This window comes from Nelumbo lutea, chromosome 1 (assembly GCF_056320005.1).
Source record: "Nelumbo lutea isolate HS-2025 chromosome 1, American lotus-T2T, whole genome shotgun sequence".
Classification (NCBI taxonomy): Eukaryota; Viridiplantae; Streptophyta; class Magnoliopsida; order Proteales; family Nelumbonaceae; genus Nelumbo; species Nelumbo lutea.
Window position 1 is genome coordinate 206,002,430 of NC_142684.1, and position 72,089 is coordinate 206,074,518.

General features: G+C 38.2%; 2 protein-coding genes and 1 long non-coding RNA gene across 6 annotated transcripts; 2 read left to right on the top strand and 1 right to left on the bottom strand.

Annotated features, from left to right (window-relative positions):
- The first annotated feature begins 13,605 nt into the window (after positions 1-13,605).
- Positions 13,606-30,034, top strand: LOC148880567 (transcription factor IIIB). 2 transcript variants are annotated; one of them, XM_088962519.1, is made up of 5 exons: positions 13,606-14,152; positions 18,159-18,358; positions 24,945-25,090; positions 28,242-28,352; positions 29,616-30,034. In XM_088962519.1, the coding sequence occupies exons 3-5, from the start codon at positions 24,974-24,976 to the stop codon at positions 29,838-29,840; spliced, it is 453 nt and encodes a 150-aa protein (XP_088818645.1). In that variant the 5' UTR covers positions 13,606-14,152; positions 18,159-18,358; positions 24,945-24,973; the 3' UTR covers positions 29,841-30,034. The 2 variants fall into 2 exon arrangements, with proteins under 2 accessions (XP_088818645.1, XP_088818646.1); XM_088962520.1 differs by lacking the exon at positions 18,159-18,358 and having other exon boundaries at positions 13,632-14,152.
- Positions 30,035-56,933: 26,899 nt separating this feature from the next.
- Positions 56,934-58,456, bottom strand: LOC148880568 (uncharacterized). The gene is made up of 3 exons (XR_016104594.1): positions 58,135-58,456; positions 57,948-58,038; positions 56,934-57,819 (listed from the first exon to the last, which is right to left on the bottom strand). It is a non-coding gene; the product is annotated as an uncharacterized LOC148880568 (long non-coding RNA).
- Positions 58,457-60,370: 1,914 nt separating this feature from the next.
- On the top strand, positions 60,371-68,872 carry LOC148880569 (putative WRKY transcription factor 12). Of its 3 annotated transcripts, none has more exons than XM_088962521.1 (4): positions 60,371-60,929; positions 61,133-61,209; positions 61,419-61,580; positions 68,490-68,872. In XM_088962521.1, the coding sequence occupies exons 1-4, from the start codon at positions 60,663-60,665 to the stop codon at positions 68,650-68,652; spliced, it is 669 nt and encodes a 222-aa protein (XP_088818647.1). In that variant the 5' UTR covers positions 60,371-60,662; the 3' UTR covers positions 68,653-68,872. The 3 variants fall into 3 exon arrangements, with proteins under 3 accessions (XP_088818647.1, XP_088818649.1, XP_088818650.1); XM_088962523.1 differs by having other exon boundaries at positions 60,383-60,929; positions 68,493-68,872; XM_088962524.1 differs by lacking the exon at positions 68,490-68,872 and adding an exon at positions 66,107-66,572 and having other exon boundaries at positions 60,383-60,929.
- The last annotated feature ends 3,217 nt before the right edge of the window (positions 68,873-72,089 follow it).

Sequence of the window (72,089 nt, forward strand, 5' to 3'; positions counted from 1 at the left end):
TGAGGTTGATTTTTCAGCCATTGACTGTTAGTCTGAGACTGGTTCATTCTCAGTGTTCAAATGGAGCCCTTCATCTAATTCTAAAGAATTCTTTGTTGAAGATGGTGTTATGGTGCGAGTAATAGGCTTGGCACCGCCACAACTGATACTCTATCCAAAAACTCTCTCTTCTCTTCTCCCATCTCTTCTCTCTCTCTCTCTCTCTCTCTCTCTTCCTCTTCTTATTTCTTCTATTCTTTCTCTGTTAATAACATGCAATTTGAAACTAAATCCCGAAGTTACCCTTTAGAAGAAGACATTGTTCATCGTCTTCTTCCTCGAGACTAAACCAGAATAGTGGTAAGTAAAGTTAAGTCATCCCATGATTGATAGTATCAAGTTGAAAGTATCCCATTGGGTAAAACTCTTGGACTGCTTTCATGTCTTCTCAGTCGCAGATATTCTAAAAACATGGTCTGAAGTAGCACAATCTTCGAAAGTAAGAGATAAAGTAAGGCTGGAGTGGAAACTACCTAAAGGCAATAAAGTAAAGCTGAATTTTGATGGGTGCTCATATGGAAATCCATGCATCTCGGGAATAGGAGTATTAAGAAACTCTGACAAAAGGATATTGGGTATGTTCTCGGGGCCTATTGGCAACGGAAACTCGCTGAAGGCTGAACTATTGACAATACTACAAGGGTTAAAGCTATCCAAACAACTAGGATGCAGACATGTTGAAGTGGAAGGGGATTCAAAAGTAGTAATTTCATGGGCAACAAATAGCAGCCACACCCCATGGACATTTACACATGTGATTAGGGATGTGGAGAAGATTGCAAAGGAGGTTGAGTCTGAATTTAAATGGGTCCGAAGAAGTGCAAATGAGCTAGCTGATGGATTAGCAAAACAAGGTGTCACAGGTGACTCTTTCGTCGCGCCATCAAGCACCTACAGTGAGCCATCCGAGTGCCAACCGCGTGCTTTCATGGTGTCAACATGTGTATCATGGGTGGGCTTTGCTTGTATTTTGTAAGGGGGACCGCCAATGGCGTTATTGTAATTACTTAGTATGCTTTTCCATCATTTTGATGTTTCCTATTGCCACTCCCCCAAAAGCTTAACGTACTCTTTGAGGGGAGGTAGGTAGTCGAGTGAGCTCATAAGCGTGTAAAGGTTAAGCACGAGATCCCCTCGACACTGTACTGTGTGCTTGTGCTTACCACTGATTAATGCAATACAAATAGCCTTTTGCTAATTCGTGTGCCATCTTGTTGCCTTTGTGTGTGTGTTTGCTTTGTTTCGTAGGCTTACTCGCCCATTTCGAGTGCCGCACGGGGCCCAACGATTACCCCCGTGACAGTTGGTATCAGAGCAGGCGCTCCTACAAATACTCTGGACCGTCTTCGTCCCTACATCAACCCAATGAAGAGCAATTGGGGTGTTTCCGATGACACACCACATGGGCGGATTCAAGGCCATGACACTGACGAAGCTCCACTTGACGAACCTACCAAGACACAAGCCCCAAAGGGGCGTACAACCAAAGCTAGCAAGTGCAACAAATCAGTCGACCAACTAGCTACTGTGGACATGCGCCTCCTACGTTGCGAGGTGATAGTGGGAGAAACCCGAGATCGGGTTGATGAACTCCACCTCAACCTAGAGACGGTTGAAAATGCAGTGGTGGAACTAGAAGGACGTTTCAATGGCGCCTTCAGAGACATGCACACCACCATACAGAATTCGGGAGCTGGGCCTTCCCAAAGCAGCCTACAGGGCTTGCTAGACAGATTCCAAGCGCAATTGGATGAGATGAGAGATGAGATGACTCTCCTAAAGAGGGCAGTGGCCAACACACCAAGCACTCCCTCCACCCTAGCTTCCATGAAAATCAAGATTCGAGAGCCAACACCTTACTCGGGTGCTCGGGATGCTAGGGAGCTTGACAACTTCTTGTGGCAATTGGAGCAATATTTCTCTGCCACTGGCATCATTGACAACCAAACTCAGGTACGTACAGCTACTATGTATTTGACTGATATCGCAATGTTATGGTGGCGTAGGTGTTGCCAAGACATTGAACGTGGAACCCGTACCATCGACACTTGGGTTGGATTCAAGCGTGAGATCAAGCGGCAGTTCTACCCAGAAAATGTGGAGTACTTGGCGCGCCGAAGAATGAAGAATCTCAGACATCAAGAATCACTACATGACTATGTCAAGGAGTTTTCGGCCTTGACGCTGGAGATCACTGACATGTCAGACAATGATCTTCTGTTCAATTTTATGGACGGTCTCAGACCATGGGCTGAGCTCGAACTCTAGCGACGTGGGGTTGAGGACCTCGCCACCGTCATGGCCATAGCTGAACAGCTTGTTGATCTGAGAACACTTAAGGAAGATGTGCAAAGACCATCCAGCCCAGGTACCATGAGTTTGAGTGGGGGAGATCCACAATCAACCCCTACAAAGGAGAAGCCAGTGCCCGCGGACAAGCCCTACACTTACCAACAAGGGAAGAAACCACAGGGAGGCCCAAGCTACCAGGGCCACCAATCCTCTAGGAGACCTCCTCCTGCGCCGTGTTACCTTTGCAACGGAAAGCATTGGACGAGTGACTGTCCAACCCGAAAGAAAATAACTGCCCTCATCGCCAAACTCAATGATAATGAAGAGAGCGATGAGGAGAAACCCACAGCGGCGCCCAGAGTAGGCGCCCTCCAACTCATCAATACCATGGTCAAGAAAGAGGCCACATCAAAGCGGCCCACCAAAGCCCACAAGGGGCTGAGTTATGTAGACATCACCCTCGGCGGGAGGCCGACCCAAGCCTTGGTGGACACTAGGGCCACCCATAACTTCATTTCGCTTGCGGAGGCAAAGCGACTCGGCTTAACCACCACCAAACAAACTGGGTGGGTCAAGGCTGTCAACTCCGGGGCCAAAGCAGTAGAGGGCACGACCCGTGGAGTAGAACTCCGAGTTGGACCATGGAAATGACCCATCAATCTATCTGTGGTTCCCTTGGATGATTTTCAGGTGTTTCTTGGAGTGGAGTTCCTCAAGCAGGCGGAAGCAGCACTTATGCCACACATCAACAGTTTCCTTATTCTGGACAAACACTCCCCTTGCATGGTTCCTGTCTCATCAGCCTTGCAGATACTTGGGAAGCAGCTTTCAGCCTTGCAGTTGTACCAAGAAACTATCAACCATGAAGATAGCTCTGCGTCAACAAGGAAGAACCCCTGTCAAGTACCTCACATCGACACTGGAACTGGTTGGGAAGTCGTCACCAGGAAGAAGTCACCCCCAAGACAGTTCCATTTTCAGCGCCAACACCAATGTCAGCGCCCAAGTCAACACCAGCAGCAACATCAGCTTCAACGCCAACCACATCAGTAGAAGTCGACTTCACAACAGAAGCCGCAAGTGCCCGCAACTGGTGGGCCCAACAGAAGAAGACCCAAGGCCGTGTCAAACCTTGCCCACATCTACTACCACAACTACCGGGGAGAGCGAGTGCCACCCAAGCCATTTAGGGACCACATTCACATCATCCCTAAGGCTAGTTCCCGTAGTAGCCCTGTGAGATACCCTTGGGGAAAAATGCATGGGAATCCACACCTTAATAATCCAAAACACCATTTTGATCCTTACCTGGCCCAAACCTACCCCTTAGCCAAACAGGACCAGCCACTAACATACCTTGAGGCTGCCAGGAAAGGACTTAGCCATAGGAAACCCCAATAGAATGAGCCAACCCGACCATGCCACCAAAATATACACCTCGGCCTTGGACGACAGCCGGTTTGAGGAGAAGTAGAAGAACCCTCCTTCCGCAACAGTGACTCTAAGCGACCAAGTCGAAGCCGATCTCCGAGGACGTAGATCGAATTGAGTGGAGGAGAATGTCACAGGTGACTCCTTCGTCGCGCCATCAAGCACCTACAGTGAGCCATCCGAGTGCCAACCGCGTGCTTTCATGGTGTCAACATGTGTGTCATGGGTGGGCTTTGCTTGTATTTTGTAAGGGGGACCGCCAATGGCGTTATTGTAATTACTTAGTATGCTTTTCCATCATTTTGATGTTTCCTATTGCCACTCCCCCAAAAGCTTAACGTACTCTTTGAGGGGAGGTAGGTAGTCGAGTGAGCTCATAAGCGTGTAAAGGTTAAGCACGAGATCCCCTCGACACTGTACTATGTGCTTGTGCTTACCACTAATTAATGCAATACAAATAGCCTTTTGCTAATTCGTGTGCCATCTTGTTGCCTTTGTGTGTGTGTTTGCTTTGTTTCGTAGGCTTACTCGCCCATTTCGAGTGCCGCATGGGGCCCCAACGATTACCCCCGTGACAGGGGCACTGAGACAACGATTATTTTGGGCTACACTATAATGAGGGGTGAATAGAGTGAGGAAAAGGGATCAACAGTCCCATCATCAATTTTAATAAAATACATATTTAGTGATAAAAAAAAAGTTAAGTCATCCCTCGGAGTCATAGTCAAGAATTCATTTACCTGACACTCAACAATCTTGGACAAACGGAGTGAGTCCCCTCGATATAGGCGGCATATGGAAGAGACCAAGTCATCGATGACCTGCCAATTATGAGGGTACTTTGTGCTCCTCATCTATCAGTATATGGGTTAGACCACTTCCTCTGTCCCTCGATCTTCCTCCCTTCTCTCTCACTTTCACATTCAGGTCTCGATCTGCTGCTCCATTTGTGTCTCCCACTCTCTTAGCTTTGGTCTATAGCCAAATCAAAACCTCTGTTTCTTTCCCCCCCCCCTCTCTCTTTCTCTCATTCTTCTCCCTTAATCTTCCTCTCGATCAATATTTTTTTCTCCCTCAATCTCTATCGTTCTCCCCCAGTCTTTCTCCCGCTCCCTCTCTCGTTCTTTTCTTTTTATTTTTCTTACAAACTTATATAATATTAATCAGACCATATAAAAGAACTAAAGGGACCAACCACTTGTACAATCAAGTTATAAATTTCTATAAAGTTGGTGTAAATTTCACAGCTAAGAGTTTCTTGTGATTTTTTATCAAATTTGTGTAATGATACCAATTTGATAAAATTTGGTATTAATCATCCCTTTTTTTTTTTATTTTTTCTTACACACTTATACCACTTGTACAATCAAGCTATTTTCTTATCTAGATGGTGGGTTAATGATCCAACTTTTTAAAGAAACCCATGATGTCATAATTGAATAATATATATTTAAAAAAAGATAGAGCGCCAAAGATGAAAATGTACAGAATTTTGTTGAAAACATTTGAGAGAATTTCTAATGTTATATATTCATCATATTAAATTAAAATGATTATTAAAATAAAAGCTATTCTTATTTATGATAGAAATGGAATACAAAATTTAATAATAATAATAATAATAATAATAACAACAACAACAACAACAACAATTGTTATTTATTACATTCATTTAAGTTTATTTTTAATCATATTGTTACTTTTGTTAATTATCAATTTCTATCTTAATTATGATATATCTGAAACTCAATTAATTAATACGAAGAAAATTTGTTCACGTACAACACATGTACTTAATTACTAGTGAAATAAAACATATATATACATATTATATATAAATAAGCCAAGCCAAACCTGATATGGGCCTAGAGTGTTGGGCTTAGGGCCAGTCCACAAATCTCTGTACCTGATGCGAACCTGAGCCTAGACTGGGCCAAAACACGAAAAACAGGCCCAAGCCAAAAAATTTGGGGGTCGGGTCAGAAATAATCATTCCTAATGACCCACTTAATTGGTTAGCTCTCAAAACTTTGTTTTGTAACAAAACCCCTCTGAACTTCTAAACTCCAATACTTTGCCCCTTAACTCATTAGGATTGATGGTAAAAGTAGAACTACAAAATTACTAAATTAACCATTTGAGGTTCTATAGGCCGACAACAATAAACATCAAAATGATGAAAATAATTATTCTAATTTCTAAAGCAGAATTATTCTCAAGGTGTTGATGAAGCGGTCATTCTCAAGGTGAACCTTGTTAAAGAAAGTTAAAGAAAAAATATGTTAAGAGTTAGTTAAAAGGAAAATGGTAATATTTAAAGAATTGTTCTACTAAATTATTTGACGAAATGCTAATGGTGAAGGCAAAAAAGTTAAGGGGGTTTTATCGCAAAGCAAAGTTATTTTTAGGGGGTTTGTTAGTATTTTGAGTTTGGATATGCTGATCATAACACATTGTTCATAGAGCCTCACATCAGAAACATATCTTGTACTTCATATCACTGTTTTTAAAACCGGATCGGACCGGATGGTCGGACTAGAAAAACTAGGAATCAGTCACCTGACCGGTTTTGTTTTCCTCCAAAACCGTTTTTTTCTCCAAACCGTTGATTTTGGTTAGCAAACTGCTGAACCGGATGGTTAACTGTTCGAACGGTTTTGACCGTTTTCCAATTTTTTAATTTTTTTTGTCAGAATGGGCTGACCATTCAAGTCGAACAATCGGACCATTTAAACCAGTAACCAGACCCCTGATCGATTTGGTCACCGGTTCGTTTTTTAAAACCATGCTTCATATCAATAATATTCCTAATGTACAACTACATGAATTTGAGCAGCAATGTATTGTAATAAGCAGATTTAGATTCTTAAATCTTAATAGAGTCTAGATTTATTCTTCATAGAGCATTCTTTATACTGACCCTATAGTATGTTTCAGCCATACATCCACAACATTTCTTATACTTGTATGTTATTATTCATAGAAAATGCTCTCAATAAGTGGTGTGGGATGTGGTCGTAAGGTCTGTGCGAAGAATATATCCCAATTCCTCTTATTATACCGTTCAGTATCCGGTGGCTGAATTCGGACCTGCTCCTCACACGAACCTCACAACATATTCAAGTTGCACATCAGGAGTAATTGTTTGTTATTATTCATGGGAGATATCGGCCAAACACGGTGGGATGTGAGTATTAAGTCGGTGTTTGGAGCATATCCAAATTCAGGCGGTTATTTTCCCTTATTTTTTCGGTACAGCTGCGTTCAGCCTTTCACCGTGAATTTAATTTGAAGTCGTTGGCGGACAAGTGGCTGCTTTTAAGGCACTTTGCCACGTCATATATCTGATTACCCACTCGAATAAACTTAAAACACAAAAAACCTTAAAACAATTCCTATGTTTCATTTAATAATAGCGCCATAGGGGCATCACGTCACGTTAGATAGATTTTATGCCCTTTATGTATGGCTTATTGTAGGTCAAACAACAAATTAACACTCTTATAAGGGATATAATAGTAATTACATTGACTCCCACCGTGTGAATCTCTCTATTTATATGCTCTCAGAGCTTTTGGGTCTGTCGGAATTCGAACTCTTTTTTCCTTGATTGTTGAGAAAATTGGACTGAGAAATGATGGGATGAGAAAAAAAAAAATTATTTTCTCAATTAGTTATAATGTGTTTGTTTGTTGAAAAAATTTTTGTGAAAAAATTCGCTTTCTAGTGTTTGTTTTGCAAGAAATTTTTTTTGAGCTGCAGCAGATGAACTCCAAGGTTTCTAAGCCCTCCAACGCCGATCAAATTAAGAACTTGCAGTGAGAGGAAGCATTCATTCACCTTGTCTAGGTCTTCATCATCCAGTCTTATAAATTCTAGTGTTAAAGTTGTAAGCATCAGCATTGATTTCAAGCCCTCCACCGACAGCCAAGCATTCTTGACCTCCAATTCGAGAAGGGAGTGGCCTATGAAAAAAACAAAAATTAGTCCAGAGCTTGCTGAAATCGTTTCTTAACAATAGAATTCTTCACCTCTCTGTTTCTTAACAAATTCCTGATTCTCTATTTTTGTCAATTGTAATCATAATTTGGATCATTTGGAATCCAAAACTTTAAAGCCATCATCACCTACTACACTAATGAAAAACAAGAATAACAGATTAATGAATCTGAAAACTGAGCTCCTATATTTTCACGAAAGAAATAAAGTTTTCTATAAGAACTTTACTATGAAAAAATTCTAGATGAACTAAATTGATGAAAACTTATCATCATTAGGCACATTGCAGCACTGCAAACAAATGACTGGTCTTGATATCAACTGGGAGAGGACCAGCATAATAATAAAATAAATTTTCTACTTACATGTATTTTAAACCACATACAGATAAATGTCCTTAAATGAAAGTAAAGAAACAGAACATACTCCTGATTTGTTAATGTTGAAAATCAAATAACCTTTTGACAATGAGGATTATTAACTCTAAATGAGAAGGAAGTAATTAATTCTTCAAAGTTAATAATGAGAAAGCAATACTCTATTTGCAACAGAACAAACATAAGATAGCATATCGCCAACAGTAAAGAGAGAATGCTTGAAGAACATAAACAGCATCAGCAACATTTTAGCCTTTTCTTTATGGTAGAACAATGACCTGAACCAACTGTGGACCAGCTAACTTCAAAAATGTAGCATTTGTCTGTGCTGCACATGCACGAGTCAATTAAGTATGACAATGTAGATCCATGAAGCTCAAGTAAATGGCATATGAAATTTCAAGAAAAATATCAACATAACTGAAAGCAAATTCTATTATAAATACAAGAACCCAACAAAAGAAATGCTAGAACCATCTTTCCAAAAAAGCCAAGACCCATACATTTGACCCACAATGTCATGAAATAGCATACTATAATTCCTATTCCCAGGAACTTCAGTCTAAAGACTATGAGAAGATGTGTTTTTGACAAAGTAACGACATTGGCATCATAAAGGGACTGATAGTTTGATGGTAGAACTGCTATACAGCCATAGATAGCTTAATTACATGGAATGAAGTCAAATTAGTGGTTTCTGATTGTTTAATGAGTCCGTTTAATACAATTTGCATTGCTACCAATTTTCATCAATCCAGTAGTTGGTTCTTCATTTGTTTTAAAACTTTTAGCAAGATGAAGTGAAAGTGTGACTCAAGGTTTCCGTTTACCCAATTATCGCATCATAGGTCAATATGAAAATCTTAAATAGGAGACCTTGGCCATTATAGGCACATCGAATAGAAACCAAAGCAACAATGAGGAGAAATGCCACCAAAACTGGATCTAATTTACGAAGCAAGCCCAAGAGAAAAATGCTTATGAAGAGATAGAAAGTCACCTCAACAATGTTACCGACTAGGTAGGGGAGCTGTTTGTTGAGTTTGATCTTCTCCTGGTTCTCTTTGATCTTCTCCTTGACAGATTCTAACTCCAAATTCCTTCTCTGCAACTCTTCCTTCGGTAATCAAAGAACATAAAGATAAAATCAGTAAGGAAAAAAACCCTTGAATCCCTGGAAACCAAAACCAGGAGGTAATCAGAAAACTTCCCCACTTTGAGGACTCGAATTTTGTTGTCAAAAAGACGAGATGCCCTAACGATGTCGTCCAGCGACATGGAAGCTAGTTGGTCATCTTTGAAACCGCTGTCTTCGACCATTTGCGGCAGCCATTGAGAAAATAGATGATAGAAGGGAGGCCTCGGGGTTGCAGAGAGAAAGAGAGGAGTCCAAAATTCCAAAGAGTCGAAGTGCTAATAACAGGAGTGGGGGTTCAATACAGAGGCGACGCTTAGCAGCAGCCTCCTCCGCTGAGGAGTAGGTGAATGAGCGAACAGAGGGGAAGTTATGGTTGGGATGCTGGAGGAGGATGTGGTGATGATCGACGGTGGTGGTGGTGGTGGTGGAAGTGTTGATAACAAGAAGAAGATGGTTAGAGGTGGAGAGAGAGAGAGAGAGGAAATTATCGACTTCTTGCTCTAACAAAGCCCAAGTAATTTTTTTAGTGTTTTCTTTTCTCACCGGGCCGCTCACTTAATTTTGGGATCTCACGTCCCTCTTGTTTTTCACCCCAAAACACTGTTGACCATTAAACAAACACAAGAAAGGAAGAATAATTCGGGAATATTCCCTTTTTTCATTCCTTTCTCAGCAATCAAACAAACCCTATTGGACTGAGAAAGGATGGGATGAGAAGAGGAAATTTGATTTTCTCAATTAGTTATAATGTGTTTGTTTGTTGAGAATTTTTTTTGTGAGAAAATCCACTTTCTAGTGTTTATTTTGCAAGACAATTTATAGGAGAAAAATCATGCTAAACTAAAAAAAAGCATGTAATTTACTTTTATGACAACTTGCACCCCCCAAATGTATGACACATATGATTGAACTTGCCACATGGCATGATAGTTTTATTAAACTTGCTCATTCAAAAATTTTACTTAAGTAAGAAATACTTAATTATTTGGACCTACTCATTCATCATAGAATTTGTTCATAGGTGTATTCAATGTGCTCATCCATAAAAAACCTATGCATGCATTCATAAAAGAAACTACTAGGAACTAAAATTGCTCTATTATTCGGACCTATTGGTACATCAAAAAAGTTGCATTCAATAACATATTTCATTCAAAAAGTCATACATACATCAATAAATCATTTGAATTTGTCTTTAACCTGTAATTAGTTCATCAATGCCAATAGTTCAACCATTCCATGTAGTCATAATCATCCATATGCCAATAAATCCATTATGTTAAAATATAACCATTCATTCCACCTAATACAAGTAGATTGACCATCACAAAAAAAAAGGGACACCAATCGAATTGCTAATGCATCCCCAAAAAATATACAAAATGGACGCAAAGGCTCAACCATCAAAACAAGTTTTTGTCATATATAATTAGTGCATAGTTTGTTAATAAATGTAAATTATAATAGTTTAAGTCTCTTATCCATCCCTTCAATATGGAGGCCCTAACTTCATTTGAAGCCATGTCTTCCTCAAATTTAGCTTCACTCCGTAAAATGTCATAATTCGACTTTCAAATTCAGCTAAGAAGTCATATGCTTTCACAAAAAATGTCACTAAACATCCTTCTAGGCTCATAACATCAGCATACACTTTTTCCTTGCTAAATAAACCAAACCCTCTCTCAACTGCAAATGCAAGTTTCCCGAGATGTGTAGCAATGTCTTGCACTTGTTTAGCAACAATTGAAGCATATGACTTCCGTTTTCCTAAAACTCTTCGTTATGCAAAACTACTTGCCTCCACCGGCTTTGCTTGAAGGTTAGGATCTCCAGAATTCTCACCCTCATCAATGCCATCAAACACATGCTCAACATCTGGTGTTGCACTAGTGGCAGTTGCAGAAATTTCATCTTGCTTATTTAGCTCCTTGGCTGTAAATGCATCATTTCTAGTCACTTGATCATTTCCACATACCAATGCCAATTGGTCATAGTTTGGAATGCTTTTTCGTCTAAACTGTTTTGCCTCTGGATGTGTCTGCTCATTTACCATGGGAGTTCTATAATAAGTCACCTTCCGTACTAATAAGTCATTTTTTGTATAATTTGTAAACAAAGTGTTTAAAGTATAAGTGTTATTAATCTATTTTACCTCAACATATGTAGCCTAAACATCAGGTGTTGCATCTATTGTCTTGGTTGAATCATTCCACTTAAAGCCACTTTGATTCAAAAGGTTTTTTAATATTACAAAATTCCGCTTGATTGTTTTTAGCCTATTTCGTATGTGTCCTTGAGTACATTCAACTGAAAACTTAGTGCTAATAGCACGTGCCGCTGTAGTGTAATCCGGTGATTTGAAACTTTTGTCGACCTTATTTCCAAGGTTGACCTGCTCAGCAAATGTGTCAATGAGTAAATTATCCATGTCTTATGTCCAACTCATATTTGTTTTTCCAGTCTTGTTTTTAGGCTGAGAGCTAGAAAAGTCCATTTCTGTTTTATGCCAATCAAATGAACAATGCAAATCAACAATATATATCCATAACACCAATTAATACAAGGTATTTTTGTATAAATAGCAATAGGCAATTAATAAAATCAAACATCATAATTAATTAAAGAAGTGAGTGCACATAAAAAAAAAGTTATACAACAAAAGTTATATTAGAAAGAAAGAGTTAAACAACAGGAAGAAATTAATGTCGAGCCCTAGATCGATACAAGATATAATCAACCCACATTTGGGTAGCTATTTCTTCTCTGAGACGAATTCCTTCCCTTGATTGTTCATTTCTACTAGCTTGTTGAGATAGGTGGGAGATTTGTGTATTGTCTGCTCTATCATCATTTAAATCATCAATTCCTGCATCATCCTCGGTATCAACTGTTTATCGATCATACTGATACATGATGAAATCATGCGGATCCACACCCATGATATGGTTGTGTAAGATGCAACATGCAGATACAATATTCACATGTGACTTAAAAGGGTAATGTTGTTGAGATACCAATATTGGAAAGCGTTTCTTCAATACCCCAAAGATCCGTTCAACGGAATTTCTAAGCGATGAGTGTCGAAGGTTGAACAGTTCCTTTGGGTTCTCTGGTTGATGTGCACCTCATTCCTTTAGATGGTATCGTGTGTTTCGATATGGTGTAATGAGTCCCGTCTTTAATGAAAATCCTGTGTTTATAAGATAATATTTACCTGTTTAAAATATAAAAAGTTAGAAAACACGTACATACTTACCTATTAAATGAAAATGTCTCTTGTGAGAGTTTATTACTACCTTGAGGGATCTCTAATTTATGCTCTCTCCTCAGAGCATTGTTAAGCATGTGAGAATCCGATGCGACACCCTCCCAACCAGGTAATACATATGTGAACTACAAATTGAAAGTGAATGTAGCAATGATATTTTGTGTGAGATAAGATTTACGACCTTGAAACCTAGCAACATCAGTAGAAGGGACTTTCACAGGGAGGTGTGAGCCATCGATTGCCCCAACACAATCTTGCTAGTAAATTTAAGTTTTTTATTATTCATTTTTATGGGTGCATACATCATAAAGAAGACTTTATCACTTAATTACCTTGAAATATGTCAAAAAATCATATCGATTTTCTAATTTCTAGAGGTGTTTTAGTACCACTTGGTTGAATCAAGTACCTATCCTCCAAGCTCAACAAAGCATTCAATACGTTGTTGAAGTGATGGCTCACAATCTCACTAGACCGACTGAAATGATAGCCCATTGTTCTATTCCTAACGTTGTGTGCCAATATGTGTAGGAAGCGTGCCACTTGTTTTTCTACCGTGCACCTCATTGTATCATATAGTTTTCATGTCTCACGAATAATCTTGCATAGCCTTGCAAAAGCTGCTTTCCCCATCTCAATTGGTTATAACAATCTATTTCTTTTTGTCCAAATAATCTATCTAATAAATCCATTTGTTCAAAATCCCGATTCACGGATGGTTCTCTATCAATATAATCCACATATTCTTGCAACAATGAAAATATAACTGCAAGCATAGTAGTTGCATCCCCAACAATTGCATAAAGCAAATTTTGCTTCATCTATTCATAGAAAATAAATAAACAAACAAATAAATAAATAAATAAACAGGGGAATTCATTCTAGAATGCCTATATAATTTACATGCTCGAAAAGTAGTCAATGAAAAATAAAATAAAAACAACCATTAATCATGAATAAATTTACTTCATTCACTATACATGAATACACTAAATAAGAAAATTGAGAGAGGATGGATGATTTAACAGCCCCTTAAACAAGCCTTACAGTTTTGATAGTATATACTTTACTTCAATAAATGGTGTATGTATTGTACTCTAATGGAGGAAACCCACATACATACACCAATAGTTAGACCTCCTCAACATTCTTCCCTCTACACCACTGAGACCAAGTAACAATGGCGTCCGAGAAGGTGGAGACCATATTGGCGGGGAACTATGTCGAAATGGAGTAATATCTACTACATTAATACAGATAGAAAAAGTCCTAATACAGATAGTAGGCTAGGCTTGGTAGCAATAACCTCCTGCGTTTTAGCATTCAACCCTGAGCCGTTGCTAGCCTTGGTAGCAATTCCCTTTTCTCATCCCTTTCTCAGCAATCAAACAGAATCTTAATTCCTTTCTCCATTGTCCGATTTCTTGCTTCGTTCAAAATTCCTTTTTTTTTTGGAATCTTCTCCGCAACTCACCTTTTTCTTTTTCCCGGTGAAAGTCCGAGGTTCGGTTCGATTTCCTGCTGGAAAACCAGAGAACTCCATCGCCGTCGTCTATTGTCGTTCTAGCTTTGTCGGTCTTAGTGATATACAATCATGAATCCGGAGTAGTAAGTTCGAGTTATCCTTCGTTTTGGGTTTTGCCCAACTTATCTGAAAATCGTTCCTGTTTTGACCAGAATCGGATCTCTCATGCAGTTTGTTTTTCCCCTCTTTTCGATTTGCTTTGGGTTTTGTTAATTTTCGCTAGATCTGTGATGGTTTTGTTCAAGTTATAATTTTTTACCAAGATCTATATGCCTATTGTTCTAATTCCTTTCTGGTAATTGGCATGTTTATCATTTAACCTTATGCTTATTTTTACATATGAGTAGCGATCTGGCTAGATCCTGGTGCTGTGGTTTCAGATCCCGTGATTGGTTTTGACTCGTGGTTTTTTGACTAATTAGTGAGGTTAATTTGTATGAATTGAATACTCATGTGCATGATTTCGTTTGTTTATTTAAACTCCATATATATATATATATATATATATATATATGTTTTTGCACGAGATTCCAAATTGTCTGCTTTGTTCTCTTAGTTTATTCGATGATTAGATGAATTACTTATTGGAGCGTAACTTGCATATTGTCAGGGGGGAATTGGGGTTTTGTGAGAAATGGAATTCAGATTGTCATATGCATTAATATTCATGATTTGATTATTCTTATCTTGATTTTTGTTAATAAGGTTATAGGTTAGGGTGAGGCATGAGGTCTCAGGTCTGTGACTCTCACTGCGAACAGTCCAACTAGCTTGATAGATCACATCTAGTCATGTACGCACTCTTTAGTTTCTCTGTTGCTGCAGCTTGAGGAGGTTAGTCGATTCTAGGGTGCATGAGCTTTATAAGAGCTCGATGCCACAGTCTTGCAGTGTACCGGCGATTTGGAAAAGTTGAATTTGATTTCTTTTCGGATTAAAGGCTTGTTTGTTTTCATTCTACAACTATGGTGGCTTTGTTCCGGGAAGCATGGGAAGAAGCAAATTTACTTTGTATGCATGCATATGTCTTTGTTACCTTGGATTCAGAATACATATTCTGAGAATTTGGATGACAATAGTTCCCTATATTTCTTATTTTTCCTTTACAGTGATGAATGATATGCTTGTAGACTCAGGCATCCATAAATGGGAAAAAATGCCCTAAAATTTGGTTTTCATGAGTTCACACATTCACAACAATTTCTTATGACCATCCAATAAAACACAAACATGCTACTACTATCAATCAAATGAAAGGCCAAATAACCCAATGCAGGCATGTCTGCTATTCCTACACCAAATGATACAAGAACAATCCATTATCATATAACATAGAGACTAACTCAAGGATATAATTGTTAGACAGTGTTTTGGTGTATTACTCCTTAAATTGGACATTTATGAAACTTATGTTAGTTTAGAATGTTCTCAGCCATTTGCTAAACTTGGGAAGTTCATCTTGTTAAGGTTGATACCATTGTACTACTGAATTAGTGGAGTTGTTTGTCTTAATTACTAGGGTTAGACTCAAAGTACAATTAGTGGGTGTTTACTGAATCATTAAACAAGTACCATTTCGGTTATGACTTGGACCTTGGGATTAGATGGGTAAAACTAGAAAGTTGCACTTAACTCCAAACTTGATAGTGATACTACACTAAGTGTTGGATTGGGTTGCTTTTGATGTACTAACCAGTGCGATCCTCTAAGGGCCAAATACCTAAGTATGTTAGAACAATTTGGAATATCACTTGAGTGGGTGATCATTGTGATAGAATCAGCCACTTTGTCAGAAAAGAGAATATCCTAGTTAACATTCTCTCTAATGGAAACCTCAAACTATTGACAATGAATTTCAACTTGTTTTGGAATCAATTTGCAAAATGTATTTGTATTTATAAATAGTTTATTTTTTAAAAGAGTTTGCAAAAGGTTTTAATCCCAAAATCCATTTGAGTAGAGAGTGTGGCACTGCATTTCATAGTTAAGGAAGAGGTCCTTCCCTGTGAGCAGTGTATAAATATTATGGGTTGAGAAGTTTTTTTTTTTTGGATAGGAAAAGCTAATTTTCATTAGCTTGAAAAACAGAAATACAACTGTCACCTACAAAAGTATAAGGTGACCCCTGATCATAAAATCAAATTACAACACAGCCCAAAACAAAGACTCTCTATTCACTCCTTACTTTGCTAGAATGTCAACTAAAGCATTTGCTGACCTCCTAGTCCAATTAACAATTACACCCTGCTCCTTTGTGAGGCTCAATAATTCCTTTACAAGTTGTCTAAGGGACCACATTCCCAAACTATTTGTTTGTAACCAACCTACTACTAATTTTGAGTCTCTCTCCACCTCTAGCTGTTGCATACTCAATTGCTTAGCCAATCTGAGCCTCTAGAGGATGGCCAACACTTATGCTCTAAACTAGTCCCCCAATCCTATTGGATTGGGTTGAGAAGTTAAGAGCAAAAGTCTTTTGGGTTGAAACTTGATGGGCATATTTCTCACATTAAACCATTGGTTTTGGGTTCATAGGGTGGTTGAAACCCAAAGCCCACTTATGTTTAAGTGTTGGGCCGGTTCTAAGCCCAATTCGATTGGTTAGACAGTACACTAGCTTCAATTGGTGAAGCTAGCGAGTCCCATGCCATACAATATCTAAGTATAATTGACTAGTTAAAGTTGTAAATTAAATGATGAGTGTGTCGATCCAATTCCCAACAAAGACTAATTTGACTAGGAAATTGGATAATTGGATAGTTTGGGCCGAATTGAGAAGGGTTTGGTTTCTTTCATAGTTCTAATATGATTAGCATGGTTTCCTATTTAGAAACTTCTAAGTTAGAAAGTTGATTTGGAAACTCCTAGTTGGACTACAATATTCCAACATCCAAACTTCAATACATGTGATCTGCTTCAGAGAAAAAGACCAAATTGGTGCTCCGTATCTAAGTTGCATGGTGAGACTGCCTTTCGCTTTTTAATTTCCTATCCTTTTGCTACCTATATATGGGAGTGGCTTTCCCTTCTATTGGGATGCAGTTGGACTACTCCTGTTAATCTGGAAAGCTTTTTTAGCTCTCACATTTTCAGGTGTTCTAAAAGGAGAGGCAGAATTATGGGAATAAGCACTAGAGCAACAGTAGCTTGGACAATTTGGGAAGAAAGAAATCTGAGGATCGTTGATGACAAAGAAAGAAGCAAAGAAGCTGTGATTGAAATGATAATTCTAAGGGTGGCACATTGGGTGAAAACACTAAAATTGTTTGTTGATTTTATGACAGAAGACTTTCAGATCATGGGGAACAATTGCAAACACTGCATCTAGAATATCTATTGTAAATGAATTCTGGTCCCCTCTGGATGCTGGGTGGAAGAAACTAAATTTTGATGGCAGCTGTCTGGGAAATCCGGGCCCATCGGGCATTGGTGGGGTAATAAGGGAAGAGAATGGAAATATGTTAGCCATGTTGTCAGGTCCTATTCAGCATGCTCAGAAATGAAGGCAGCAGTATATGGTATTGAAAAAGCTAAAGAAATGGGATTAATAGGTTGATTATTGAAGGGGACTCAAAAATTGTGGTAAACTGGCTGAAGAAAGGGGAAGGAATAATTTGGCAGCTAAGGAATGAGCTCAGGCGCTTCAAGCAGGATTCTAAAGACATGGTGATTCAAATAAGATGGATTAGAAGATCAGCTAACAGCATGGCTGATAGTCTAGCTAAGCAAGGAGTTCAAAGACAATCTATTTTCTGGGCTATGTTGTAGTTAGTGGGATTTTCCTTTTGGGTTACCTTTGGGGTGGTGTTGTAATTAAAGGATTTGTCCTTTGGGCTATGCTTGGGGCTGTGATGTAATTAGTGGGATACTTTGGACTTCTTGTCCACCCACAACTTCTTATTGTACATGATTTTTTTTTTAATTAATGAATCTTTTCTGTGTTGCTGATCAAAAAAAAAAAAAAAATCCAGCTTTATATATGATAGAGAATGGGAGATTCTAGCTAGAGATTATCATCTATTCCCCTACCTCCAAACCCTAGTTCAACCAAGGCTTACAGGGGAGTTCTTTCTCTCTTTTCTCTCTCAGTTTTCCAGCAAAAACACAGATTGCTCAAGTCATTAACAGCTGCATTCAAAGTCATTGGAGTGCACATCGATTTACAAAAGAAGACTAGATCAAGTTCTTGCTATTGGACTGCGCCATCTTCAGTTCTGGAACTCGATTTGGACCCTAGTTTTTGTCGTGAATCACCACTTTGGGAGGTGCAATTGTGGTTTCTGCATCAGGTAACATTCCAACTTTGATCTGGACATCAAATTTGATCGTTTAATCCTAGATTGATCATAGGAGAAAATTGTTTGTCCATGAAAATTTCAATTTCTCCTTTCTTGGGCTTAATAAAGATCTGAATTTTGCATCAAATAACCCAGCAAGGTTAAACTTTTTTGGGCTTTTCCCAATCCACATAACAATACTACCTAACTAATTATCTATGACAATCAAATAATATCAAGGGAGCTTAACATGTAGATAGACGCCTAGGCGATAAGGCGCTCATGGAGGGTCACCTTACACGGGCTCTTGGATATTTTTATAATCTGAATTTTCTGATATTATGATAACAAAGCAAACATTATTAAAATAAATTATTTAGCTTGAGTTAAAATACTAGCTTTTGTATTATTATTCTTATTTATTAGGGTTCAATCAAATATGTATATTGTCTTGAACCCTCAAAGACCTCAAAACCTGAACTAATAAGCATGAAAGAGCTCAAAATTTTGTCCAATCAACACACTTATTTTTCTTCTTTCATCCTTTATTTTCTTTTCTCCTTACCCCTCTATTTTCTGAAATTTCTTTTTCTTCCATTTTTTCATGAATATGGTGATTTTCTATGTTTTAAATGAAGTTTACACTTTTTTTTTACAAAGATTATAGACAATAAATAGTGAAAGATGGTTGTTTCTTGCTATCGAACCTAGGGAATCACCCATGGTTCATGGTTTTTATTCAAAAAAAATAAAATCCCATTGCCTAGGCGACTAGGTGACAAGGTGCTCCCTATTGTCTAGCATCACCTCGGTGCCTTGGAAATTATGTTGTGGCCCTAGGCTGCAAAACTAGCCACCTTCATTCCAAATACCAAGGCCTACCCTTTGGAGCAAGATGTACTTCAAAGAGCATTTGGAATCAATTCTATCTTCAAGAGGATGAACAAGAAATTAGTCCTTTGGGAGACTCGCTGTCTATCCAAAGGAAGCAATTAAAAGGAAATTATCCCTGTGGGCTGAGTGGAAGGATTCAGAAAAGTTTCACCTGGTGAGTTGGAAATAGATTTATAAACACATCTCTGATGGTGGGCAGGGTATTAGAAGAGTAAGAAATTTTAATGTAGCACTCCTGGGGAGATGGTTTTGGCGTTTTGTAGCTGAACCAGATGGCTTGTGGAGAAGAGTGATTGCTGAGAAGTATGGAATTAATGCCAATGGTTGGGCTGCAGGAAGTTCTCAAGCAGCTTGGCTTATTGATGTAGTGCATGGAGGAGAATTAATAAAGCTTCCCCTCATTTTATCAAAGGTATAAAATACAAATTAGGGAATGGTAGTCAAATTAAGTTCTCGAAGGACCCATGGTGCAATGACAGGGTGCTGAAGGAAATGTTTCTGGACCTGTTCAGAGTGACTAGCAATCCTGATATTCTAGTAGCAGAGTCTTATCAGGTTCGTGGGGAAATGATAACCTGGACTCCCTCTTTCAGAAGAAACTTCAACAATTGGGAGGTGTGGGAAGTAACTAAACTACTTGCCTTGATTCAGAATCAGCCAAGTAAACCCACACTCCCAAGATTCCAGAAGTTGGAGATGGATAAAATCCAGTCTCTTCAGTCTTCACATGAGATCCTTTTATAAAGGGTTGTTATGAGGCTTGGATGACTCTTTTCCTCACAAGGCAATTTGGAGAACAGTAGCTCCCTCAAAAGCCAAGTTTTTTGCTTGGTTGGTGCCTGGGAAAGGTGTCTAACAAAGGATATGTTAGCTAGGAAGGGTATGAATAATGTACACGTGGAGCAGTTTTATGGGAATTGTGTTTGATTGAACTCATAAGATAAAGAGTTGCACACTGGGACATGATTTGTAAAGAATTTAATGGTGTAACCCTTAATGACATATTGAGAGGACGAAATAGCATAGATGGTTTTCAAGGATGATTCTGGTCTCCACCAATGACAGGAAGGTATTAACTGAATTTTGTTGGGTGCTGCTTGGGTAATCAAAGGAAGTCTGGAGTGGGGGTGGTTGTTAGGGACCACCAACGCAATAAATCCTTAGTTTTTTTGGTCCTGTTCGTTTTGGGAATTCCCAAAGGTTATGCAAATTTGTAGAGTGAAAAACCTTCTATTTTGTATGTATTTACGCTGTACATATTTGCATTTGTACTGCTTCCAAACTGAGCCAAAGGGCAGAATTGATGGCTCTAATTCAAGGTTTATAACTATTAGTGATGCACTTGAGAAATGTGGAAGTGGAGGGTGATTGCCAAACAATTGTAGGTTGGATGAGATGATCTCAAAATCAACCCATGGCAGTTCAGACCTCTGATGAAATTGTCTCATTCTCTATATTCCAATTTGAACAGCTCATTCAATTGGGTTCCTAGGAGTGCCAATACATTAGTAGATTCTTTTGGCAAGAGCTGGGATTGGGAGACTTTCTTGAATGGGGCTGCCCTGGACCAAGCAATAATCTGTAACAGTTCTCTTTCTATTTCTATTTCACTGTTACTTTTAAGGCTTCTGTTGATGGAAGTTGATGTACTCTTTGGCCTGCTGCTCTTTTGTTTTGAGCAACTCATGATTGTTTCTGATTAATGAATTGGTTTCTGTTATATAATGTGTGTGTGTGTTAGATAGTAAGGGTATGAAACTATGAATTTGTCTGATCTCTGCCCCCTGTGCTATAAAGAGGTTGAAACAACAGCTCATCTCTTCCACTTCTACACCTTCTCAACCAGAATCTGGCATTTTTTTTTCTGCAAGGCAGTGCCCCTTCAATGGCATTGCCCTGCCTCAGTTAAGGCACTACTAGCTGGTTGGCATGTTCTAGGAATGACAGAAAAAGGAAAATGCTGCCGGGCAGCCATCCAGGAAGCAATTTTCTAGGTCATTTGACTTGAAAGAAATTAAAGGGTGTTTGAGCAAAAAGCAGGCCAGAGGAGGCAGTAATCAATTCTGCTATAGAAATTATTAGAAGCTAGATGGCTACTTGTTTTGAAGGAGAATTCACCTCATCTTCATTTTGAATGTGGATTTTATTGGGGCTCCTTGGGATTTGTTCATATGTACATGAACTCTTTGTACAAAGTGAAGGAATGAGAGATCCATCATATGGATGGCCGAACCCTGTAAGAAGGTTGGGCGAAATTTCAAAAATTTCCTCTCCCCTCAACTGGGAATCACATTCCCTGTTTTAGAAAATTTGCATTTTCAAGGATCAACCTTGAACCCTAAACCGAACCAAATCTGAAACCAAAAGTAGGAGAGGGATATACCTGATACGGAGAAGCAATATCTCCCAACGAAGGTGTTCACGCCCAAAGAAAGACTCCAAAGACTGCTCCCACTGAAGATGAACAGTGTAGGATGGAGCAGAATCAGCAGTGTTCGTCCCACGAACCGAACCCTTCACAAGAATTCGCTGGAGGCTGTGAACACAACTTCAGATCAACCCTTCTCCAAAGGCTGATATCAAGATCCTATCTTGTTCGCTCCTGCTTGAAAGAGGAGATCGAATTGGCAGTGGTGGCGGCGGCAGGAAGGAGGCGGTAGAGAGAAATTAGCGCAATGATGCTATGTTCTCTCTTCTATGTCTCTTGCTCTGAGAGTAGGAAGATCTGATTATCTGATAATCCCAGAGGCTGCCACCCCCTCCTCCTTTTATAACCTTAAAGGGATCAGCTCCTAATCCTATTAGGAGTTGCTGATCCAAATTATATTTGGATCAGAATTCCCTTTAAGTGATAAGGGTAAACCCTTATCTTATCTGCAGATTAGATCAGCCCTCTCCTAATCTTATTAGGAGGTTTCTAGATCTAAATCTTATTTAGATCTAGACTCTTTGAGTGGATAAGGTTAAGGCCCAATCCTATCTGCTGATCTAATCTCAGATTCGCCCCTTTAATTAACTGATCAAATCAGCCCAGTTCAAAATGGGCTTTAGGCCCATGAAGCTTAAGTGCTCACTCTGCTTCCAAACTGTTGCCTAGTTGGGCTTCTTTGTATGGCGTGGGACCCAAACATTGATCTACACATCAGCCACATGGGTTCAGCCCAACCTTTGTTACAAGGCTTGTCCGAATTCATTGGAAAGATAGTAAACCCCCTGAAGCCCATCACATGGGCTCCTAATGGCCCCAACACTTACACTAAGTGGCCCCTAGGCCAAGCCACCTTATAAAAACCCAGGGACTGTGGGCAGATACAAGATTAGCCAATCAGGTATTACCCTCAATGGTCTTACACTTAACCTCTCAGCCCATAATGATCAAACACTGCCCGACAAGAGAGGACCTCTCCCTCGATTGCAAGGAACAATGCTGCACTCTCTACTCACATGGATCCCGGGAATTAAAACCATTTGCAAACAATTTGAAACCATAATATATATATATATTTAAATATTTTGCAAAACAAAATTTCAACGATTGAAATCAATTGCCAGCAGTTTGGTTTCCATCAGAGAGAGTGCATTCTCGATCATTACCTTTGTCCGACAAAGGGGTTGATCTTGTCACTATGATCACCCACTTAGATGAATTCTCGGACTGTCCCAACATACCCAGGTTTTGACCCCCTCTAAGGATCTCATTGATTGGCATATCAAAGACAGTCCAATCCGACACCTAGTGCAGTATCATAATCGAGTCTAGGGATCAGGTGTAACATTCCAGTTTTGCCCATCAATCTCCAAGGTCTAGGGCAATATTGGAAATCTGGTCCGGTTCAGGGTTTCAGGTAAACCTACACTGCATGTGCCTTGGGTCTCACTCTGGCGGCTGAAATAGGCCGCCCCAACATTTGGTAGCACACCAGTGTCAGCCTTGGCAGGATAAATCTCCCCAGACTTATCCAATGACTATGAACATTCTAAACTAACACAAGTCTCATAAGTGTCCAGTTTAAGGGTATTACACAGAAACACACCACAAGAACACAAATCAAATATGTACTTTACTCATTTACAATAAATGTCATTAAGTACATCATTCTGATTGGAGCTAAGGGCATACATTGTCTAACACAAAGGACCATTTTTTCTACTCACTTTTTGATACTTATTACAATTATACCTTAAAAAAAATGACAAAGATCATGCCATCATGAGGAAGAATATACACGATCTTTTTTGTAATAAATAAAAGATGACCTCATACTCAAGCTTCTTTTTTTTTTTTTTGAAAAGTAATAAAGAAAATTCCATTAAAAAAAAAGTAAGTATAGAAGGAATGTGATAAGAAATCATCTGGGAGAAGATAAGACTAAGACACTTCTTACACTAAAAAACCGTCAACAAGAAGACTAATAAAAAGAAAAGAAAACTAACTCTTCTGGAACCAGATCCTAGGCAATTTTATAGAAGTCAACTGCAACATGAGCAAGATGAGTAGCAGAGGAGAGAACCTAATCTTCCCCTACAAACACCTCCCCTTAGTTGTTGCCCTTTTCATCCCATCTCCCTCCTTCAAATACCCTTTTTCTCGAACTTTCTTCCTTCTTCTTCCTCTCAAACTCTTCAAAGGCTTTCTTGGCGAATTCCTCACCTCCCCAGAAGAACAAACCCAAGCGCTTTTACCAATTTCTACACCCTTTTTAGTCGCTGCCTCAATAGAAATATTACCAGTTTTCTCCACCTTCCTTTCAACACTTTTATCAAGGTCTCTTACAATAGGAATGGAATCCTTCTCAGTTGCAGCTTCATGTTGACCAGTCTCCAATTGCTTACCCAAATTAGAGGCACCCTGAAAATTCTCGTTATCAAAAGCTTTATCTCTTGGTTTAATAGTCTTACTATTGTTCCTTCTCTTGTATGCCCTTTTATAGTTCTTAGTAGGTCCAGACAAGACCAGTCCAAGCTTAACCAAGAAAAACTTTGGTTATGTGAACAGTATGAGAATATCTTACTCCAAAGGCTCTTCGAAATTTTTTGGATGTCGGGATGAGCTGTCGTCCTGTCAGTTAGGTTGTGTCCACATGTCCTATTACTAGGTCGGGCCAAATCACCCTACATCAATTGCCCTCCATCCACCTTCAGTTTGGGAGCAGAGTGGAGAGGGAGATGGTTGGTGCCTTTTTTTCCGTTCGACCTGATGAATTGACCCGACCCGAATAAATTGCTTGGTCCATATTGACCGACCCATATGAGAGATGGGTGGGTATGGGTGGATTGATAGTGGGTGGGTTTGGGTCGGTTTATGTAAAGCCCCATTCATGTTTATACTTTATAGTCATTTGCTGGCTGCAATACCATTGATCTCCAGTTACACGGTACTCCATGGAAGGTGAGGATGAATTTCCTTTCCTATTTTCTTTCTTTTTCAAAAAATTTCCCGTGTTTATGCGCAGCTCTATGGTCTCTGTATTCTTGATTATTAATGCGCATCTTTAGTTGCCCTGAGTTGCAACAATGAATGATGATTTACACTGAATTGTAATTTCGAAATTTGTCTTACATAGTACTCGTTTGGATTTTTTATGGACCCAGGTCTTGGTCCCTTGAGGAATTGAAGCAGACTTTGTGCTTTCAGTTTACAGACAGTCAGGCACTAATTAAATGATGCTTACTGATGTTGAATTTTGTTTATTCTTGGATGCAGGAAGAGTTACTGTATAGCAGTTGTTTATCATGGATAAACTACTGGAGTTTGGGAGGAAAGCTTGGTTCTTTGTTAGGGTTCTTTCGGGATATGAGGAGAGAAGAATCAGATCCTACAGATTGCAACTGCAAAGACGCTTTGAACAGGTTAGGGTTCTTCATGTTTCTCCCATTTCCCTATTCCCGGATAGCTTTGCCTTGTTGCAGCCATTCTGGACATTGGCAGTACTGCTTAGTTTCGTTTATCATAATGTACGACAGTTTCATTGATCAATATAAGTAATTAACTTCTTTTTATTGGCTTATGCAAATATAAACTACGAAGTTCGAAATTTAGTGAAAATGCTTCTTCCACCACGGTTGATGATTTGCATTTTGTATTATTTACAGAAAGCACTACTTGTTCTATGCTAAGTTGTTGATTATGTTATAAATAGGATATATGAGGTCATGAACAAACCGAGTGATTACAGTAATGGTTTGTGAATCTCAAATTAAAAATGCAGTAGCTACGTGATTCCAGGAATAGGGATTTTGGCATGTTAAGCACTTCCTAAAGCCAAGTTGGGCAATTATTCAATCTTTGTAGGCTTCAAACTATTAGAGTTCGGCAAAACAAATAGGACCATTTAACTGAAATCAAAACATGACAAGTATGGAGGAAGGATTAAGGTTCTCAAAGGGAATTCTGCCATGGTTTGATTTTGGCATGTTAAATACTTCCTAAAGCCAAGTTGGGCAATTATTCTATATTTTTTAGTTTTTGTTGTTCTTTCATGTTGGTATTTTTTTTTTATCAACAAAAAAGACTTTTTTTTAATAACAGAGAAATATTGAACTACAATAGTTATAGGTTGCAGTAATGCATTAACCCAATCTACAAACACATACAAACAGTTACAGTTCTGCCCAGTACAAGGTAGATCTATTTGCCCCCTGTTTTGCTAGGGTCTCTGCCAACCCATTTGCAGTCTTTTTGACCCAACCAAACTGAGAGTTGAACCTCCTCGCAAGTATGTCAATTTCTCTGTAGATAAATTTGAGCTTCCAAGGTGCTGATGTGATGTTCTTAGCCCAAGAAATGACTAGTAGTGAGTCTCCCCCTATTTCTAAATCTGTTGTTCCAATCTGCTCAGCCATCTTTAAACCTTGAAGTAGAGCCAGAGATTTAGCCTATATTGAGTCACCAATATCTATTAGTCATGAGAAGAGTGCCACAACTTCACCTAGATGATTTCTAATCACACCCCCTATACCTGCCCTTCCTGGGTTACCAGAGGAACTCCCATCAAAGTTTAGTTTTAGTTTGTTTAGTGCAGGTGGCTTCCATTCCGTTCTCACAACTTCTTTGGGTACATCTGTTTGTGCTACTTCAGTCCAGTTTCTTAGAATGTCATTTGTGGAGAAGTTTTTGAATAGTTCCATGGTCATCATCCAATGTCCAGTTCTGATTTTTATGGCTTCAATGACTTCCTCCTTTGATTTACTTTTTTTATAGAAGAGTCTTTGGTTTCTTTCCTCCCATATAGTCCATACCACAGGGCCAAGCCGCCGGGTGGGCGCCTTAGACTATGACTGCGCTGCATCAGCCTCGTGACGCCGGTCACCCACTCCTACAAGAAGCTACTAGGAACTCAACCTTCGGGGGCAGTACCACTAACTTTAGGTCGCCATCTCGCACGGGAGCTTTGGAAGGATCAACTAGCAAAGGCACCCATCTAGTCCGTTGGCTGCCAAACTCCTGCGGAAGCCACGAAGAGCTCATCTTTGTAGAGGGGACCTCGCAAAGAGGACTGGTGACGTTTTATCTGAATTGAAAGTAAAGTTGGTTGAGCTGCTTAGTGTGTTAGCTTTCTGCCTAGTTTTTGAGCTCATAAAAAATGAAAACTATAAAGCGAGAGCTTTAGTTTCTAAAAAGTGAGAACTTAGCTTTCTGGGAGAAGAGGACTTAGCTTTTTGTAGGATGAGAACTTAGCTTTTTGCAGCGTTTCCCACAGAACCATAGTGGGTTCAGTGAATGTCGCGCTGATTACAGGAGGGAGTGGTGCGTTCACTTGTGCAGTCGCTTGGGGCATTGTCAACGCTAGGACCTCAGCCGCAGTAAGCGGTACGGTGAACTGACCTATGCAGACAGACGGGAACTGAGGTTGCCCCCCGGAGACGTGCACTTTGTTGTTTTGTCCGGCGTTGCTGGAGGAAGCTATGGATTTGATTCTGAGCTTGAGATTTTTGAATGGAGATAAGGGCTTTTAGTAGCAGTTCTCATAGACGTCGCCAAATGACGTAGCGCAATCCGACTGCTCCCTGCTGAAGATGATCTGGCTACCAGCAACGACGGGAACTGAGGAACCTGCAAGATGTGAATCAGAGAATCCGGGGTGGCTTACCCGGCGAGGTCACTCTGATGGTTAAGTTAGCACTTAGTAGTGAGTTTGAAGATGATATCAGATTATGAGAGAGCTAGAGAGCAAAGATTACACATTATTTTTCTTCTCGCCCCTGGGGGGGGGGTGAGGCCTTTATATACTGGAGTCATCGTGGGTTTGGTGGAGTAGTTCTTGGATCCCTGTTGTGATAGGATCTGTTTTCGTGTTAGGTGGGGATAAAGCCACCAACCGGTAAGGTTGCCCATTTCTGCCTGAATCGGGGAGTGGGTGAGCTAATATAGATAGCCATTACAAGGTACAATCCCGTAAGACGTGAGGTACGATGGTGAAATCCTTGGAATTACCACGCGGTGGTCGGTCTGACTGGGAGACGAGCTGCCCGTAAGGTGCCAGGCTGCATGGTGGCGAGTTGCCTAGTGGCGAGCTGCCTGTGAAGTGCTGGGCTGCTTGGTGGCGAGCTGCCTGTGAGGTGGCGAGCTGCTTGTGGAGTGCCGGGCTGCTTGGTGGCGAGCTGCCTGTGAGGTGGCGAGCTGCTTGGTGGAAAGCTGCCTGTGGAGTGCCAGGCTGCACCTAGTTGTCATGAGGTGCCATGTGTCATAATGTCATTGGAGGGCCAAATCGGGCCTCATCAGTTTGCAACATTTTTTATCAGTAATGTATCTTTTTATTAGCCTTTAAAAGAGTTTAGTTCACAACAGTTAAAGCACAACTATATTGTCTTTCTCTTAAATCTCAACTTGTATAAAATTCTGCATAACAGTTTTTTGTGTGATTGCATTTCAGTTCTTACCACTGTAAGGAAAAATAAGATAAAATGCATATGTCTAGCCAACTTTGTTACTGATGTTAAATACAACTCATTCCACTTTCCATTCACAATGTCCATTTTGTCTTTCCCTTTTCTTGCACAGGCACAAGAAAGGAAGGAAGCCTTGAGAAGGATCCCAGAACAGGCTGTTTTAGCTGAGGTTCGCCGTATGGTTGAGGAAATGCAGACATTAAACCGGAAACTGGAAGAAACAGTAAGTAGTACTTGCATGAACAGGGGGTAAATTTGTCTGAAGAAGAAACTGAAATTTGTAATGTTGATGCATTCACTTTTTTAATACCATGTTGTCCTTGATGCATTCACTTTTCTCAATTACATCAATGCACGTGTATGGACTTTTCATAACAAGTCAAGGCAAAAGCAACTCACAAATTCCAACCACTAAAAGTTGGCTCAGAAGCCAGACCTTTTGTGTTGTGGATTAACTTGCCTTCGAAGCTCTTTGATTTGAGGCCACGTCCTGATATGTCTTTTTGATTTGAAAGAGGTGCCTATTTCTTCTCTCTCCCTCTCTTACAGCTGAACACATAACACATTGCCGGGAAACCATCTCTGTGCTTCACCTGTATAGACTATCCCTTGTTAAGCACCGATAACAGCTGCCAACACTACCTTTTAAGGGATGTTAGCTACCCAGATTTGTACTAAGCCAGACTCATTTTCGCCTCATAGTGTTAGTAACTTATTGACTCTCCCAATATAATTTAGTTTTTAATCAGGTAGCAAATTGCACAAGTCATTTGTGTCAATTCGATTCAACTCAACAAAGCCTTATCCTAACTATACAGGGTTGGCTACATAAATCCTGGTTCACCATCCTGCTCTATTGAGTTCATCAGTCACTATCCTAAGCTTTGGAATGGGAAAGAAACCAAGATGTTGACTGTAGAACCAAGAATTGGAATCTAGATGTGCTTCATTGCTTGCTATGAAATTTAATCATTTAGCTCAAATACATTGGTTCAAGGGTCATTCCTTTTATTCCCTAATAGCTTCAGAAGCCAATCCATTTAGGTTGAGTAGCCTTGAGGTTTCTTTCTTTAGTGAAGATTATTCCAACATATAGACTGTTACATACAGAACCAGTCAAATTATCAACCAAAACAATTGCCAATTGCCTTATCCATGTGAATGAGACGTTCACTCTGGGTGCAAGATCTGTAGCTTTTCTAATGAAGTGCTGCATCTGCAAGGTTGAGTCCTCACTATTCATCTAGCCAATAACCACTTATTTTCTTCCACTTCCATTCAGCAAATCTCTATTACAAGAATGCAATGTGCAACTGTTGTGTGTAAAATTCTCATTAGAATTTGTTGGCTGGTCCTTTTTCTTGGAAGTCTATTTTAGCTTTTTGTGAAAGCCATTTTCATACTCAAGTTTGAGCATTATATAGTGAAGATGACCGGGGTTCTAATGCAATTGACTGCTTAATGGAGACTTGATGTTTCTCTGCAGGAGGCTGCCATTGAAGAATACTTCAAGCCAATTGACAAGCAAGCTGAGACAATAATGAACATGCAACTTGAAGGAGAGGAAAAGAAAATGAGGGAGATAATGAAAGCCATGCATGAGCAAGCTTTACTTGAGAAAGCTGAGGCACAGAAAACGGCAAAGGCATGTAATGTGGACCCGAACCAACATAAACAGGATGCAGTGTCCTCTCCCTCCGGCCAAGCTTAGATGAGATGAGATGATTGATAAAAAACGGGAAATCGAATTGGTATGTAAGCTGACATTTGATGCGTTGTGGTTCTTTTGAGCACAATAGATGTTCAGAGCATTTGATTATGATTGGACAAAGCATATGCCATCGACCTTGGTCATATGATATTTTTTTTTTTTTAGAAAAAAATAACAAAGAAAATTCATTGAAATCCAGAAAGAGATACAAGGGGTGATAAGATGTCACCCCCCCCCCCCAAAAAAAAAAAAAAAAAAAAAAAAGAAAACAAAGAAAAAGAAAAGAAAATTTTATTACATCAACCCCCCAGTTTCAATTCTAACAAAGACCAGATCCAAAACAATCTTTTGAAATCCCCGGTAAATCTGGTAAAATCAAAATCCGGTCCTGTAATAATATATGGGAACTTCTGTAAGATTACATTATTTTCTCTGATACAAATAGATGTTTTAAACTTATTTCACCTTTTCACGAAAAGGAAAAGGTAATTATTTAAAACCATGTGGTTTCTTAAATGTTCCTTGAACCATCGAACTTTGTTGTTTCAAAGAGTTTATACTCTTTTTACTTGTACTCCCCTGATCCCCTTCATTTATGCTAGTGAAAATGAAACTGCATTGCAAACAATGGAACCTTAGGCTGCTGTTTGCAATACAAATGCTGAACCGGGGTATTTATGTATTCAGGTTCGTGTTTGCGAGCGTTTGGCTGTCATACAAAAAAGTAACGATTAAGATGTCAAAAATGTGTTTTCTGACTTCTTTGATTCATGAGGTCACATTAATGTATTCATTTCTTGGATATAAATTTGTGCCTTTCTAATTATTGGTGTGTTTAACAAAAATTTTAAAGCATTTAATGATAGGGTTCACGATTTGCATCCATTTCAAACAAACAGGAAGAATACAATAAATGGATTACATTTTGCATTCTTGAACCGGAAAGAGTATGATTCAGTTTGGAAGGAGTACAAATACAAATATGTACAATGCAAATACATACAAAATGATACAAAATACAAGGTTTTGCACTATACAAATTTGTTTTTTTACTCTTTCTAAGCTGAGGCTTAAAAGCTCTCCCTTCACTAGGCATTAAAGTGATTATTAAAAGAGCGTGTTGATAAAGGTCATATTTGAACAAGCTCTTACTCCTGAGTGGTGGCTCAGTTGGCACATTAGTTGGCTTAGAGGTGTAAATTGGGTTGTGCCGCCAACGGCCTGGCCCGGCCCGGCACGGTCCGATCCAAATTTGGATTGGCCTGGTATGATGGCATGTGGGCCGTGCCAAGCCTGACACGATAGTCTGGGCAATATTGGGCCTAGGGTTCTAGGTTCACAGGTTGGCACGACAAGACACGATTGTGCTTGTCATGTTGCCCGCGGCCTAGCTCATGGCATGACATGCAAAATGGCCTGTCACGGTTCAGCACGACATGACCTGCGGGCCCATAGCTATATAGGGGTTTTTTATAAAAATACCCTTTAACAATTATAAATAGCTATATAGGGGGGTATTTATGTATTTTGGATTTTTTTTTGGGGGGGGGGGAGAAAGAATGACACGTGCCCCCAACATCTATATAACAGTTATTTTGGGGGACATTTTGGATAAAGTGATAAATAACTTTATAATGACCAAAATACCCCTCCCAACCAAGGTTCAAAGTATGTATCGGGCGATACGTATCGTTTCGGGAGCTACCCGGTACACCCCTACAGGGGGTGTATCAGGGTTCTGACCAGTTCAGTGGGTGGAGGAGCCTTAAACCGACCCCCTGAATTGGTTTTGAAAAAAATAAAAAAAGTAAAGAAAGTAACAAAAGTACTGATATGGCCCGATATGCCCCTACCCACGTATTGGGCATATCGATATTTTGAACCTTGCTCCCAACAACTAAAAAATTGCTATTTTTTAGAGTATTTTGGGCAATTGAATTATTTTCAATTCCTATAAATAGCCCTATTCTCCACCATTCTCATCACACCAATTCAACAATTCCTATAAATAGCCCTATCCTCCATTTTCAATTCCTACAATGATCAAAGTCAAGAACAATAGGAGAAATGATGAAGTTAATATTTTTTGTATACTCAATATTTGTATAGCATTTTTTCAAATTGTTGTAATTTTTTTAATTTTATTTAATTTATTTGATATTTTATAATAATATAATTTTTTTATTTTCAAATTGTAACTATATTGTATTTTTATATTTTATTAATTTATTCCATTTTCCAATTTTCATATTTCATTCATCCAACCATCGTATGCATTGTATCATTCAAATTTAAATGAAATAAAATTCCTATTTTTCTTCTCATTTGTTATTCACTTTGAGTCTTTGTATCTTTGACTTCTTATTTGGTTAAGTGTTTTTTTTTTTCGTTTCTTTGTTATATTTCTTATTTTTTCAAATAATTCCTAAAGGAAAGCTAAATATTTTAATTTTACTTAGCCAAGAAATAAAAAAATAAAAAATGTCAAAAAAAAACAAAAAAACCAATCTGGCCCGGTTTGGCCCACCCCCAAGGCCTGGCACGACATGGCATGGCACAGGCACGCAAAGGGTTGGGTCGTGGGCCATGCCAGGCCGACCCCCCAAATTATCCCTAGGGAGGGTGGCACGACCCATTTTATACCTCTAAATTGGCTAATCCCGATAGAAATATGAATTTGAGTCTTGCTACCTGTTACCACCTACCATGGAAAGTTATTAGTGTGTTGCACTAAAATACCAAAAAACCAAAAAAAAAAAAAAAGTCGATTGAATGTTGTTGAAAGCATAAGATCTGGGAAACACCTTAACAAATATATGTAAAATCAGGGTAAAGTTTGTAAAATGTGGTAAAAAGATACATATTGTTTATTATTTGTTATCTTATGAAAAATATAAATGCATGCATATTCTATTAAAAATATGCATGTTTATAAAGGTAAAATCTATGCTGTCAAAAAGAATGATATTGGAAGGGTTTTGACCAATAACTCCTCATGAATTTTAATATATACCACCTAATTGCTTACCACTTTTTTAATATTGGTTCATTGGTTATAAGCTTTTCTGGTATCATGTCATTTAGGTATCATAGCCAAACCCATTTACAAAGGGAAAACCTATGATACCGCAAAGACATGGTATTGGGAGAAATTTGACCAATCAAAGCACTCCCATGAATTTTATGATTACCACCTGATTGATCACCTCTTTTATGATGTTTGTTGATTGGTTGCAAGTTTTTCCATTATCATGTCTTTTTGTTATCATAGTTGAACCCTTTGCAAAATACAATCATATTTTTATATTATGCAAATATATTAAACACAAATATTCGAATAATTTTTTATACCATATTTTTTAAATTGATATTTTCATGTATTATACATTTTTTAATAAAAAATCCCATATGTTGTAACTTTGAATCTAATATGCCGTTTCACAAAAAAAAAATTAATATGCCTTTAATAAAAATTAAAAAATATATGCATATAGCTCACGCAATAGTAGGTAATAAGATCTAGGGTTTCTAGCAGATAAGGGCAACTTTTTGTCCCAAATATCAATAAAAAATAATATTTTTGTAAAATAACCAAAATAGGATAGTTTTTTTTGGAAAAATATCAAGAAAGGGCAGTGACATTGTTCCTCGTCTTCCTCCTTTGCCTCTGTATTCATGCGAATACATTGGAATAAAAAATGACGGTAAAGCTTGGAGGAAGACGAGGGTGGATAAGAGAAGGAAGAGGAAGACATGGGTTTTGCGCACTGACATGGGTGGATAAGACAAGGAACAATAGCCATGCACCCTCTCAAGATATTGCCTATGAATTCTTGGATTTTCCATGGCCATCTACCATAAAAGAAGAGTTTCCCAATAGCAACTAGATCATGGAGTATCTTGATTTGTATGCTCAGGAGTTCGACCTTCTTCGCCATATCAAGTTCAATTCCAAAGTCACCAGCATCGACTACAAGGGAACTTCTAACGACGAGAGTCTCATGGAGGAAGACGAGGAACAGTCTCCACTAACATGGGTGAATCCATTGTTCCTTTCATTCCTCTTCCTTCTCTTATCCGCCCATGTCAGTGCGCAAAACCCTTGTATTCCTCTTCCTTCTCTTATTTGCCTTCATCTTCCTCCAAGCCTCACCCTCGTCTTCGAATCCAGTGTATTCACATGAACCCAGAGGCAGAAGAGGAAGACAAGTAATAGTGTCATTGCCCTTTCTTGATATTTTTCCAAAAAAAAGCTATCCTATTTTGGTTATTTTATAAAGATATTATTTTTTATTGATATTCAAGGCAAAAAGTTGCCCTTATCAGCTAGAAACCCTAAGATCTAATATGCATCAATAGTGTCCACTTCATTAGCCACTTGGATCCCATTTAGGTCCGTCCAGTGCTCTAGAGTTTCTGGTCCATGAGGAGGTTTTCTGTAATGCTGTATGTGAATGTGATCGCTAATCAATGAACAGTGATCCTTTACCACCCAAGACACAACAATTTGGTCCAGTCGGGTTTTTCCATCAGCTCAACCGATTATTTGTCTTCGTAGGCTTGTTCCATATCTATTCTATTGGCTGTGTTTGGTTGCAGTTCAAATTTATTTGCATTAGTACAAATGCATAGGAGTGCAAATGTAAAAAATGTAAATTCTTGTTTAATTTTGTTTTGGATTTTACTTTATTCTGCTTCATGTCTTAATTTACTTTATTTGTACTGCAATCAAACAAAATAAATTAAAATTTGAAACAAAAAATAGGTCAAAATTTATACTCAAATCATTTGCACTGTCAAAGTTTTACATTAGTACAAATTTATTTGCATTGCAACCAAACACAGCCATTATCATATAATAAAAATTAGAATGGTCATTGTCTTGGTCGAATTATCTGATTTTTTTTTTACCAAGTTTACTCCTATCAATACACTTTGAATGCTTTACAGTCAAACAATCCACATTTTGCTTACAAGGGAGATAGGTGCCCAAAAAGACATACGTGGATAGCCAAACTCTCCTTGTGCTGATTTGTGCAAATTTAATTTCAAATATATTATTTCCTACAATTTGTGCAATTATGTTTGGTGGGAACCATAGAACAAAACACCACGAACCTTCACATCCATTGGTTTTGCCCTATTGTTGCATTTGCTAGGAAAACTTGTGCAGTTGCTAGAGCCATTTGATGCAGAGATCATGGATGTGATTCAAGCTATGCCATGGTCAATCTTGATGGGAGCCAACAAGGTTATGGCATGTTTGGATGTTAAAGATGTTATACAAAAGATAGGAGTTATCATGCATGGGGTAGGAATAAGCTTTATTTGAACATTTATTGTATCCAAACCAATACTTTATATTTTGTATATTCACTTATGTAGTCCATATAAGATAGCTAAGCTTGTGCTTAGGAGAAGAGATGCCTAATGGGTAGAACCTCTTCCATGGGATTTTCTTCTTTTCTCTTTCATTATAAAAAAAAAAAAAAGCATGACTGATGCTTGTCCCCCTTTTCTAAAGGAATTCTATTAGACCCCATTTGTTTACCAGTAAATAAGAGGGGGAAGTTGGTTAATGGGCAGTGTTCTTTAATTATTAGGTCCCATGGTAAAGTTAGCTTCATTTATGCGAGAAAAACTTGGGGAAAAGTTTTAAAGTATAATGAGACAAATTTGCTCATTTTAATATTGGCTTTTTGTGAGTAAAAAAATCATTATATTACTTACCAAGAAATTAAAAGAATATGAATAAATGAACTTACCTGGTTAAATATAACCTAGAAAATATTTACCAAAACATAATAAAACGAGGCCTTATTATATTCTTTTAGTTTGTTTTAGTGATCTTATTCTTGCCTCAAGCTTTTACTCTCTACTTTTTTGTTTTTATTGTTCTTTCTAGATTATTTATATTTCAGTTGATGCATACATACTAATAATCTAATAACTATAGACATAACCATCCAGGCGATTGGTTCAGTTTTACCCCAAACCTGGTCCTTAGTAAAAAACTGTTGAATTAGTCAACGAATCGTTGACCTGAACAATTTGACTGCCGAACCATTCATTCCGGAGAACGGCTCATGGTTTATTACTTCTAACAAGTTATGTATGTATGTATGTATATGTACTAGTAATTAAGCACATGTGTTGCACATGAGAATTTTTTTTAATATTAATTACTTGAGTTTTAGATATATCATAGTTAAGATAGAAAATGAAAAATAACAAAAGTAACAATATGATTAAAAATAAACTTAAATGCTTGTAGTAAATAACAACTATTATTATTACTATTATTATTATTATTATTACTATTATTATTATTACTATTATTATTATTATTATTATTATTATTATTATTATTATTATTATTATTATTATTATTATTATTATTATTATTATTATTGCTTGCCCACCAGTGGGAGGAAAGAAAATGGTTTTGTTTTCAAATTACTTTTTAAAATATTTATTTTTATACTATTAAAATTAATATTGTGGATTTAATTACAAGAATTTAATGATGAGAAAATATATCTTAAATATAGGATTTAACGAGAGAGAATAGAAAAATATTTTTATTTCCAATTGGATTTAAATTTTACACTCCATGTCCATCATTAATAAAAATATTTCCTATTTATCATACTTATTGCTATTTAATATGTATGTTAAAATTCCATTTTTTTTAATTTCCATTTTTTTATTTTATCTATTTTTTAATTTTATTATTTAATCATGACAACATGGATTTACCCATTTGACCCAAAATGACTTAATTTCTTACCACCACCTAGATGAAAACACTATTTTTGTAGGTAGATTTTAAAAGTATAAGCTTTTATGTTATTGGAAGTACTAATTTATTAAGTATGTATTTAATTAATAGAACTTAATGATGCAAAAAAAAAAAAAAGACTTAAATACATGATTCAATGAACATAAATGCAAGTTAATAACTTAAATATTGGATTTAATGAGAGAGAATTGAATGCATTGAATATCTTGAAATTATCTCTTTTTAACTCATTTAATATCAAGAACCAATTATCTTATTTGCCCTCATTTTTTATTAATAAATTTAAATATAAAAGAGTAAACTTTGTTCTTAAAAAATTTCAGAAACATTTTTGAAGCCACTCATGCTTTTTAAAATAATATATATATATATATATATATATATATATATATAATTTTTCTTTCTTTTAGACTTGAGTACTGAAGGATACATGTTCTGAATAGCAGCTGGGAGAGGAAATGCATGATAGCGCTGCACAGTTTGGACTTTGGAGAAGAAGCAGGTCCATGTCCATGTGATTCCTATTATTAAATATTGTTGTACAATATCCCTGTTCCCTACCTCGAGCTTCATCTCCAGATTCTCCACTGAAGAAATGATGTGGTGATAGCCCCAACTCTGTTGTGGTTCCGAAACTTGAGCGCCAGAAAGGTTAGAGCTGAGTACTTAGTGCTTGCCACCCTTTCATATCACTGCAGGCCATCTACTATTGGAACATTATGGTACCTGGCAAAGTTATTGCATCCATCCCTTTTTATATCCTTTCTCTCTGCGTTTTCACTTTCCTTCTGTGTCTCTTTTTCTCTTTCCTTTTTCCTTTGTTCTCGTTTTCTTCTTCAATGCCTCCATTTTGAAGACAGAAAGAGAGCAGAAGCCGGTGGTTGAGATTCCCGCCCAAAAAAGCATAATATATGGTATACGAACCGAACAATTTGGACCTCCCAGTTCTATGGGCTGCATGTACGTTGTAACCCAAGTCTGTCATAGGAGCCGTTTAACAATGGCTGAATTGATTTAATTGAATGACTTATTATTTTATCTTTTCGTGGATAAATAAAATATATTCGATAAAGAGTATTATAATCCAAGGTTTTAAAAATCGGACTGGATACAGAACCGTTTTGGGGACCAATTTTCGGGTCAAACAGTTCAATCATCTGATTCAAATAGATGGCCGTTTTGGTTTAAAAATTTACAAAAGTTCAAAAGAATAATTAAAATAAAAAATGACCAAAAATTATTGTTCAGATCAACGTATCGATTGTCTGCATCAACAAGTCGCTGACCAAATCAACAGTTTTTGGCCCAAGAACGATTTTAGGATAAAGCAGAACCGATGCCTGATCGGTTCCCAGGTCAATCGATCCAGCAGTCTGGTCCGATCCAATTTTCAAAACCATGTTGTATTCAATATCCAACTTCAGCTTTAGCAACCAACAAATCACTTGATTCAGCGGTTTCAGCTGTTATTCAATAGCCCCTAGTCTAGTTCCCTATGTATCAGAACGGTAAGATCATTTGATCACTACAAAGAATACAAGGTATATATATTGAACAGCGTGATAGTTATTTAACAAACTTAGGGTCTGTTTGGTTTGTAGTTAGAATCAGAATCAAAATGCTCCATTTCCGTCTGTTTGATTCAGAAATGAGAATTAGAATTAGAATGAATGAGATTTCATTCTGAGGGAAAAGGCAGAGAATAGCCATTTCCTCAAATGGGGGAATGGAGGAAATGGCCATTCTAGTAAAAATAAGAAAGGGATTCCTATTCCATCCAATAAAACTGATGAATGGTGATTTGGCCTGACTTAGCAAAAAGGGGACACGTGAACACGACCTGACTAAGGGATGACAGTTCAGCCTGACAAGCCTAGTTCGCAGCGATTGAGCTTGGGTATTCAACCACCTCAGCACAGAATCACCTTGGTGTCGAGCTACCTCGGCATTCAATCCAATTCGGAACTAAAGAACCAAAGTATCAACTCGGGGCTACCAACCCGAACCGCCACATAACGATTCCATAAGTTTCTCCAGCAAACTCCGAACCTCATGGAATCACGCCACTTAATGGCAAGCCTAATCTTCTCCCCGCATGGATCGGGCAAAATTGATAATCTTTATTACTTGATACGTTACTCCCCAATTAAAGCGGAAACGAATCCCATCAGGACGAAGATCCTAGAACCGATCCGTAAAACCCGCGAGAGCTCAACTATAAAGGCACCAACCCCAATGACACAAGGTATGCATGATTTTTCTACTCTCTAGCTCTCTAGCTCTCAAAGCTTTAAGCTTGCACCACAATATACAAACTTAAGCATCGGAGCGACCTCGTTAGGTTAGACACCCCGGGTTCTCTGATCCGCTGCCTTATAGATTCACCTAGTTCGCTACTCGATTGGAAGCCAGATCCTCCTCCAGTAGGGAGTAGTCAGATTGCGCTACATCAATTGACGCTGTCTATGGGATTACGACCGAAAAGTCATCGCTCTTACAAGTTATCAACCTTCTTCTACATCAATGGCATCTTCCAGTCACACTGGACAAAGCAGCGAGATGAACGTCTCCGGGGGACAACCCCAACTTCCTTTAGTGTGCATCGGCTAGTTCACCATCCCGCTTACTACGGCTGGGGTTCCAACGCTGACCGTGCCACCGAGCACCACACAGGTGAATGCCCCACATCCCCCAGTGGTAGGCGCAGCCTTTTCTGAGCCTTTTGTGGTTCCCCCCGAAGTGGGACAATCCCAGTTTAACGACCTGGTGTAGTGTGTTCAGGCCATCCAAGTCCGAATGCAGCAAGTTCAGCAATTCCAACAGTACCAGCAGTACCTCTTCTACTAGCAGTACCAACAGCAATTCCCTCCACTGTTGCAGAACCAATGGTTGGTTCCACCTCGGCACCCAGGGGCCAACAGAATCAGAACCGACCTCACGTGAACCAAGACGTCATCCGATCTCCCCATCGAGGCGAAGAGACTTCCCAAGTCCCAATTCCTCCCAGGAGTCAGGTCTTACCCTGTGAGAGGAGAGATGGTCAGATTACTCCACCTGCTTCACAAGGGAACCTCGGAAATAGGTCCGAGGATACTCATCCTAACAGGGCCAATCTTCCTCGGCGTTCGCAGCAAGAAAACGACGGTTTGCTTGGAGGTAACCAGTTCGGGGTTCGGGGCGTGAACTCAAGACAGGGCCTCTCCATCCATGACAGCCAGCCCTAGAACCCCACAAGGAACTAGGAGCTACCTCACGGAAGAATGGTGCCAAAACACACTAAAATCAGCAGCACCAATGCCAAGCCTTTAAAGAGGCAACAATGGAGATGTCGCATGGCACGTTGTACTTCAGCTCAGAACAACCAGCCAGCGAGACCGAACCAACAAGAAAGGCAAGCTAAAGGTAAAAAAGAAGCAAGCTCGTTAGCTACAAAGGCTGCTCCTCCCCTACTTTCTAGGTCGTCTCTCCTGTCTCCCGAGCTCTTGGCGATCCCGATGCCCAAAGATTTCAAGATGCCTCCCTTGGACAAGTATGATGGGTCCTTCGATCCTAATGATCTTGTGGACTCCTTCCAGTCCCAGATGCACCTAGCTGGGGCTGACGAGTCTTGTATGTGTGTAGCCTTCTCCACCACTTTTAAAGGGGTAGTTCGGACCTGATATCGGAACCTCACGCCGGGGTTGATCAAGAGCTGGTCGCAGTTCGCAGATTTATTTACCTCACACTTCATTACCAACAAGAACTAGGTCACAAGAAAGCCTCCTCAACGTGGTTTAGAGAGAAGGAGAGTCAATTACAAGTTACATCAAGTGCTTCAACGACACCTACCTGCAGATCCCAGACTTAGACCCGGCAGCAAGACTCACGGCAACTAAGAAGGGAATAACTCACAGGGAGTTTAAATGGCATGTAGTGGCCAATAAATTGAAAGACATCACTGAATTCCTCAAGCTAGTCGATCAGTTAATCGCCATCAAAGAGGAAATTAACCAGAAGACTGACAACCCGACAGAAAAAAGAAATGGAGACAATGACGACACAGGTAATAGTGGACACAAAAGAAGAAAGAGTAAGTCCCGAGTAGGGGAAGAAACAAATTCGGAAGCCGATCTCCCTCGCGAACTCACAAATCAGGTCGGCGCTCCAGGATCCCACCTATTGAAAGGACAAACTACACACTGCTCAATGCTAAGCGAGGAGAAATCCTAATGGCCATCAAGGACCCCTCCTTCATCAAATGGCCTCCTAGGTTGAGGGGAGATCCTGCAACAAGAAACTGAAACGTCTACTATCATTTCCATAGAGACCACAGGCACAACACAGAGAACTATAGAAACCTCTGTGATGAGATCGAGGAGCTCCTCCACCGCGAATACTTAAAAAACTTTGTACAGCGAGAAGTCAGAGGTCAGGAAAATTGACAAGTAGACCGATAGGGGGACCAGAGAAGGAATGCCCCCGAGACCAGCAGGCAGAACGAGCAGCCACCACGGTAGTTGCCCGAGGAGAGACTGATCCACAGGGTAATCAATATGAATACTGGCGGGTCCATCATCGCAAGGTGTACATCGGCAACCGGATGAACCTCAGTCTGCGAACTACAAAATGAAGAGGAGAACCCTTCAAAGAGACCTCGGCTTGAAGAACTAATCTACTTCATGGAGGACGATGCGCACGGGATCCAGTATCCTCACGACGACGCTCTAGTGATAAAGCTGAGGCTCAACGACTTCGAAGTCAAGTGCATCCTGGTGGACTCGGGTAGTTCAGTAGACATACTACTCAATGACACTTTCGCAAGCTGCAGCTGCAGAAAAGTGACCTAAAGCCGACAAACACTCCCCTGGGCGAGGAGGTCAGACCTTTCGAGTGAGTCACAGTACCCTTAGAGGCCAACACGTGGCCAAATATCGTGAGGTTCGAGCACACGTTTCTGGTGGTCGTGACTCCCTCTCACTATAACGCCATAATAGGTCGGCGCATTACGCACGCCCTATGTGCGGTAGTATCCACCTACTATCTGGCGATGAAGTTCCCAACGGACTATGGAATAGGAGTTGTGCGAGGAGAATAGCTTGAATCTTGCAAGTGCTATGTAGCTGCCCACAAGGGGAAAGCAAAGCTAGCAACTGACCTCAACCTCGAGCGACAAACAGAGTATGCCGATGAGCGAGCTACCCTAACAGAGGAGACAGTCCACATCCCGGTCTCAACCGATGACCCAGCCAAGACTCTCCAGGTTGGTGCTTCGATCGATGAGCCACTTCGCTCTCAGTTGGTAAGCTTCTTACTAAAAAACTTAGATGTATTTGCCTGGTCCACGACAGAGATGCCCGGAATAGACTCCAAGATTCTAACTCATAAATTAAATATCGACCCCTTAGTCAGGCCAGTTAGGCAGAAGAAGCGCAACCTCACCCCGAAACGTTGGATGGTAGTCGATGAAGAGGTCGGGAAGCTCCTAGTGACAGACTTCATCAGGGAAGTCCATTACCTGAGTTGCGTAGCTAACCCGGTTTTGGAAAAAGCCCAACGACAAGTGGTGCATGTGCGTCGATTACGCCGACCTGAATAGAGCCTGCCCGAAAGACTGCTTCCCACTGCCCAAGATCGACTGCCTAGTGGACGCGACCTCAGGGCATGAGTTGCTGAGCTTCCTAGATGCCTATTCCGGTTACAACCATATTAGGATGGACCCTACTAATGAAGAAAAAACTGCCTTTATAACTGAGCTTGGGTTGTATTGCTACAAGGTCATGCCCTTCGGACTAAAAAATGTCGGGGCAACCTTTCAACGCCTTATAAATAAAACTTTTGAGCCGTTAATCAGCAATAAAATCGAATGCTATGTTGATGACATGGTCGTGAAGACCCAATATTCAAATTTTTTGTTAGATGATTTACAAAATGTTTTCCAAATTTTACGAAAATATAGTATGAAATTAAATCCCAACAAGTATGTCTTTGGGGTCACCTCGAGTAAATTTCTAGGCTATATAGTCAATTGACGTGGCATCAAAGCCAACTTGGAAAAAATAACAGCCATCTTATATATGAGACCACCTCACAAATAAAAGAGGTTTAGAGGCTGACTGGCCGAATAGCCGCCTTGAGCCGCTTTATGTCCAAGTCGACAGATCGCTACCTACCCTTTTTTAAAGCCATAAAAAATAGTAAAGACTTCGAGTGGACTGTAGAATGTCAGCTCGTCGAGGGGAAGGCAGATCGCTAGCACTCTAGTTCTGACCCGACCTGAGGAAGGGGATGTATTAAAGATGTACCTATCCGCGAGTGACGAGGTGGTCAGCTCGGTATTAATCAAAGAGGTAGATCAGGTCCAACAACCCATCTACTATGTTAGCAAAGTTTTACAGGACACAAAAACCAAGTACTCGGAGATCGAGAAACTAGTTTACGTGCTAATCATAGCAGCTTGCAAGCTTCATCCATACTTCTAAGCCCACACCATCATCGTCCTCACCAACAAGCCTATGAGACAGATCCTACTCAAGCCTGAGGTGTCTGGCAGATTGACGAAGTGGGCTATCGAACTAAGTGAGTATGACATCCAGTATGAACCTCGAACGGCAATCAAAGCCCAAGCCTTGGCCGATTTTGTGGCGGAATGTACATTTAGTACCGTAACTCCCGAGATGATCGTGCTCAAACACACAATGGAAGCTTCAACCAATGCGGCACCAGTCCCGGTCAGAGCAGGTCTGACCTAGGACGAGGATCCCTGGATTCTCCACATTGACGGCTCCTCCAACCAACAAGGAAGTGGTGTAGGAATAATTCTATATGACCCAAGCGAGGTGAAGCTGGAATATGCACTCCGGTGACTATTGCAGTGACTCACAACTCGTAGTCAACCAAGTCATCAGTGAGTATGAAGCTTACGACCCCACTATGGCCGCTTACTTGGCCAAAGTTAGGAAGATCCTGCGCGACTTTATTTCCTACTTCATCAAACAAATCCCGAGGTCTGAGAACATTGAGGCCGACACCTTGTTCCGATTAGCCAGCACAAGCAGTAACACCATGCGGGTCGTGTATATAGAGGACTTACCTCAGCCTAGCATTCTCGGGGGGGGAGGCAGGGGAGGTCGCTCCTATAGCACAAGCGGAATCGAGCTGGAACGATCCACTCGTAAGTTACCTGCTTCACAGGGCCCTCCCTGCAGAATGCAACGTGGCTCGAAGGGTAAAGCGCCAATCAGCTAAGTGCATCATTATAGACGGACAACCGTACAGAAGGTCCTTCACGCTCCCCTGCTTGTGCTACTTGCGACCTTCAGAGGTCGAATACGTACTCCATGACACCCATGAAGGCTTGTGCGGTGGACACTTGGGGGGCAGGGCTCTCGCAAAAAAGCCATTGCGGAAATGCTACTACTGGCCCACGATGAAGGCAGATGCACTTGAGCTCATCAAGAAGTGCGACAAGTGTTAGAGGCACGCCAACATTCACTACCGACCTGCTGCCGATCTGAAATACATCACTATCCCATGGTCCTTCACGTAGTGGGGAATCGACATCCTTGGCCCATTCCCGCCAGCGATAGGATAGAGGAAGTTTCTGGTCGTAGCAGTAGATTACTTTATGAAGTGGGTGGAAATTGAACCTCTGGCAACAATCACAGCCCGCAACATACAAAAATTCCTTTTGAAGAACATAGTATGTCACTTCGGGCTACCTCGAGTACTCATCTTCGATAATGGGAAGCAGTTCGAGGATATTAAGTTTCAGAATTGGTGTGCCGAAATAGAAATTCAACAAAATTTCACCTCGGTGGCACACCCCCAGGCGAATGGGCAAGCGGAAGTCATTAACAGAGCCATACTTCGCGGACTGAAAGCTCGCTTAGCTCAAGCCAAGGGGTTGTGGGTAGACAAACTACCAGTGTACTCTGGGCCTACCGGACTACCATCAAGTCTATCATAGGTGAGACTCCTTTCAACCTCACTTACAGCACAAAAAAGGTGATCCCAGCAGAAATGGAGATGCCTACACTACGCTTGGAGGCCTATGACGAAGAGACGAATGATGATGAGCTCCATACCAACCTAGACTTGTTGGAAGAGGTACGAGACGTGGCATACATCCAAACTACAACCTACCAATAGAGAGGAGTTCGATACTATAATGCTCGGGTCAAAAAGTGACACTTCCACGTCGGTGACCTAGTTCTTCGAAAGGTTATGGTACCTAAGCCCGACGTCAATAAACTCGGGCCGAATTGGGAAGGTCCGTACCAAGTAAGACGGGTGTTCGGGGAAGGTACATATGAGCTCGAGACTCTGGAAGGGAAGCAAGTACCTCGAGCGTGGAACATTGGCAACCTAAGAAGGTACTCCGCCAAAGACTTGTACTCCTCGATGGCCTTAACCTTGGCCTCCTCCATTGCCTGAAAACGTATCTCAATTCGCTCCTTCATGTGATCCTCGAGGTTCTCCACCTCCCTCTTTAGTGCTGCCTCCCACTCCGCTAGCTCCCTCTTCAAGGTCACCTCACGCTCTTCGAGCTCCTTCTTCTTTGACATCAGCAACATGAGCAACTCCTTCTTGGCCCGCGCGTCCTTCTTCAGCTGATTATTTTCATTGCGGGCTAAGTTCAGTTCGGTGTGGGCTTCACGAGAAGACTCCTCGACTGCGAGGACCCGCTTTAAGTTCACCTCGGACTGATAAGCCAAGGCGTGGATGGTGGAACTCACCTGCTAAGAGAAGAAAACAAGTGTCAGCATATAAAAGGCCAAGTACAAGACAGATTGAAGAAGACGAGTCCGAAAACTTACCACCATGCAATGAGTAGTCACTCGGGCTTCGAGCTAAGCAACCAGCAGCCCAACCCAACTTGCAACCTCCTCAGCATATACCGCACCCTTGCTCTTGAGGAGGCCGAATTTCGGAGTCAAAATGCTCCGAGCTACATCGTCGTTGCCTGAAGAAGCGGCAGCTCCCGGGGTGAGCTCCGAAGACGCAGCCTCCTTGGACGCGCGGGGCGAGGAGAGCTTGCTCGAGTCCTCCTCGACCAGATCGAATACTGGAGGCTATTCGGTGGTTGATGGCTGCTTAGGCTCTGGAGCAATAGCTGGCAAGGACTCAACGCGAGCTCTTTTTGAAGATCTCTTCTTTTTCCCCTTCTTCATACTCCCGAAGAGTTCGTTGACGGGGATGTCCATGATAGCTACAACAAGAAACAAGTTGTCAGATACCATACCAAAGTAAAGCAGAGAAAATATAGCAAACAACGACCTACCAAGACTCAGACCGCCCTGTACGAGCTTCTTCTTGGTCACGAAGTCTTTGAACTTCAGACCGAGCTCTGCCTAAGATTGGAGCGCCTCTCTTGTCTTCAGGTCCAGCCTAACACCGGAGTCCTAGATGGCTGCCCTCTAGTGAGTCGGGAAAGGCCACCCCTCAGTGTTGCAGACCACGAAATAGCGCCTCTTCTAGGCCAAGACCTTGCTCGGAAGCTCATGCAAGAGTTTGAAGCTAAGACGAGGTGAGTTCTTTTTTATGGAAAGAATAGAAGAAAAGATGTCGAGGTCAAGTGGAAGACTGTAGTCGTGGAAAAGAGAGATAGTCCCTACGACGTTGCGGATGGTGTTCGCGTGCAACTGGTCTATGGTGATGTTGAATAACTTTAGGATTTCGACTATCAGAGGGTGAAGTGGAAGATGAAAACCAGCTACGAGTTGTTCCTCGAAGATCACGATCTTGTCGTGACCATGTTCCTAAAGAAAGTTACCTAAAGGGATGTTGTAGACGAGGTCGTTAGGAAGTCTGTACCGGGCTACTAAGGATAGGAGTTTGTTTGCCATCATTGTCGACGAGCCAAAGTTATCTAGCAGCTGACGTCGATGTCAGGTGGAAGTCAGGTTACCAGAGGCTTCTCATTCCCCCCGGGTGAGTCGACCTCTGGAGGACCGTGGACCGCATCTTGACCCGAAGTAACCTCCTCGGTGGGACGAATATCTACGGCCTGAGCCGGGGTACCCACCTCGGCTCCAGCAGAATCACCGCTCCCGTCTAAGAGACTATCGAAACTAAAGTTAGACATGATGGAAAGGCGTGGAATCGAAAAAGAGAGAGTTAAGGGAGACTCACCAAAAGAAAGGCCGAAGAAAGGAAGGTGACCTCGAAAAGACACCGAACTAAAGGACTCGAGCACGACCTCAGATTGCGGATTAGCGGACTTGTGGTGAAGAAAATGAGCCCCTTGCCCCCTATTTATAGCCAATGTGTCCGGGGATCAACGATCAAGATCATTGCGATCCAACGGCTCCTAGGAAAACCGGTTGCATGACCCCCGAGGTTGAAATCGGTTTAGCGTGTGTTTTGACGTCCACATAGTTTATAAACGGCATGACGTCCGCGCGTAGATTAGATGTGACCTGGGTTATTCCTGGTTGAGTCGGGTGGCCGAACAGGTCTGACCAGCGATTCGCCCGTCAAACTACCTAGACCTCGTGCCAAATCCACCTGGACTCGTAATGAACTCCCCACACCAGGTTGAAACCCCTGGCTCGAGGAGTGGGGGCAATTGATGAAGGGTGATTTGGCTCGACCTAGCAAAAAAGGGACACGTGGACATGGCCTGACTAAGGGATGATAGCTTAGCCTGGCAAGCCTAATTTGCAATGACTGAGCTTGGGTATTCAACCCCCTTGGCGTCAAGGCACCTCGGCATTCAATCCAATTCGGAACTAAAGAACCGAAGTATCAGCTCGGGGCTACCAACCCGAACTGCCACATAACGATTCCAGAAATTTCTCCAACATACTCCAAACCTCACGGAATCACGCCGCGTAACGGTAGGCCGAATCTTCTCCTTGCCCGGATCAGGCAGAATTGATAATCTTTATTACTTGATACATTACTCCCCAATTAAAGCGGAAACGGATCCCCTCAGGACGAAGATCCCAGAACCAATCTGCAAAACCAGCGAGAGCTCAACTATATAAAGGCACCAACCCCAATGACACAAGGTACGCATGATTTTTCTACTATCTAGCTCTCAAAGCTTTCAGCTTGCACCACAGTATACTAACTTAAGCGTCGGAGCGACCTCACCGGGTTAACCACCCTAGATTCTCTTATCCGTTGTTTTGCAGATTCACCTAACTCTCTCCTCAATTCGAAATCAAATCATCCTCCAACAGGAAATAGTTAGATAGCACTACATCACAAACAGTTAGAATCAAAACAACTTATTTCAATTTCAAACCCTTATTCCCATGAACAAAACAACGCCTTACATTTTTGGGCTCCCATAGACTAATTCGATCGATAATGGGTTGTAAAGCCTGTATATATTTCAGTATTTCTGAGCCGAGCATGATAAAGCCTAGCAAGTGGCATCTCAGCTGAGAACCGAAAATAACCCATTAAGCCATTATTATTGTCTCTTAGGAAAAAGGAGTTAGAGATAAGCTCTTTTCTTTTCATTAATCGACTCAATCATATCCAAGTACATCTGTTCACATTACAAGACAATTAGGCATATATCCCATTCCAAAAACAAAATTATGGTAAAACGTCAAATGAAGCTATCCTAGTACAGAAAATAATTGGGCAGAAATGCAGGTTAGAATAATTCTTTTATTTTAATGGTCTTGCAAAGAAACGTTTAGAACGTTTCTTCTTTTATTTTAATGGTCTTCCAATGGATCATTCAATACCAATTCGTTTATAGGGCATTCAAAGTCATGAACTTATTGCCTTGGTGGGAAGGTAACCGTTGATTGAAATGGCTAAAAGGAGGCTCTCCTATCAAGCAGATAGCTGAAATAGGGTTAAAGTAATCTCCCAGACAGTTGGATTAGTCATAGCTTTTTCAAGATTGCCGGTTTTAAGTAGTAAAGATCATTTTCTGTTTTCTCATGAGCAAAGGTTGATATTATTTTAACAATACATTTATCATATTTCATACATTTCGAACCTAGAAATACATAGTCAAATTTTGTCATGTTTTACATGTAAATTTATCTTGTATATATGACAAAGCATATTTCATTATCATCATCATCGCCCATCTTATCTCAATTATATGGGGTTGGCTACCTGAATCTTATTTCACCATTCCATAGTGCCATATCATTGTCAAATTATGAGCACTTAAATTATTTCTTAATATTTTCACTCATGTTCTTATCTACTCGTTGCCCAGCCATCCTCGAAGTATGTATTTCTACCTTTTCACGATGGATAATTCAGTCATGCCTTTTGTTTTGTTGAAAATTTTTGAATGTTAAATGAGGTGGTTTGAACATCTACTATGAAAAAACGGAAGTATGTATTCTAGGATGGAGTGAAATAAAGTTCCCCTTATAAATTGTAACAGATCACTTGCAGATATTATTGATGTTATTTTACATGAACAACTTTCTTGGTTTAATTACTCTCATTTTATCACTTATTTGAATTATTCCTAGGTTCTTTTTGGATTCATTTCTGACCCTATCACCTCTAGTTTTTCTTTCATTATTCTTATTAGAAATGACTCAGTTGGTATGCTAGCCGGTTTGTTCCAGTAGAGACGGGGATTCAAATCCCACTACCACCAACTTTGTGGATGGGGGGGTTATAAGTGTGGTGGGCATATTACCATATAACTAAAAAAATACATCTTAATTAAGACATACATTTTTTGGGTACACTCATTTTATTTAAATAATAATAATAATAATAATAATAATAATAATAATTTTATTCCGTTAAGTTAAACCATAATTCATTGATATATTTTAATAAGTAGAGGGAATTTATTTACATTTGCCAAGCTTTAAAGATTGGAAGAACTTTTGAGTAGTATTCACCCATAAACTAAAACTAGCATGCAAACCAATGCCATCACGAGGTGTAAATTGGGATGTGCCGGTCTGCGGGTCAAGTTGAGTCGTTCTTCCCTCCCCTAAGATACTTTGGAGGGTTGGCCCGAGCCCATGCGGGCCCGTGCCATGCCACGGGCTGGGCTGGTTTGTGAGTCGAGCCTTGGACTAAGCCGGGCCAAGCCATGAGAGATATGTTTAAAAAAAAATTGAAAAAGAATAAACAAATCTTAAAATTTTATTATATATGAAATTTGATGCATACAATTGTTTATATATAGAATAATAAAATGAAATAATATATTAAAATTGAAAATAAAGTTTTATATATTAATTATTATATATATGAGTCATGCCACAGGCCAAATCGGCCTATAAACCTAAAACCCCAATCCGACATGACCCATATGATTATATTATGCTTGGCATAGATTATGTTTCATTATGCCCGGTCGACCCAAAATCATGCCGCGTAAACGATACGACCCGATTTATACTTCTAATAACTATCACCTCATATAAGAGGACATGTATATAATGGGGAAGATATGATAGCATATACTTGGAGAAAATTGGTGAAGATTTCTAACTCTAAGAGACATCTCTCAACCGTGCGAACAATCCCATGTTTGGCACAAGAGACAAAGATGGGGGTGCAAGGGTGGGACCCGCCAAAAAAAATCTAATGCCACGCTCATTCATAATTAGATTTGGGAAGGAGACTTTGAGATTGACTGAATTTGGATGGGAGAGAGAATGGCCATGATTATTGGCATGGAATTCAGGGACGGCAAACCGTGGTCTTCAAATTTGCTTAGCTCTCTCATAGTTATTGGGGTTCTGTATTTATTACTTGTTAGAAATTCCTACTCGATATCATATGAAATTGTCGGATCCGTATGTCAGCAAGTGCCAACCGAACTATATTATATTCTCTCATTTCAAACTTTTCTGGAATAAATTTGCTTTTAACAAACCGTTTTGAAAAGTAGTGTACGTTTTTTAAAGGTTTGTTTGGTTGCACGCTTTATTGTAGAATTCAGTCTTCTTTTCTTTTATTTCTTTTCTTTCAAGGATGTGGATATCAAGTCAAAGATGACAATTTAATACATGAGACTTAACAAATATTTCATTTAGCATATGGCAAAGGTATAACTGATAATACTTCTGTAGAAAATAAATAAATGAGAAAAGGAAGAATTTCATCCCTATTAACTTCGAAACAAATGAAAAGTCTTTTAGGCTGTGTTTGATTGCAGTGCAAATTGATGCACAGATATGATTGTGCAATTGATTTAGGTGCAAATTCGTATGTATTTTTGTTTCATTGCAGTACAAATGAAGCAAAATAAGGATTGAATCATAATAATGTAAAACTCTAACCAAAATTTGCAATCTTTTCATTTGCACTTTTATGCATTTATATAATGCGAATAAAATTGAACTGCAACCAAACAGAGCCTTATTGAAACCACCAGTGACCAGACATAACAGCTTGCCTTATTGAAAGGAATGTTTTATTCGATCAACAGATACAGATAGGGCCATGGAGTGAACTAGTAAATCACCATTCATTTGATCGATATGACCCACATCATGATCTCTATATATATCTAATGCTAATTGTGCTTTTTGAGAAATTCCCATGGAAACCTTTTGTCAGAATTTCAAATTCAGCATATTTTTTTATGCATAATCAATAATTAACTTTACATGGTTTTCTTTGTAAAGGTGTTTTCCATTCTAGGGAAAAGTTATTTTAGACATACAAAACACCTTTCAGACTGTTCCTTGGCATGAAAAAATAAAAAGGAGAAGATTTTGATTCAGATGACTTTTCGGATAATTCTTTGTCACAGAAGTCCTTATCTTAATACTAGCCATTACAAAAGTAAATGAAGGCATTATGATTGCAAAGGAGCATATATAATATCCATTACTTTATATATGTATATAGTGCTTCTCAGTTGAGCCATTATTTCCACTTAATGATATGCTTTCCTGACCTTTCACTATTATATAACTTATCATCTAATTCATTATGGCACATATTCCAAATTAAATGTATATCATCTTTACATTTGTCATCATTGTTATTGTTCTAGCTTTATCCCAACTATATGGGGTCATGAATTCTATTTTATCATTTAATTAAATTTAGGGGGTGTTTTTTTTTTTTAACTTTGAGAGGGGGAAAATTGGTCAATGGGATTTTGATTTTCATTGACTAAGAAACTCATGTTCTTTTTTCAAATTTATGTGGGGACTAGAGAAAGTTTATTTATTGGGTAATACTTAATTGGGTAAGTGATACCCTTCTCCTATGTGGGTGGGATAAAGTTGTCAAAATTTGAATGGGACAAAAATGCCCCTTTTAATAATGAATTTTTATGGATAAAATGACATTTGCCTTATTTACTGGAAAGTAAAAGAACATGGGTAAATGCACTTACTCAATTTAGTATTTTCAGGGAAACACTTATCTGAGTAAGTGCATTTACTCGGGTAAATGACTTATTGAAAAGTGAACAAGTCCTTAGTGTCTATTCATCATCAATTATGGGCACCCAGATCATTTCTTATTACTTTCAAGGTGCCAATTGGCTAATTGGTAAGGTCTCCAGCTATATAGGGTCAGCTACATGAGTCTTGTTTTGCCATTCCATTAAGTTTAGTGTCATATTCATCGTTAAACTATGGGCACTTAAATCATTTCTTTATTACTTGCAAGGTGTCAATCTAGCTAATCAGTAAGTTCTACAACTAGTTGTAGCAGAGATTTGGGATCAAATCCCCACCTACACAAGGGTTGAGGGGTTATAGGTTTGGAGGATGAGATACCCTTGTTGTATGTAGCCCGTTGGAGCAAAAAATAATAATAATAATAATAATAATTTCTTATTACTTTCACCTAAATCCTATTCAATCTACCCTTAGAAAACGACAAACTATATCTCAATCAAATATTATCTTGGATAATAAATCAATATTTAAAGGTGGGTAAGGCATATCAGGACTCAAGGAAAACACCTCAAGCTCAATGAGATAATGCCTCAGACCTTGAGTCGCATGTCTTAGATTAAGAATATATGTTTTATGTTAATCAAGTAGGGCTCTCATTACAAGACTAAGTTAATACCAATCCTGAGTTTTCAAGAGAAGTTGTTTATTATAATCTATTCAAACAATATTTCATTTATCATACTACAATATAATGGTTCCAAATATCTTAATATTTTTGTAGTCCTTATTTTCATGATAATTAACTCATTTGCAAATTCTTCTTGGACAATAATATGGCCCATTTTGTGGATATTTATATATTTATTCTAATTTTATTATAGTTTTTTCTATGGTTCAATATAAACTTGTAGAGTACAAAACCATGTACTTTATACTATTTCGTATGTGTTTGCATTGTACATATTTGTATTTGTACTCTTTCCAAATTGAGCTTAAGGGCATGTTTATTTTCTCTTAACTTTTATCTCTTAAGAAAAATCTTTTAACTTTAAGAGAAAATTGGTTGTTTGTTTCCTCTTATCTCTTATCTCTTAAAGTGCAATCATACAACTTTTTGTTTTCCAATGATACTCCCAAAAAGACAAATGAAAGCTCTCATATATGGAGTCAAAATGAATGTTTAGTAGTTTTCAGAATTCAGAATTCAGAACAACATTTTCTGCATTCAAAGTTCAGAGAAAAGAAAAATTCACCAATACCAATATACCTCTTAATGTAATTATTACACTTTCAAATGTTAGACTTCAAAGAAAACGAACATGCCCTAAGGCTCCATTTGGAAGGAGTACAAATACAAATGTGTGGAGCACAAAACCTTATATTTTGTATGGATTTGTACTATACATGTTTGTATTTATACTCCTTCCAAACTAAGCTTAAGACTCTATTTGAAAGGAGTACAAATGCAAATTTGTAGAGTACAAAACCATATATTTTATATTATTTTGTATGTATTTGTACTGTACATATTTGTATTTGTATTCCTTCCAAACTAAGGCTCGGTTTGTAAGGAGTACAAATGCAAATATGTAGAGTGCAAAACTTTATATTTTGTATCATTTTATATGTATTTGTACTGTACATATTTGCATTTGTACTCCTTTCAAACTGAGCCTAGTACAAATACAAATACGTAGAGTGCAAAACCTTATATTTTGTATGTATTTGCATTGTATATATTTGTATTTGTACTCCTTCCAAACTGAGCATAAAGATAAAGTCTCATGACGAGGCTAGTCATTGCACCACATTTCATGCCTTTACCTTCCTAAAACATTATAATAAACACATGGAAGAATGTGAAAATATAACTTTGTTAACATTCATTTACTATTTACATTTGAAAACAGCTAGAATGTGACAAGGTTACCCATCGATAACGAGGAGCAGGAGGAGACCCACATGTAGGGATGGCAATGGGGCGGGTTCGCGGAGGGTTTTGTAAATTCTAAACCCTATTTGCCTCCCTAAACCTCCCAGCCCATACCCGCCCCGAAACTCGTAGCGGGTTGGATTTTGAAATCCAAACTGTACCCGCACATGAAAACACAAAACCCTCCCCAACCTTACCCTTCTTGAATTTAAGGGTAGGGAGGGTTGGATTTAGAACTCATATCTAATTTTCTATTATTTCTTGTCATATATAAACAATAAATAAGTAAAATAACACAAATAAAAATGTAGAGAACACATGAACCATCAATTATCTTTCACATAAAATTTAAAATATTATTAAATTCAACACTTGATACATAAAGGTTACATACTTCCAATGATATGCTTGTAGGGGAGGGTTGGGTTTAGCCTAATACTACTCCCTACCTGTACCCATACAGGTTGTAGAATACTAAAACCCATCCCTACCCCAAACCCGACCTTCAAGCAAAAAAATCTGCCCCGTAGGATAGGGTAGGGGTAGGTACCCACCAAGTAGGGTAGAAAGTGCCACCCCTGCCCACGTAAATTTTCTTGCACATTTAAGTTGTTCCGCCAAATACATCTCAAAAGCAAAGCCAACCATGTTGTTGATGGAACACCCCAAAGTGGTTTATACAAATCTTTAGCATTTTGTTGAGCTATTTGGAAATCCTTTTGAGGCCACTTTCTATGGATAATGGAATTGATCCTAGCTTTCTTGAATGAGTCCAGATCACCTACCAACAAAATACATTCCAACAACCTACCAACATGATCTCACACCGCACATCTCATACATGAAGGGTCCCACTTTTATGATGGGTCTTAGGCACATGGTGAAATGTGCGGTGTTAGATGAAGTTGGTAGGGGTTGAAATATGTTTCGTTGGTAGAAGATATCAACTCTTCTTGAATCGATCAGGATTTTTTCTTTACAGATTGAGCGTTTCTTATATCAACCGCACACCATGTTCATCTGCATGTGCACCGGGTACATCTCCAATACTTATATGTTGTCATTCATAGGAGATGTTCTCAATGCATGACTACAATTTTCTGTGAAGAGCAAATCTAATTTTCTTGACTAACTCGTTACAGGCTTGTGAACCGTATACAGGCTGGGTTTGTTAATTTTCAATATCATTCACTAGATTCAAGTTTCATCGCCTAAATTCAATTTTAATACTAACCCTGTACATACCTTCCCTATCTGGATCTGCTTTCTTATAATTTAAATTAATCTATTGACGGTATAAAGCATAAATTCTAACATAGTTTTGGCTTTGATTAATAAAATCAGCTCGGCTCATTGATAATCTTACGAGTTACAATAAATTAGATCTTATTAGTTGACACAACACACACAAGAAGTTTGAATTCCACAAAATTTCTGATACATGTCTTGAACAAAACCAAAGAAGACAGCCAAGCACCAACAATACGTTAGTTAATTATAATAAAGGTAAATTTTTTAAATTACCTCTTATGGTTTAGCTAATTGACTAAGTGCATCCTTATTGTTTAAAAATTGACTAATACTATTTCTATTGTTTTTGACAATTGACTAACTCTACTCTTACTGTTAAGGTCTGTTAATATTCTGTCAAAACTCATTGCATGTGATATATATTTTTTAAAACTCAACTTTACCCTCCACCTCCCTCCCCCTCTTTCTCTCTCTCTCCCCTACTTTTTTTTATGGGTTCAGGCATAGAGTAACAGGACATGAGAATCAGAAATTTTGTGGAGGAGGGGTTTCACCGTGCTCTTCATCTTGCTAAAGAGAATCAACAAGAAGAGATTTTTACGAAAATCAAAGACATTTTCTCTTTCATTGCTGAGGACTCGTACAACTTCTCCCTAGCCGATCTCTCTGTCTTTGATTTCCATACGAGAACAGAGGAAGAGTTCCGACTGTACTCGACTGGTCAATAAAAAATGAATCGTGTGAAGTTGTTGCAATAAGAAACACCACTACTTATGCTTGCAGCAACAATAGTGACTGCTACAAGTCGTCCAAAGGTGTGGGATATCTACGCAAATGCTTCGAAGGCTTTCAAGGCAACCCTTATCTTGAACATGGTTGGTAGTGTACGTAATATAATTAATTTAACTCTTCGTCAACTTCCTCTTTGCCAAGATTAGTTCTACAAAAATGATAGCCAATGTTTAATTCGGCCCGGGTTTAATTTATGTTATAAACCGCTTATAGACATAAATGAATGTGTGGATTGAACCATGAATAACTGCGCAGCAACAGCGATTTGCACAAATACAGTAGAGAGTTACCAGTGCTCTTGCCCAATAGGTACAGAGGGGGATGGAAGAACAACTGGACACAGGCGCATCCCTCTTCAATCTTTACAGACAAAACTTGGGGTGATTCAAGTCTGCATAGGTAGTACATAGGGTAAATTTATTAAAGAGGAGGACAATGAAAGGTTAACCATGCTTGGGTTTGAAAGGTTAAGGTTTTTATGAATCAGTGTTTTTTTTCCTTCTTCTTATTTTATTTTGAAAATTTAAAGAAAAATAAAAGGTAAAATAGTTTTTTTTTTTTTGTCTTTCTGTTAACGGACACTAAGAATAAGAAAAGTATTAATCAATTGTCAGAAATTTACCCTTACAACAATTGTATAAATGGTTAATTGTACCTAAAAAAATACAGATTACACAACAACTAATATCATATTCATTGCATAGATTAAAGATTTTTAAGAGGGATTTTACCTATAGCGTAGCATTCTAATTTGATTTTTTTTAAGCATTAAAACCTCGCAACAATCTCATGCATTTATTTTGCAACCCAAATGACGGATTTTGGATAGTGGATTTTGAAGAATGGTATAATGCTACCCAAATGCTAGTATAAGCAATCGATAGATAGGAAAGGAGAATGAATGGCATTGGCAATTTGGTACCTCCCTATAAACTCTGATTTGACGTCAGAACGACAGAGGATGTAAGTTCCTCTAAGTAGCCATCATTGTTAGGTAAAGGGCATCTATGTATTTGGCATTTAATTGGCAACCATTTTGATTCCACTTTATTCACATATATATTCTTTGATCTGATGCACCGACATGATGCCTGTCACGTCCTCACCCATATACAACACCCACTGTTCACATTTCTTCAAGCAAATGCTTGCCCTATTTCTTTCTTCAAATTGAGGGGATGACAATATATATTTATATAGCACTAATTAATAGCTTGTAGCTTCCCCAAATCTCTAGAAATGAATAGTTTATACCTAAGAAATCAAAAGAAAGCAAACTGCAAAACTCTATTTCTACCTCATTAATTAAGTGTTGATCCTCAGATGCCTCGATCAGCGTTCAGAAATGACATGAATTGAAATACCATGCTTTTAATCTTCTTGGTTAGATTTTGAGAAGACAATAAAAAAGGAACGCTGAGAAAACGAGAGTTTGAATATAATGGATCGATTGAGTAGCTTCAGAAGGCGTCATTTTTATTTGGATTCAATCACAGCAGCTTGACAATGAGGCGGCCGGTGCGGTGGAGCGTCGATACCCATTAAAGGAGGGAGTCTGTTGCTGTTTGGTCGGTGGAGCCTCCTCGTCAGACCGCTTGGCCGGCCAGGGTGCTGCAGCCTGCAGCTAGCCGATCGATTCGACGACACGGGATATATAACTAGCTAGGCGCTAGAAATTAAAATAGTCTGCTGTCTGCCGGCCGCAACCGAGTCGGACCTACACTTATCATGGGAGACCCTGTGACAACATCTTGCTTTGCTGCTGCCTAGCTTTTGAATTCGTTATTATGACTATGAACCAGGAAGTTTGAGCTGATCATGGTTGAGATGACTTCAATTCTTTCCGGCAACGAATCTTTGGTCAGCTCTGAGAATATTGCTCAGCTCTCTGTCTAAATTACGCAGCTTAAATTGACAAAAACAAATAAGAAAATATATAAGAATATATGAAGAAAACGAGAGCAGGCAATAACCTAGCTAACAGTCTTGAACCGACAGAGACTATCATGGTGAGGATGGTGCCCGGGCCCTACCAGAATATCAAAGCTGCAGCAAATATAAGATCATCGTGTCCTTGTCTGTAAGTGCAACCTGTGATTCTCGATGCACCATTCAGCTAGCTCCCTGCAAAAAAGCTAATCTTTTAATTTTTTTTTTTCTCAGAGGAGATTGCATGCACTACCCGCTTGAGATTTGTCAGTTGAGGATCGATGTAATTACTTGTATAGATGCTGGAGTTATAAACTTCTGTATTTATTAACGTTGAAGATGTACTCGTGATCAGTTTTAGTTTAGTTCTGAACTTCTGATAGGGTGAAGAAGTGATCATGGCTAGGACCACTTGGACACAGTTTCTTAAGTTTCCTCCCTTCTTTCTGAGAGGTTAATTAGGAAAATGAAAAGTTTGAGTTAGAGATGAGAGAGGGAAGGGATAGTGTTGTGAGGATGTGTTGGAAGGATCCTTTAATGGAGATATTAGGTCACTGTGGATGAAATAACAGGTGAAAGTTAGTGGAAAGCCCCGGGGAAGGAGATGATATATATAAAAAAAAAAAAAAAAAAAACATATGGAGGTTATGATGATAGTTTTCTTTTGCAGGGTGGTCGAGTGGAGAAAAGCATCGATGGACATTCGATTTGGAAGGATTTGAGATAGGCTCATTATTAATCCCTGTGGAAGAGCAATAGACGTGGGGGAAGAATTAGGTGGACCCCTCTCCACTTATTTCTGTTATGACTTTTCAACTTTAAAATTTGAAGTGCCCTTTCAATTTTTTCCCTAGCTATTTTTTTAATTTGACAGATTATTAATATTATTAGTAATAGTAATAGTAGTACTAAAGAGGTTTCGGGTGAAGTGGGAAACTTTCCTGCGCCGCCTACCTGATTTCTTCTGTGGAAGATGACGTGGCAAATGATCCAAAGTCCAAACCAGTCATTTCTTCCCAGCAGATTAATTAAGATAAACCCTATACCTCATCATGCTTTGGTGGTTTCTTCAACAAATTCTGGTGATTCATAGTTTATATTAAAGTTGCTCATAATTAAAGAAATTTCTATGGACATGTACACGTGGCAAGTAATTTGGGGGCAAAGCTTGACATATAAACAGATAACAGATCGAGGAATGTAGACATGTGGCAAGTTCTTTAGAGCTGAAAGTTTTTTGGCTTCATGGATAGAGGCAAAGCAAGCTAAATATGTGGAGTCTTCTTGTGCTCCCAACGAGATCGATACATTACATGCTATAACGTTCCTGAACGGTCTTGGATAAGCTTGCTAAACGACCCCACTGGAAGGCCTGCACCCTTGTTGTTGTTTGTTGTTTATTAGCTTCAAAATTAGAGAAAAAGTTATGGTGGATGAGGACTGATGATGTGGCCTCTGGACTACTAGCAATGTTGTGTATGTACGATGCTTAAGCTCACGTCAGCCCTAATTGTACTGTTCTTTATATCTAAACTTTTTTTTATCATCTCAAAGCTAAAGCTATGTTTGGTTTAATAAAAATCAAGAAAGAAACTTTTTAATTTATCAGATGAAGGCTGTGAGATTTCTAATTTAGTCCCAAGTCTAATTTTCCACACAACTACAAGCATGCTTAATTAAGAGGAAGACTTTAGTTTTTTTTCTTTTTATATATGGTGCATTTAAAACTTGCTACATCAAAAGAGGCTTTACACTCTACATATTTATATTTGAAGTCCTTCCAAAGTCTAAGTCTCAAGAATTTGGTTTGTTCTTTCCCAAATCACCATCTTTATCAGCAAGGTAAAATTAAAGCTAGAATACATTATATTATAATAATACATTTTCACGCACACATCCTATTAAGAATATAAAAAGAAAATAAAAAGAAAAGAAATTAAAGAAAAATAAAGTAACTAATTGATAATCAAATTGAGAGTTGAAATGAAATTTCAATTGTGCTTTACTTTAATTAGAAATGCAGCTACGAATTGATTGGCCAGCCCAAAGTAGGGTTCCACAATGGAGGTCACTAATTTGGAATTTCAAAAAGGATTTCTGGTGGCGTGATCCAGGCCACATACTCTCATTAATCTTTCATTTCACTGTATCTGTATGTATGTCCAGAATCCATTCAGTGGTTTGGATGTTATGATCATTAAAATATGTCCAAAATCATTCAAATGTCCCATTTTCTTCGTACAACCCTCACCCATCATGTCTCATGCAAGCAATTCTTTACTGGTTATATAATATATATATATATATTCTATTAATTCTTCCTCAGATTCTAGCCCACCATCCTCTTCAATCACATTCTGTCAAACACCTGGCGAGCAACCACTGTCTGACTGCCATCCGTTATTATTTATCGATTAATTATAATTAAATAAAAACAACCCAAAGAAAATTATTAAGAATTAATCTCTAGTAATTAATTAATTAATTCTTGACAAAAAGAAAAAATAAATAAATAAGGAGTGATAGCGAAAACACTAGTAGATCAGATAGCAACACTCACCATACATGTCTTCTCTGGGCAACCTTGGAAATATGATGAGAAGGAATAATCTGGAGGAGACATTCCATCGGCGCTTACCAGTGGACCAGAGCCAACCCACACAGGTCGACCAGACTCATAAGTTTTATGGACACATGCACCGGGAGAGAGAATAATAATAAGTGCAATATATCAAATGAGGTAGATCTCCGGCCGGGAGAATATTCAGAGACAAACTAACTGATCAGTGCTCACCGTCAGTTGTGCTAGCTCACCTCCCATGGATGGAGATCGAGGTGCTCCGCGCAGTTGCTACGAGCTAGAGGCGCCCTTCTCAAGTGCACAGCCAGTCCACGAGATGGGTTTTGTGCAGTTCGAAGAAAGCCAAGGACTGAGCTTCTTGCTCCCTTGTCAGCCTTCTCATCATCATCATCATCACCAGTTATCTCTGCCCATCAACAACAGTAGCAGCAGCAACAGCAAAACTACTGTTGGGCTTAGTGGCGACGATGTTGCTACAAGGCCAACTCCTTGGAACAACGACCAGGTGGTTGAGTGGATTCAGGATCAACGGAGTTGTTGAAATGAAACAAATCTATATGAATCGATAACTACTTTAGCCATTTCATTCCTTGGTTTTTAATAGTTTTGCCGCCTATTAATTTTATATTATCTTTTCCTCTTTGTTGGGGGTTTGGAACTTGTACTGAGTTTTGCTTTTTGTTTTCTTTATTCTGAATCATATCTCAGGTGGGGAGGCTGGAACCCAAGACTACTGTTAATGATGAGAACTCTAGTGGCATCGCTAACGATGACAACAGTTCATGGTACCCCTCTTCTCTGTTGGATATATTCTCAAGGGTTTCCTTCATGGGGTTTCTTCCTTTTACTGGTTTTTCCTTCATGGTCTCTCTCTCTCTCTCTCTCTCTCTCTCTTACCAGTGTACCATCTCTAAAGGGAACCAGACACATATGCATGGTAGAATATACATAAAAGTCTGAGAATTTATCGAAGTTAAAAGTTGGAATGTCACAGGTGGAGGAACTCATCCTCAGACAAGAGCAAGGTAAAGGTGAGGAGGAAGCTCAGAGAGCCGAGATTTTGTTTCCAGACAAGGAGTGATGTGGATGTGCTAGATGATGGCTACAAATGGAGGAAGTACGGACAGAAAGTTGTCAAGAACAGCCTCCATCCAAGGTAATCTTTTCTATTGCTTTCTAAATATTGACCAGACATGTGAAACTAAAAAAGTGATATATAGCTGAACAGATATGCTTGTCTGCATTATTTCTTTATCTTCTTTTTCATTCTTTTATGAGAATCAGTCAGTTGATGAAGATCATGAAACAGATCTTGCATGGTTTCAGTGATGATTTACATTTTTAATTATTACACCCATTAATTTCTCAATTAGTTGCACCATGAATTGTACATTATTATGACTTGTTTCATTTGACGATTATGTTGTGACTAATCAGTTTTCTTTAGTTCAAAAGTTGCTGAGTACATTGTAGACATGATAGTTGATAATAATGGCATACACATATAGTATACTCCATTGAAATCTACTCAGTTCATAAGTACCATGGCACCATACTTTGATAGAATCACAACTGCAGATATATCCAACGAGCTAGCCCTTCAGATTATTTGTATAAGGAAGCTGTGCCCTAGCTAGGTGATGTTTGGTACTGTGTTTGTTTCTGGTTGGAGCTCTGCCACGTTTAGGCTGTGTTTGGTTTGAAGGAAAAGTAGGGAAAAGAAGGGAAATGTAAGGAAACTTTTACAAATCTTATATAGGTTTTCCTATATTTTCCTTCCTTTCCCTACTTTTTCCTTCAAACCAAACATATACTTAGTATCATCTAAGGGTTTGAGCTAAAACATTCATAAAACGTTTCTACTAGAAACATAAACTAGGGGGTGTTGAGGAACATCACGTACCCGTTTGAAGAAACAATCTAATGATGTATAGAGATTTTGGTGCATCTCATACCAGAAAATACAGATATATATGATTGAATTCCCATAAACCCTACCTCAAAAGAAAATGTTCTTTTTTTTTTTGGTTCTATGCTTCTAGGAATTCATTTAAACATTTTAGGTAGCAATGCCAATGACAGAGGAATTATTGGCTCCTACCTGGTTTGAGGAATTGTGTTTTGACGATATGCATTTTTCAGTTGAAATTTAAGGTTTAAGATTAGGATTTAAAAATTTAGGGGTTTAGGATTAGAGTTTGTAAATTTAAGGTCTGGGGTTTAAGATTTAGGGCTTAAGGTTTTAAATTTAGGAATTTTATATAAAAATCAAGAGGTGGTGGAACGCTTGCTCAATGCCAAATAATACTGCTCAAGACACTTGTTTAATGCTCATAAGCGAAACGCCATTAATTGCCTCTCTAAAATTTTGGGACTGAAATGGCAATAACAATACTAAACATAACCCTAATCTAATCTTCTAATTAAGTCCGTTGGGCTCATTTATTCTAGACCATAGATTGCTTGATTGGTTTTCGTTGGTCGGAGGTTAATTTCTTGGTCTATAATTATATTTGTATTTCCTGTCATTATATTATAATAATTATTGATTTGGTAGTTGTTGTTGTTATTGTTAGGCTTCTATGTCATTAGAGAAAGTAACCATGTTTCTGATAATGAAGGTTTAACTGAAAATTATAGATTTCGTGCCCTTATAATTAATGAATATATGCATCACCAACTATTAGCACTACACCTAATGATAGTCTCGTTCTACTTATCTAACAAGCAATTTTATGACCTCTGTGGTTGATCCATATCAGCTGCTCTGCACTTAAATTCTAGGGTAACCCTAAGTTTTGTGAGGGTTCTACTTCTACTTCCTAGTTCTAGCTGCTTAAGTTACACTCGCTGTGTAGGACCCTTTCTGTATCTATTTCCATTCATACCAGCAGAAGGGTAAGTGTATGAGGTCATTTTAGGATTTATAGAAATGATAGTCTTCCATTGATTTCCCTTGTTAGGCTCATGATTTGGGAGACCGGCGAGTCAGCCCCCACAAGATTGTCCCCAACAACGTTCCACACGACAGGACATCTCTGTCGTCTATTGAAAGATGATCTCCCGATGATGATATATCATTTTTGGTATTATCATCATTGTGGGGTCCGATTTGAACTCATGATTTGGAATCATGGAAATGCTAGGAAAAGCCTAAAGCTTTTTAGGGACACTAACAAATGGAAGCATAGACCAGTGTGTATTAACAAGACAGCCCTTTATATTGGTAGAGAGGACCTTTCATTAAAATTACGTAAGCTCCTCTTTTAAGGGATATGAATCATATAGCACTATATAAGACTGTTTGATGAAGGAACGAAGAATATAATGAATCATATAGCACTAACAAAAGACAACCAGGGCTTGAACTTGGGCGGGCCGGCCTGACCCAAACTTGGCCCCACCAAAGTTGAACTTCTCGTGGAATAGGGTTCGAATTTTTGGGCTCTGGGTTAGGTAAAGGCAACTGATAGCCTGAGCTCACCCGAGCTAGATTTGGTGTTGGCCGAAGTTAGTTTTCTCGCTTGTTTTCATTAAAGTTACTTGCCAAAAATATAGTGTAAAATTATAAACATAGGGGGCATTCTTTTTCTAGATTTTGAGAGGAGGGAAAGTTGGTCAATAGGATTTTGATTCCTATTGACCAAGAAACCCATGTTCTTTTTTTCAGATTTATGCGGAGATTAGGGAAAGTTATTTACCCATCTCCTAGTTGGATAAATAGCTTTTCCACCTAGGGGAAAAATCACTAACACTTGAATGGGACAAAAATGTTCCTTTCAATAATGAATTATTATGGCTAATGTATAGGAAACAACCTTTTAACAGTTACCTGGATAAGTGCATTTACCTAGATAAATAACTTAACGAATAGAAAACAAGGCCATAATGTCAAAATATTCATCTAAAAAGCCTTAAACCTGGGATCTCATCTAGGAAACAACCTTTTAACAATTAAAATCAAACAAAATATATATTTTTTTATAGCACAAAATTATTATGTACCCAATCAAAGCCTTGGCCCAGCACGGGCCCAAAGATGCTTATAAGGTCAGGCTTGACCTCAAGCCGGGCGTAGGCTTCACATCTAGATTTATTTGGACCTGGCGGGTTGGCTCTATCCTCTAGGCCTACCAATCCCGCCTAATTTGCAGCCCTACACACAATTGTCTTGGTTTTAATTGTACATATATAGGTATAGTGCAAATAACTTTCAATGTTTATGGAACATAATCAAATAATATTTACTTCACATTTCTACAATGTTTAGTTGATTAATTAGAAACCTGAAAAATAAATAAACACATCAACCTAAAACTAGGACTGTAACTTGGATGGACCCAACCTGAGATTTCGCTTGGGCTGGGCTTGAATTTAATGGGCCTGGGCCAAAAAAAATCAAACCTGACCTAAATTTTGGTTGTGCTTGGATCGGGGCTTAGGTAGTCCAAGCCCAATTTGACCTAATCGAGCATGCTCAACATTGTATAATTACACACCTATGTAAATGTGGATATTGTGTATTTATGGCATGTATTGTGTGTATATTACATATATATACATATTTATATTATCATATACACCTTAAACTATATTCAATTATATATTTACAATATTTGTACGATTATCCTTAACTCACCCATGCACAAACAATTACGAAAACACACATGTTACACATTTTATTTATATGAAGATATGTTTCTAATTATGGGAGCGTTTAAGAAGTCTTTCTACAAAGATCTTCTAGTAGCTAAAGACCCAGAAGACCACACGAGCTTTCACAAGTAGATTTTGGAAGTCCGAAAATCATTTGGTTGCAATAATTGTAATAGATTTTCTAGAAAGCTAAGAAGACATGAAGATGAAGATCATTTGGCAAGTCCATAAACGTGATGAATAAACGTGTTTTAATAGGGATGGCAATTTTCCCCATCCCGACAGGTATTTGGGCTCCTCGACCCGGTGGAATCGGGTATGGGGAGTGCTTTGGCAGGGTCATGGTCGGAGATGGGGGTAACACTGAATCCCCAATCGGGGACGGGGACAGGGACGGGGATGGGGAATGCAACCCCCAACCCGGCCTGGCCCCGATTTATATATATATAATTTATATAATATTATTATATTATATATTATTTGATTAACAAATAACAATTTCAATTAAAAATTAATTAAACATTACACAAATTACAAAAACTCAAAAAGACTAAAAAGACAAAAACTTAAAACTCTCGAGAGTTTTAATATTATTATATTATATATATTATTTTTCTCCCTTTGTTTTTTATATTTTTTCCTTCTCTACCACAAAGGTCCCCAACTCTTTTTGGTCCCTGTCTTGCAAAAGTTGGAACACCACCTTCTCACCCGATTACAAGAGGCCAATCCAGTAGCCTCTTTTAGCATTTTCAATTCCATGACAACAGGCATATCCATATCCCTTTCAAAACCCAAACAAAACCATGCACATAGCTTTTGTATAAAATCACAAGAGAACAAACAACAATTTAAGTGTATATAGAAACAACGGTAATGAGGAGCAACAAATAATGTTCGATTAACACATCCAACAGAAACAATCAATAGACAAAATTGAAAACATTATTTTGTGAATGTCAAAGATGAAACATGTAGATGGTTTGTACATGATAACAAAACGGTAATGTTTGTATGTTCCTGTAGATGAAAAAGGGATGGGTTATGATGGAATACAAGAAGAGAAAAAGAAAGGCAGAAGAAGAAGAATCATCCTTGTTGTTTTCTCAATAGTGTGCTTCTTGACACACGTATGATGTGGCTTAGAGAGGCCCGGAATTCGCATAGACCCCACGGAAAGATTTGTCAAATGCGGCCTATATATATATACATTATCATCATCTTGTTCCAATTATATGTGGTCAGTGACATGAATCTTGTTTTGCTACTTTTTTTGTTTTATGGGCACCCATTATTGAATTATAAGTTCTTAAACAGTTTGTTATTATTTCAACTCATGTCCTTTTTGGTCTACCCCTAGCCCTTTCAGCTCCTTCAACTTGTGATAAGACACTTCTTATAAGTTTTATTGATGGTCTTTAATGCACGTTACCAAACTGTTTTAATCTACTTTCTTTCATTTATATCGCCTAGAGCTACTTCTAGGTTTTTTGGAATGATTTCATTTCTGATCCTATCCTTTCTAATTTTTTTTCATTCATCCATTTCAGCATATACATTTCTACCATGCTAATTGTTTGGAGAGGTTGTTTCTTGGCTATTCAACATGCTAATCCATACAACATAGCTAGGGTTACAATTGTTTATAGAACTTCCCTTTCAATCTAAAGTGGTATTTGACTATCACCCAAGACATTGGATACACCCCTCAAATTTGCCCATCCTACTTACCATAAAAGGTTATATATATATATATATATATATATATATATATATATATATATATATATATATATATATATATATATATATATAGTCTTAGGGTTTGACTTGGGTTGTCCCTCTACCCTACCCAAACCACACACATCCCCCCTACCTAGAACATTTTAAATCTCACAAGCAAGACAGAATACATTGTTATACAACCCTTTTTCTTGATAAAACATTACAAAGGCAAATACTTTGTTTGGTGTAAAAAAATAAAATAAAATTGAGGCAAATATGGCATAATAGAGTTTACCTTTATCATGAATTTTAAAAGGAAAAGTTGCAGGGTGGAATTTCTATAGGATGTCTTTTGAGCGGTACGTTTTCCAATATGAATCCACCTACTTATTGCCTCAAATTGCAGGTAATTAAGATGCCTAAATTAATAAACAGGCCCATGAAAAAATACACCTTTCTATTCAAATATTGAAAATTTTGTTCATGTTATATTTAATTCATTTGAAGTATATTGTGACACCATAATAGGAAGAGACTTAAGATTAGATTTTCAGCTATTAAAAAGAACATTAATTTGAGACAAAAGGCTATATCAGAATATATTTCAGTTGTTACAATATAATTTGAACATAATCATTTTTTTACATCAACTAATCTCTTCCTTATTTATTTTAGAGAAGATATTCCATACTTTTTATGTGGACTTGTCCAATGAATTGATAAGGAAATTAATATTCATGTAAACTTTGGTAAATAAAAGATATTCCATACTACCTATAAAAGAGTGAATGCCCATTCTTTCTGGAATTTTTATTGGATGTTTTTTACCGTTTTGTCTAAGCATACAACAAGTATAAAGAGGGCATATATGTCCTTTACTCATTTCAGAAACTGCCCACTTATAACCATTCAAAAACTGCCAGGGTGTTGGAACCATGAATTAGTTATTACTGTTCAGAAACTGCCCACTTAATACCTTAATTATTTTTTTTGATAAATGAATTATAAAAAATGACCATAAATTATAAATTGTTTTGTCTTAGAAATACTGCCACGTGCAAATGCACATACACATTTACTAGTATCCCTAAAGGTTTATATGAATTAATAATTAAATAGTGATCTCTTTATTTGCCATATTTGTAATAATTCCCTTCAATAATATTTGAACGGCAAAATCTTAGTATGGGAACAAAGAGGACTCATATATGAGTCAAGGGACCCAATAACTTTTCACACGTCCAAGGATTTAAAAACCAATATGCACCGAATAACATCTAGAGAAGATTATACTTATCTTATTTTACTTATTTTAACTGGATGATGAGGAAAAGTTTGCTTCAATTACCAAATTAGATGATCAGGTATCATTTGATTGTGTTGATTTTTCATATTCTAATGTTTTAGTTGGGTCCCGTTTATATTTTTAGAAAACTTATCATTGTCATGAAATAATTATACACCGATAAAGTTTATTGAGTTTTTTTTTTTTGTAAAATTAAGTAATTGCATTGATTCCTTTTAATGTGAAGTATTGATAATGAATAAAAAAACTGGTTCAGTAAGTTTCTTTTTAATATATATTAGCACTTAGATTGAAATTTATTTTTATTTACTTAATATGATATCAATTTAGTAGAACTGATTATGGATAATTTATCATAATTTGTTGAATTTGCACCAGAAGTTATTATCGTTGCACACATAATAACTGCCGAGTAAAGAAGAGGGTTGAGCGATTATCAGAGGACTGTCGAATGGTTATAACAACTTATGAAGGTAGACACACTCATTCTCCATGTGATGATTCAAATTCATCTGAGCATGAATGTTTCAGCTCATATTGACAACTTGATAACGGAACAAAAGCTTTATCATTTGTTTATAATGTGCGCATTAGTTGAAAATCTGTGAGGATTTCCATTTATTGTTTAATTTATGAAATTGACTACTGCACCAACAGAACAATATTAATCCAAACCCAAAAACTATGCTTTCCTGTATCCATATATTGAGTTATCATGAACCAGTAATAGACATGTTGGATGTGTAAACAATTACTTTCTAGACTTTGTTTTATATATAGCTTAAATTATAGGTCACAGTCGCACTCTTCACAATTGTGTTTGGTATTATTGCAGTTTATACCGGAAATATTTGGGGTTGATTGATACAAATTGGTGAGAAATATGTATTGTTATATAAAATGCAATTGTCACTTCAACTAGAAAAATGCATGTGGGATTGATCATTGTTGATGTTTATAGTTGAAATACTTTGATGTTCAGGTAGAAACAACAATTTATATTGATCAACCCAAAACACAGAACAGCAAGGGCATCAAACACAACCCATATCATCATATGATTAGGCTTAAATTTTCACAAAATTGTTCAGGCATAGACGTACCAATTTAAGGCTAGGTGTTCTATCACTATACTGAACTAATTTCTATGTTAAATTTTTGGTAGATTACATTTACAAACCCATAACCTATTTGGTTGTTGAGTAGGGGTGGACACGAATCAAGCTTTAATTTTCATAAGTTATTCACACTCAGCCCGTGAGAAGCTTGATTTGGATCAGCCTAAACCAAGCTTCAAGCCTAATATATAGGCTCATTTGCTAATCAAGCCTAATGAAGCTCATAAGGCTTCTTAGCCTAATCGAGTAGGTAGCTTGGCTCACAGTCAAGCTCAAGCATAGCAGAGCTTGAATATATGACCTTTTGAGTGGAATGGAATTTGAGTTAAAATCTCTAGTTCAAATCAAGCTTGAATTCAAACTCGAGCTTCATGTTTTTCTAATGAACTGAGCTCAAATAACCTTAGATTTGGATTGGCTTGGCTCAAACCCACCCCTACTGGTGAGGTGATGTTGAGAGAGGACATATCACACATTACTTTGAATGATAAGTTTCACTCCAATAGCTTCTTGTTATATGACCCAAATAACCTTTTAATCTTCTCCCCCAAAGAGCTCAATAGTTTTAAAGGGAGACATTTAATTAAGCTAAAATGGCCAGATTAAATTATCCATTACTTTGTTTTTCAATGGATAAAATAATTAAGGAATAAAATATTCAAGTGTATAATAAACAATAAAACTTCAGCTTCATCCCATTAAGGAGATTGCAATCTCCCCAACAACAATTCATTCATTGAAAGAGCAATATGTGATTCAATTCATCTACTTCATCTGTTATTAATGGAATGACCCATTACTCATCAAATACATGCCCAATTAGAGGATGTTTCAAAAAGGGCACTTCAAATCAGCTAAAATTCGCCCTCAAAATAGCTGAAGGAAATAAGTCGATTAGTGAAGGAAGTGACGTCCTTAAGGAGAAAGAATATAATTCTTACTTACAATGCTTGGATAAAGAACTTTGAAGGTCATTTAAGGCTGCATTTGGCATTTCTTACTTAAACAACTTATCTCCTTTTTACAGTTAATTAAAGTGCATCTACTAATACTGAGTTTTTAACTACAAAAAGAAGATAAATCCTTAAAATAAGGAATGCTAAATGCAGCCTTAAGTTTATCCAACTCCATTTCAAATTTATACATCCATTGATCCCATCCTGATTTGGATCTTCAAGTGTGCATTAAACGTATGGCAGGATCATTATCCGCTCCAAATAATATTTGTAAATTGTGATCCATACCCAGTAATAGTATTTGGGTTTGGAGTATAATAGCTCTAACTTCTAAATTCCTACCTCACGTGGAATTTGGAAATATATGGAATTCATTCATAGCTGGATATCCAACCAACCTAAAGGACTTTGATAAGCTCGTTACCATAATCTTCAATTTGTGACCTTTATTTTATGTTTAATTATTAATTTAGGTTTTGAAGTGGTTCTGAAATTGCATTAACGATAAAAAATATATAATTACATATGGGCCATGTCAAAAATCTGATTTTAATTAAATTCTCCGGGTTGGGGGGTAATAAGCTAATAATTCCGAATCCCTACCCCTAGCAGAATTTTGAAATATATGGAATTCATTTCCAATTTCATAGCCGGATCCAACCACAATCTAGTAGATTTTGATAAGCTGGTTAACATGATATGCAATTTGTGGCCTCTATTTTATGATTGGTGATTAATCCAAGGTTAGAGTATTTATCAAATTGCATTTTATTGAAAAATTACTTTACAGTTCCTGTTTTAAATAGACTTAAGCTCAGTTTGGAAGGAGTACAAATACAAGTACAAATATGTAGAGTGCAAAATCTTGCATTTTTGTATTATTTTATATGTATTTATACTGTACATATTGTATTTGTACTCTTTCTGAACTGAACCTTAACAAAAAAAAATTATTGAAGGCATTAATATTGGTTATTATTAGATTATTTTAATTAAAACTATTAATTTTAAAATACATAATTCATAATTAGTAATGTATAAAAGAAAGAGAGTTTTTAATAGGTAAGTTATATTGGTTGGTAAGAAAAATAAAAGTAAAAAATGAGGGGAGAGAGAGATTTGGTTATGGACTTTGGCATATATATATATATATATATATATAATGTAAATACTAAATACATATATAATAATACTTTTCAAATCTCTATATTATAGTGTACCCTTTTGAATATGTAATATATGTTAAGTTATAATTATATTATATTTAGTATAATATAGAAACATTATGTATTATATTATTTTATAATAATATATATTGCAAAAATATATATTTTCATTATTATAACATATTTATATCAACATTAGATGATATTATGCTACATTGGATTATAATGTTAATTTTTTGTTTGATATAATATTATGTATACTATAATAAACATTATTTTATTACTTCAAAATATTATATTATATACAGAGGCATGTTGGACTTCTATGGTCTATGACAGAACTATTGAATGACCATATTGTCAAATTTGATAGTTTACTAGAAAAGTGTTTCCACCTAAGCTTTTCACTAGTGATGTGTTTCTTGGAAAAATGGATAACGGCCAAAAAAAAAAAAACCATTCTTCAACCATTTCATGCAAAACTGCATTTGGTTTCGTTGCATGACACGTCGACAGTAAAAAACAAGTGCCTAAAAACGCATTTGGCACCATGGCATTTTTGTTCTGCATTTTTTTCTTTCATGCAATACATGTGTATGGCTTTATTATAATCTAACAGCCATGTATGCAGGGAGTTCAGATCTGCGCCCCACAACGTTCTACAGTACATCTCTGCCGTGTATTTAGAACATCTCCCTATGATGATACCATCATTTTTTATACAATCATCAGGAGATG

What these genes read in the sequence shown, in the direction of transcription:
- LOC148880567 (XM_088962519.1), top strand. Translation starts at nt 24,974, where the DNA reads ATGGATAAACTACTGGAGTTTGGGAGGAAAGCTTGGTTCTTTGTTAGG. An exon ending in TGCAAAGACGCTTTGAACAG is followed by an intron (nt 25,091 to 28,241) that starts GTTAGGGTTCTT and finishes TTTCTTGCACAG; the next exon opens with GCACAAGAAAGGAAGGAAGC. An exon ending in ACCGGAAACTGGAAGAAACA is followed by an intron (nt 28,353 to 29,615) that starts GTAAGTAGTACT and finishes GTTTCTCTGCAG; the next exon opens with GAGGCTGCCATTGAAGAATA.
- LOC148880569 (XM_088962521.1), top strand. Translation starts at nt 60,663, where the DNA reads ATGGATGGAGATCGAGGTGCTCCGCGCAGTTGCTACGAGCTAGAGGCG. An exon ending in CTCCTTGGAACAACGACCAG is followed by an intron (nt 60,930 to 61,132) that starts GTGGTTGAGTGG and finishes ATCATATCTCAG; the next exon opens with GTGGGGAGGCTGGAACCCAA. An exon ending in AAGAACAGCCTCCATCCAAG is followed by an intron (nt 61,581 to 68,489) that starts GTAATCTTTTCT and finishes AATTTGCACCAG; the next exon opens with AAGTTATTATCGTTGCACAC.